The sequence below is a fragment of the Cryptomeria japonica genome, chromosome 7, assembly GCF_030272615.1.
Source record: "Cryptomeria japonica chromosome 7, Sugi_1.0, whole genome shotgun sequence".
In the NCBI taxonomy this organism is placed as follows: domain Eukaryota; kingdom Viridiplantae; phylum Streptophyta; class Pinopsida; order Cupressales; family Cupressaceae; genus Cryptomeria; species Cryptomeria japonica.
In genome coordinates, this window is record NC_081411.1 from 10,232,547 (window position 1) to 10,304,635 (window position 72,089).

Below are 72,089 nucleotides of genomic sequence, written 5' to 3' on the forward strand. Positions count from 1 at the left end.
AAATAATCAAATAAATATTAAATATTCATTTAATTAAGTGGACAGATTTATGTGATTACACTTTCATTTTAAACATTATAGGCTCCTCTTTTTTCTTCCATCTCTGCCCTTTCCATTTCTATTGGTCTTGAAAAGCCACTCTTCTTGGACCCTCAGGCACTCACAATATTGCATGTAGTTCTTTTCACCTTACCATTATCAAATACATTTAGATATTTAGATGTCAAGTTGCCTTGCAACACTCCTTTTCCCTAGGAGATCGAAGTTAAAACCATTTGAAACTAGCTTCTGATCTAAATAAATTCATAATTTTCTATTTAAAAAAATTAAAGCACTAATAATGATGAGCTATTAGGCCGCAGGATGAAGTTCTTCTTCCCGAGCTGAATGATAAGGTCTCACATTCAGGATCACAATTCAACTTGGATCATACTCTTAAATCTTCTTTAGCTATCACTATAACTTGAATAACCCATGTATACCTATCGATTTTTATTTTGGATGAGTGCTATTCTCTCAATGAAATATATTCTAAACTTTTTGGAACTTGTATGCTTGACCTACTACCTTCTTGTGTATTGTTAGTGAATAGATTTGCTCTTTGCTTTTAAATGATTAATTTTAAAACTCTGTTACCTTCTTTTAAGAATAAATGATTCACTGAATAGTTGGGTAAGTGTTTGTTCAAATCACTTCCCTCTGAATTTTTGCCTAGGCACAGCTCCCTATCTAGATTTTTCATAAAATGTGCTTTTGTTTTTATTTATATCCAAATGAAAAGCTTTTAACCAGAAAGTGTGTAAGGCTGCCTATTTCATTCTTGGATGAAAGGCTATAACTTTCCTCATATCTCATAAATAATGGAAACTATTTTCTTAATTTTCAAAGTATGTAACTACAGCAATTGAAACAAAGTTCAATATACTTCTTCCAAATAAAGACGAATAGATTCAAGGAAAATAAATCCACCCGCAAACATGAATCTTTTCCAGAGTAAACAATACATTCAAAGGAAAGAACATCAGAGGAATAATGAAAAACTGTAATGAAATGATCAAATACTGTTACTTGATCAAATGAACATATGCGAAGACATGTTATCTATTCGGATTCAAAATACACAGATCTTTCTTCTCCCCAAAAACAATATGATTAGATTTCATATATATTTTTATGTAATCAAAGACACGATACATTTGCCAATCTTTTTCCACCACAGATCTCAACCATTTGATTCTTCCTTTGATTAAGAACATAAAATATCAAAACAAACACTCAGTCAAAGTTTTCAAAACCAGTTATTAAAATCTAACCCCTCTACCATCTGTTTTACTTAATTTATAGTCTAAATGGGGGAGGTCTCCCTGAAAACTTGACCACTCCCTGATAAAACAATTACGAAACCAACAAAAAGTATTTTGGGACAGTTGTCCCGAAGTTTTTACATAACTATGAAAAATGTTTTAAAAATAAAGAAAACTAGCCCAAAGTGGATGCATTATGTCATATTTCATCATCATCATCTTCTCTGTCTTCGCGAGCGTCATGAGCAGCTGTGAGTTCCTGGATCATTGATTGGCTTGGGACTTTCATCGCATTGAGTTTCACCTTTGCCACTTCTTTATTCCACTTGTGTTGCACCATCTTCTCTGAGTGCTTTGGTAGTTGATCATTCCCAATGAAAACCATAGATTCGATCCTAGCCACCTTGGTTATATCCTCCGGCATGAAACTACTCCTAACTCTGATCTTCTCCATGTTCAACTGGAAAGACTCAACTGCCTCCTGTGTGCTTGACCCGCAGATTCCTAGCTTCCAGTCATGATCGGGATTAACCACTTTATTATCCTTGACTATACTGCTTTGCAAATCCCGGAGTTCATAGATGGAGGTTTTTGCATCCGTAATTACCGACTGAAAGGTGAGCACCCGCCACATGATAGTTTTCTTTAGCACAAAAATTTGGCATTCATCAGCTACCAGCTTAATTGAATGTTCTGTCAAAAATCTGGTAGTCCCATACTCTTCGATTTTGGTAAACAGAGGCAGGACATTTTGCCATTTGTGCTCCTCTTTCTCCCACGGTACAAGCTGATTTTGGATTTCAGAAATTAGGCTTTGTACTTCATCACAAAACTTTTGGGAGTCGGTAATGTATTTTTCACCATCTTTGATTACTTGTTCAATCCACTTCTCAACCGCTTCAGCGATGCTCTTAGCCTGCTGAACTTGGTTCATCAACTTCTTGTTTTCTAAAGAGGTTGGGTCAAAATTCTCAGTGGCATGGGATATTGGAATTGCTCCAAGGCAACTGATGCTATCGATGAATTGAGCCAAAACACTTATGTGTCTTTTAAGTTCTCTTTTCTCTCGTCCATCCTTCTCTGATCGAGTAAGCATTTTCTTTGCTGACACTTGGAAAAAATGGTTATCTGTATCCCTGCTCATCTTTCCCAACTCTACTTTTGTGATTTCAAAATCATTAGAACCAACCTCTTTGTTCTCATCTCTCGGTTTGTAAGAGGCAATTTCCACCGTCCATTTACCAGTTTCTTCGTCATTGTTTAGGTGAGTGGTGGTCTTGAACCTCTTTGGCTTTGGATTCTTCTTGGAATACTTGGCAACCATCTCCTGAATTGGAATGGTCACAGGAAGAAAGCTTCTTTTCTTGTTCACTGAGGTTGTTAACCATTTAGGAGTCACAGCAAAATGAGTAGTTCCCTCAATCATTTTTGGTGGTGGCGTCATTGCCACAGTCACTATTTGGGAGTCTAGAGCAGAAGCAACTTCACCATCCAAATCTTCAATTTCAAAAATTTGAGCCTCAAGCACGACATCTTTTACTCCCATTTTCTTGACCTGGTCCATCCTCCTCTGGGCGACACTACGTGATCGAGTATGCCGAGGGGTACTGAAATCCAGAGTTGGGCTAGACCTGCGTCTAGGCTGAGCTGACTTGATTTCTTTACCTGCACGAATAGGAGCACTGTTAGAAGGACGTTTTGGTGAAGATATATTTCTTGCAGAAAGGGACTTGGCGCCTGGCTTCATTGCTTTCTTTTTAGCCACCCATGCCATGGTTCTTTCCAGAACTTGTTCGGTTCTCAATTGTATGTCATCATTTTCATCCTCATCCCAATTAATTGGGGGCATTTCAGTCTCTGCATGGGCTAAATACCCTGGTTCAAACAGTTCAAGATAATCCTCTTCAAGCCCTTTAATATCTAACCTTATTTGCAAAGAAATAACATGTTCCAGCACCAATCTCATGTTTTCTCTTTTGAAAACTTCAAGTTCATCTGAACAGTCTTCCCAGAAATCTTCTAACTGTGGCGTGGGAAGATAAGGCATTAAGCCAAGGCTCCGAGAAAATCCTTTATTGTCAAACCCCTTTCTTTCAGCATACAGAGAGAAATTAAAATTTCTAAGATCTGCTCCTATACTTAGTGCATCAGACATTGAATTACAAGACAACACTCCCAATTGCATGGGAAAGTGACCTTCCCACTTATCTTTTGGTTGTGCCTTCTTGACCACAGAAGTCAGTTGTCTGCATACTTCTGCTAGAACAAAACAATCAGAACAAAAGTGTGGAAGCTTGAAGGGTTCCTCTTCAAAGCCTCCTACCCATATATAGCAAAAGCGTGGGAACTGGATGTAAAAACTACCAAACTTCTTAATCAAGGTTTGTGCATCATCTGAAATCCATTTGGCCTTTGTACCCTTCAGTTCATGACACATATCACCCATGAATACATTGTGCACCCTTCTGAAATCTTGTAGGGCATTGTCTTTTTGCAGCATTGGATATAACTCATACACTGGAACATCTTCCTCAATGGACTGCTTGGGTATACCCGTTAACTCTTTAACACAGGCCAAACAATACAAAAGATATGAGGACATGAAGAAGTTTTGTTGAAACTGTTTGGCTAGGCTCAACTGCTCTCTCATTGAATCAACAATTAACTCTGCCCAATCCAAATATTGTTTTCCTTCCAGAACTAATTGCACATAGAAATATATCCAATCATCAAAACTATAAGCTTCGGCAGAACCTCTGGCTCGATGCAACTTAAGCATCACATCATGGATATGTGGCAACATGTGGTTCTTGTTAGGATTTTTAGGTAGTCTAGAACCACCTCTCTGAGGGACCTTCAACCAGAACTTCGTCACATTATTCCTGTGTTCGGCTCTATCTGCATTGAACTCACTAATTGACTGGGCAGGGGAGAAATTAGAAAACTGGTAATCCGGTATCTTGAACACTGAAGCAATCACCTCATGGTTAATGGCAAGAAGGGTTTCACCATTATCCCTTTTAATAGTTTCAGATACAGGGTCATATCTGGCAATACACTCTCGAACCAACTTTGGACAAGGAATTGTTGGAGGAAAGGCTGCGGCTTCTAAAAGTCCACCACTCAAAATCTCTATACAAAAAGACTTATCAACACCCTTGAACACCCTTTCTTTCAAATCTTCAAGGTTCTCTCCCTTTAGGTCAGTATCACTAACTGTGGCTTCTGTGGACACCAAGCTAAAGACGTTTCCAAACAAATGCAGGGAGGACTTCATGATTTCAAAACAAGAAACCTAAATTTGATTGCAGTGAAACCTTCTGTATGAGAGAAAATGAAAGGGAAAACACTGGAGAAAATAAGGAAAGACTCACCTTCACAGTTGTATAATCGGACGACGGCTAGCAGCAAGAAAGACTCCTATCCAGGGATAACATAAACAAAAATCCAGCAGCAAGTAGCAAATGCAGAACACAAATGATTTTCATACCTTATTGAGAAAGGTATTGATACAGACACATTAAATGCAATGATTTCGCAATTTCATTCTGAACATGGCAAATTGATAGATTAGACCCCTGCACGCATGCATTGAATGCATGGCGGCCTACTTTAAGAAACTGCCAGTTCTCGAAACGTTCACTTATTTTGAAAAAGCCAAAGAATGACATCACTTTACAATATGGTTTTGCCTCTCCGTATTTAGCAATAAATGCACTTCTCAAAACATTAGAAACCATGGGACCCACCAATATTGAACCCAGATGAACATCTTGAACCTACTTCTTGAGTGTTCAAGTAGTTCAAGATGTACGCCGTGTCAAACTGTTGACCACTTGCTGTGTTGAACACGTTGAACGTATTTGAATCCTTTGAACTCAGTTCAATAAGTTCAACACAAATGTTATATCACCGAACAGGAAAACTTTATTAAAGAGCCGCTGCAAAATGCTTAGAGAAAACGTTGGTACGAAAAAAAAATTCTGAACACCTTGGAACCTATTGAACCTAAATGAACCTCTCGAACCCAGTTCAAAATGGTTTGACGTGTTCAAGGTGTTCAATCAATTGTCTGAACTTGACTTAAACGACTAGAAAAAGGATTTGAGGATGCACTAAGGACTTGAACCAAGGTAATATGGCATGAACTAGGACTCCAACATAAAAAGGAAAAGACGACCCATTCTCGCCATGAAGAATAAATGACGCGGTAACATGTATACATCTACAATGTTGCTATTTCTTAGGACGAGTGCTATTTTATGATCTTATTTGTTTAAGAGTTGAGGCTATTTCACCTTTAATTTATCTAAGCACATACTATATTATTCTTTAGCTTCATCTTGATGCAATATTCTTATAACTCCTCCCATGTCACATGAGAAGAAGTATAGTATTACATGTAGATAAAAACAAAAGTTTTTTAAATATAGAATTTGCATGTTAATCTAATCTTGAAGTTTGTATTTTTTTGTGGAGTTGCAAGCTAATTTTATTTTAAGCTATTTTAAATCCAGAGGGAACACCGATCAAAGGAATAAGGCCTCTATTTAAAAAAAAAAATAGACTACCCAACCACCACCACAAAGAAAAAGAGTGTAGATCATAGGTGAAACAAGAGGTGGTTGCCGCCCATAGTTTGATCAAAGGAAATTTTAAGAAGAAACACCACAATCGATAGGAGGTCACTTAAGTCAAAGATTAATTTGCTATCCTCATAGAAGGCCACCAGTTTGGTAAAGAAAGGAGGCCATTGTCAAAGAAAGCACCAAGAAAGTGAGTGCAAAAATTAAGGATATTGAACTAGTTTGTTAAACCAACAACCAAGATTGAAGATATTGGGATCTCAAGAAAAAAAGATAAAACTGATGCAACAATTGGAGGAAAATAAACGATCAGTCTTGTTGAATTGCCAGTTAAAGAGTGAGAAGCCCACGACTGTAAAAGAAAATAGATAACTGATTGTTTAGCCATTGACATTAAGGTAGATCATATTTTACTTGGTTGAATCTGTGGGTTAATCGATCAAGAAGAGATCATGTTGTTTGAGACACCCCCAAAAGCAATCTCTTGGTACTCAAAGCAGGCGCAATGAAGATTCTGCGGGTGGTACAGAGAAATTGCCTCCTAAAAAGGAAACAAAGGCCAACATATCTGGTGAACCTGCCCCAAAAATAAATCATTGTTTTAGGATTGAAGGAGTTGTAGAAAGAAAATAAAGTAGATCACTACCGATGTTGTTAAAGAAGGAGACCCGTCCAATAAGAAATGAGGTCGATGAGATCACCAGATTATTATTTTTCAAAACAAAGTTGTTGCCAAGTTTGAGATTGCAAGGAGGCTGTAGATAAAAAAATTATTTGCATAAAGGAGATCATCGTTTGGAAGAAACTTGTCTAAGCCACTGATGCGAAATTGTGTAAGTCAGTCAGATCCAAGCTCTAGAAAAGTCCTAAAGGAGTCAGAAGTAAAGTAAAGTATAGTCCAAATGAAAAATGTCACACAATACACCACAGTAGGAGCTAAGCCAACACAAGTCAGAGGAACAAATGAAGTCAATTGAGGATAAAACGTTGTCGTTGAGAGAAGATCGAAAGATCTAATATCATTTTTTCCCCCTTGTGAGCCGAAGCAATTATTGGTTGAAATTAAAAGGGAGAATGTTCGAAAATTTGGTTTTCATTGCATGAGAACTATTTTTTTTTTTTTCAATAAAAGTGGATTATTTCATTAAATTTTTTTATTAATATTTTTTATTTTTTACACAGGATTCAAAGAGCATACCAGAGGAAAGAACCCTGGGAAGAAAACCTCTGGTCACAGCTCATAAAATAAACCTATAGTATCTAAAGGATCAGTTTATACACCCCGCCCAAAACCACATACAAAATGTGGTCACAACACATATAATATCAGTTTTGCATAGAGCCCATATGACAATTTGCCAAAAAAAAACCCATCGGATAATTTTCAAATGTAGACTCCACAACTGCTATCAATGGAAGAAGACAAAATTTTCCAAATCCCTGTGCCAAATCCCATGAGCCAAAAACCTTCCTGCCAAAAAAGAAAGTATCAAAAAACATTTGGAAAAACACTATTGTATCAAATACCATGAGCTTGAACTCTCCTCCGGACAATGAACATGAATACTTGAAATGAAAGGGGAAAGCGTGAATAATTATCATCATAAAATTTTACATCAACATAACTCAAGAAAATCATATGACTATTGCTGCAAACCTTCCCATACCCTAGAAGGCATTTCCTCAAAATCCACCTCTCGCTGATTATCATTGCTATCAATGGCTAAATTTGCCAAATAATCTGCAATCTTATTAACTTCTCTATAACACTGGGATACCAAGAAAGATTCAAACAATTCTAACTTTTGTAAAATGGAATCAAGTATATATTGCAAATTCCAACAATTCGATTTCTTTTTTATAATACATTGAATAATCACCATAGAATCACCTTCAATTATTAAGTCCTTAATTCCCAAAGAGATTGCCATATCCAATCCAAAAATCAAAGCATGAAATTCCACATAATTGTTAGTTTTAAAACCAATAGCATGACACTTAGCTCAAATAAAATTTGCATTGTGATCATAAATTACCATGCCTACCTCAGTCGGCCTAGGGTTACCACGAGAGGCCCCGTCAAAATTCAGTTTAAAGTGCCCTTGCGGAGGATGTTTCCATCTAGCCGAGCATCTCTTACCTATTGCATCATTCTTTTTTAAAATTGAACCATGAGAGGGGAAAACTGACAGCAGCTTCCAAACTTTAGTAACTCTACTATCCCAGTGCGAAAAAGAAGTAAGATTTTCCAAATTCTTATAAATAAATGACAAAGAAGCCTCAGAGATTGAAGACTCAATTTTTAATAGAACCTCAGACACAGGAGACCTTGTTTTTTTAAATATCCTGTTGTTTCTCTCTATCCAAACATTCCAAATCACAATAGATGGAGATATGATCCAAATGCATGCATAAAAAGATGAGGCAAACATAAAGGGACAAGATCTAAAATGGGAAATGAGATCCTTACCAATAACAAAGGATATATTTAACTTCTCAAATAACCACTGCCAACATTCATAAGCATAATCACAATGTAGGAACAGGTGTGAAGAAGATTCCAAATTTTTGTTACAAAGGTGATGGGAAAGGGTATGGGATAGACTAGCCTAGTCTATGCTCTTTGATCCTTTCCTTGGATCACCAGGTGTTCTAACCACACCCTAGGGTCTCTAGGACTTCCCTTGCTTGTTGAATCCCCTGAACTTGCCCAATCCACCCACCAACAACTTGTAATACTTATCCTAAGGTCTCACCTACTCATGAGATTCAAAAGAACCCTTATTTAGGCTAATAAGGGTTTGGCTTGTCCTACACCCTCTTAGGTCCTAGCAAGGATAGGACAAGTCTTGGACATGGTTTTCCATCCATTCATGTGCCCCCAAGAGGTTTAGACCTTCCTATTTGTTACAGATCTCACTATTTTGCTTCTTTCCTGCAAAATAGGGCTACAAGGAATGAGCCTAATTAGGCCTCCATTCTGGACTTTTAGGGCTCTCTCTTGCAAATGATGACCCAACTTGTGAAACTCCCCAAAAGGACTATTGTCCAATTTACAAAAGCTCAAGGATTTTCCAGGTTTTGGGCCTCCAAGTATTCGTACACTGCCCTAGGTGAATTTTGGGGTTTTTAAGGGTTTTTAAGAGGGCTTTTAGGCCTGCCAAGGTCACAGTAATGGTTTGGTGTTTTTACCACCTTGTCTGGATTCGTGGAAGCTCCTCCTTCTCACCAATGGTTTTCCACACACCCCTCTACAACTCCTCCAAAGGGTGCATCCTCCTCTGACCTTCCTTGCTCTCACGGACCTCTGCAACCTTAACCCTTCCTAGCCGGACACTGTCCAGTCTCGCCTAGGAGTGGATCTTTGGATGACTTCCCTGCATCTTCAAGGGCCCTACTTGCTCTAAGGTAATGTACAGGGTCTGCACTCCCATTCCCCATGTTTTCATGGTGATTCCACAATGGGGATAGGAGTTGTCAACCCATTGACACAAAACAGTCCAAAACTGGACAGTGAAAGAGTGTTTTACAAAATATTTACAAAGGACTCAAAACTTGCACAACACACTAAAAATAATTGCTCAAAATGGAAGAGTAAACACAACACAAAGCTCTCAAAATAGTTTAGTCTGCAAAACAATCCATTATCACTCTCCGATGCTCCATTTGTGCCGATTGGCAACCAAAATTACAGTCATAGTCAAGGTCTCTTTTCTTGGGCCGTACAAAAACTAACATCCAACCCATCATTTTAGGGTTTGTAAAAATATATAGTATCCTTTCCTCAATCTATGTGCCAAAATTAGGGTTCTCCACGCTAAACTAAGGTTTTTGACCTATTAGGTGGAAAAGTTGCATGACAACTTTGAAAAGTTGTCATGCAACTTTTTGCAACTTTTGAGCAACTTTTGCAATGTTGCTTTTCTTGAATCCTAGGCCTACATTGGGCTATCCTATGGACACCACCATGCTAAAAGGACCCCAAACTCATCAATGGCACACATACCCTCTCCTCCACAAGAAACCTCAACCAAGACTTGAGAACCTAGGACCTAAACTAGGACCTAATTAAGACTAATGAGCTCATGGCTCTTATTACATTTACAATGGCTTCTTAAAGAAGTAAAACACCAACAAAAACCAAAAGGAGGGAGACCTTAGAAGGGTACTCCTGCACCAAAAGGACACAAGGGAAAACAACAGTAATACCAAGCCTGTCTAGTCTCATACCTGTAAGGACTCTGTCTTGAACTGTCAACCAAGCAAAGGCTCCAGCTTTAGGAAGACAAGCTGAATGCCAAAACAACTTATAAGGCCAAGAAGATAAATCTTTAGCAACCATAAGATAGTTGTAACCATCTTTAATAGTGTACTTACCAGAAATATTCTTTGTCCAAATAAGTTCATCCTTAGAATCAGAAAGAAATACAATTCTATCCCCCAAAATCTTCTCAAAATCTAATTTCATGCTTTGATCAACATCTAATAAATCAATTGACTTCCATCTAGCTAGCTTAAGGGGTCCACTAGTCACAATTTCAAAATAATCTGCTACAAAAACACCCCAAAGGGAGGAAAGAACAGTGATCAGAGGAGACCAATCCCTAATATTCACCAAAGGTGTGTGTCCATTCCATACTTCATCCTAGAATCTGACCTTTCTACCATTATGAACAATCCATGAGAGATGAGGCAAAATAATTGATCTACATTTACAAAGGAAATTCCAAATAACAGAACCCAAAGGCAAATTTGAGACTTTAAAAATGTACTCTCTCGGTCCATTATTTAAATATTTGGCAAACATAGTCTGTGCCCATAAGGAGCTAGGCTTGTCATATAATTTCCAAACCAACTTAGCACCTAAGGCTAAATTCTTATTCTCCAGACTCCGAATTCCTGTTCCCCCAAGTTCCTTAGGCTAACATACCTTATCCCATGCAACTAAAGGGAGTTTCTTCTTGCCATCTTTATTATTGTTCCAAAGAAAATCTCTAAGAGTATCCTATAAACTAACAATACCTGCTTTTGGAGACTTCAAAACATACATGAGATATATGGGAACAACATTCAAAACAGACTTGATGAGAATAATTTTACCTGCCAAAGTTAACCATCTATGATTCCATGAGAGAATTCTTTTAGAAATGACCGAAATAATCTTATCCCAAAAACCAATCTTATCCTATTTAACAAAGAAAGGAATCCCAAGGTAAGTACATGGAAGATTTCCAGTCTCAAATCCCCAAAAGGATTGCAACCTATGTTGAACCAGTTGATGTATTAAGGAAAAAAATCTTTGATTTATCACCATTCACTTTCTGACCAGAAAATGATGCATAATTTTGTATTATTCCTTTAATCACTTTTGCCTCAACTAATGAAGCATGTCCAAATAACAGAGTCTCATCTGCAAAGAGACAATGAGAAACACTTTGGTAAATATTTTGAATCCTTATACCTTTCCAAAGCCCCCCCACTTTAACAACCCTAATAGCCCAACTAAAGGTTTCAGCTAGGAGAATAAACAAAAAGGGATAAAGGGAATCTCCTTGTCTCAAACCCCTAGAGGAAGTGAAAAAACCACAAGGAGAACCATTCATTAAAATTGAGAATCTTGTAGAAGAAATACATGCACAAATCCATTTGACCCAGGGCTTGGAAAAACCTAATTTCTCAAGAACAACACATAAAGCCCCCCACTCTACTCTATCATAAGCCTTCATCATGTCTAGCTTAAGTATCATGGCCAGGGTTCTTTCGGTGGAAATAGAATGCAACACCTCAAGTGCTAAAATTGCACCCTCTATCATCTCCCTTTCGGGAACAAAACCACCTTGCTCCAATGAAATGATCCTAGGTAGAATTCTTGCCAACCTAAGGAAATTGCCTTTGTGAATATCTTATACAAAGTGTTACATAAAGCAATGGGGCGGAAGTCAACAAAAGCCTTAGTATCCTCTTTTTTAGGAATAATTGCAATCATTGTAGTATTAAGTTCTTTTAAAATAGACCTATTTCTCCTAGCTTCCTTGAGAGCCAATAAAACATCATTTCCCACAAAATCCCAACATTTCTGAAAAAATGAAGGAGTAAAACCATCTGGTCCTAGAGTTTTATTTGGATTCATGGCAAAGACAACACTCTTAACTTCTTCTAAGGAAAAGGGAGACATCAACATCTTGTTGTCTTCCAAAGATAGTAAAGGAGGAATATTAGATATAATATCATTGCTGAGATTTCCATTTTCCGAAGATAATAATGACTTAAAAAACCTAACTACCTCTAAAGCAATGTCCTTTGGCTCTGTCAATAAATTCTCATTCTGACACTGAATACAAGATATCCTATTCTTACATCTTTTAATCTTAGTTGAAGAATGAAAAAAATTTGTGTTCTTGTCACCATCTGAAAGCCATAACTCTCTAGATTTATGTCTCCAATAGATTTTCTCTCTAGCTAACACCTCCTCAACCTGTAATTTTAGTGACTTCAATTCATCAAAAACTTGAGGCACCATACCATGTTGAAGCACATGAGTATTAAAACACTCAATCATATCTTGAATCCTTTGTTTCTCCTCAAAAATGTTCTTAAAATGCGAGATATTCCATTCCCTAATATTCAATTTCAAATAACTTAACTTCTTAGCAATCTGAAAAATACGGGACCCAGAACAAAAAGGAGCAGAATTCCACCATTTCATAAGCAGAGGCAAAAAGGAAGAATCCCTAAACCACATGGGCTCAAATTTAAATGGAGACTTAAAAGAAGCCCTATCCTCAATAACTGAAAGGGAAATTGGAAAATGATCAGAACCCGAGACCGGTAGAATAGAGGAAAAGAATTTAAAATCTAAATCAATCCAATTCTCAGATAACAAAAACCAATCTAATCTCTTAGCAATCTGAGAAAAATCCCTTCTCATGTTTGTCCATGTGAAAACCCCATTCTGAGACTTACAATAAAAAAGGCTCATATTAGAAATGAAATCCCCAAAGTCATCCATAATCCTTTTATTAGGGAAAACACCTCCTCTATTCTCATCTAAATCAGTGATAGCATTAAAGTCACCCCCGAAGATAATAAAGGAACCATGTTTTAAGGGAGAAGAAATCCTCTTTAATTCACCCCATAACTTACTCTTCCCTTGAATTCTTGATAGAGCATAAATGTTAAAAAGCCAGAATTTAACCTTCGAAATCTTGCTTATAACTAAAGCCAACATCCAACTTGTAGCAGATGCCACTAACTGTACCTCAATATTATAATTATTCCAAAGTAGTGCCAAACCTCCTGAAGCACCACAAGCTGGAGAAGAAAGAAAATTCCACCTTCTCCAAGATGAAAAAACCAAATCAACAGACTCCATTGACAACTTTGTTTCTTGCAACATAAAAATATCACACTTAATTAAGTCAATCTAGAACTTAATGAAGTGTCTCTTGTTAGGGGCATTTAAGCCCCTAACATTCTAAGAAATAATTCTCATTGTTCTCGAGGGGAGGCCGAAGCTCCCCTCTTCCCATTAATCGGAGAATTTTTTCTTTCCCCAAAGCAACCTTGCAAATTATGTTTCACAACCCCTGATCTTGTCATGGGAGGACTAGTCACAAATCTTCTACTCCTCTTTCTTTTTACACTTATTGGAGTTAGGCATGTTTTCTTAGGCCTACCAAGAGAGACCGAATGCCTCCCTTGCCCACCACCAGGAGAAAGGGACAAAGTCTTTTGAATTCCAACATCAATTTCCATTTGAGTCTTAAGATTATTTGGAGGCCTACCTCTCCTAGGAGAAATCACCGATGGTGAAAAACCCGGAGTTGTTTGGACAATTGGTAAACTCTTTCATCACTTTGGAGAAGCCAGGATAAATGGATTATCTTCAAAACCCAACTCTGTTGTAGCCAAAACCGCAAAAGGATTAGCAGATGCAGAAATTGGAAGGGTCGAGTTTATAGCCTCCAAATCATTCTCAATTGAACAAACAACTCTATCAATAATACCCTCATCCATTTGATGTGCATGATTGTTAAAATTATCATGTACTTGCTGAACCAGATTCTCATTTGGCATAATAACAGGGACAACCTCTGATGGATTACTATTCCCTAAGGAAGATTCATTAGCCATAATAATTTCAACATTCAGAGGGGAATTATTAAACACCAAATTCTTAATTTCTTGAACTAAAGAAGCATCATTAGGAAAACCTATGGCATGTACTTGTTTAATAGTTTTCATATCAACCATTGCATTTTTATCTAAATTCACATTCTTTGAAGAATCCAAAACCTCCTTTTGAGTGCATGAAGACAAATTGTCGTCCTTACCCTTTGTGTGATTATTTAGCATTTTAGGGCAATCTATCATAAATGGATGATCTACTCCATTCATCGGGGGATTACCATCCACTATACCCCCATTATTAGAAAATGTCTTCAGTAAAGACGAAAGTGAGACCGAACCCAAAGTGTAATCATTTGGTTTCCCAGAACTACGACACGATTATTTTCAAGATTAATGTGACTTGTTTCTACCAATTTATGCAAAGAGACATTTCCACATCCTTCAATCGAAGGTCCCGCCGACAAACTATCTTTATTAAGGGATTTAGGGACAGAGCCAACAACCTGCTGGTTTTTCTTAAAATCCATAAGTAAAGGAGCATCCAAAAGTAAAGGAGACTTAAGAAGCTTCATATCTAATTTCTCAATTGATTGGTGCCAAATACCATCATGAGACTTGATATTACAAGTACGGGGGCAAACATTGTTAGGGTTAATAAGAACACAAATTTTTACCAGAACCTCCCCCTCCACAAAGTCCATTTTAGATGTTAAAAAAGTTCCAATAGTATTTCCAATTTTCTCAAGAACATCTGGATCCATAAATTCAAAAGGAATTTTAGGTAAACCAAACCAGAAAGGAATAAGTTTTGAACTAGACCAAGAAGGAACAAAAAAAGGTTTCCAAGCCGCAATTGAAATTAAATGTTTTCCAAACCAATGATGCGAAGTTCTTAATACCTCATCTCTGAAAGAAGGAGAATCAAAGACAATACGTAGTCTTTTGATTTGTGGAAAAACTCTATATAATGAAGCTATTGTAATGCTCCTTTTTTTTTTGTTGTCTCTAATCTTTAATCAGATGATCAAATTGTATGATGCATTGAATCAATAGAAAAATTATTTTATATATTTATTACTATAACAATTTATGTATTATGTAATTCACATCAATTATTAGAAACATATCACTAATCTTAAGAGTTGACCTTATCCACTTACTAGCATTCTGACTTATATAATTGAAATTTATACTAGGCTGCCCTTCTTCTATTGACTTAAAAACCGTAAAAGGATTCCATCTAGTTTTAAGAAAAAAATTATAACATGAACAATACAATCTCAAACTTGTAACTACTTTTCAATAAATTCTCAAAGTCCTCCATTATTAATATCTAAGAATGGGTTATAGGTAGTCAATCAATCTACCAATGAACCACAATCTTCAAACAATAGTCTCTCAAAAGTCACCATTATTACATGTTGTTGTGAAGAATGTATTAAAAAAAAAGACATTATACTGTAGAAAAAGAGAACAACAAAAATAAAAATAGAAAAAATAAGAACTCAATGTCTATTATTCATCAACAAAGTTACATATAAATAGATAGATAATTTACTCTATCAATCTTCCTATTAATCTGGAAAAGACTTTGACAACACGTATTAGTTATTGCCAACAAAGTGTAATAGTAAACAACTAACTATGATGCTGAACTAGGACTCTTTACAGCTGTAGAAATTTTGTTATTGACTTATTCCAACATCTCCACTTAAGAAATAACAGAATTTGATGGACTCGTAATATATTTTTACCTAGTACAAACTATAAGGAAAGCTACAGTGTGGAAACACTCTCCTAATGTCAATTCGCAGGGGATGTAAGCAACAATATCTTTCTACTTCCTAAATTGCAGAATCTTAAGATGACTTAAGATGAAAAATAGAGCACATATAAAGACCATACACACAAACACGAAGATTTTTACCGTGGGAAACTCTTTCGGGAAAAAACCCACACACCAAAAAGCCGAGCGTCTCTTTTGTATTACAATAAACTATTACATACAATTGACAATGGACTTTTTGCATAGGCTCAAATTGTGCTACAATCAACCCGAATTTATATCACACATTCCTTATGAACCTTGCAACAATTTATACACCCGCAATTCATTATGGAAGCTGATACTACAACCGTCACTTCACAAGCAGTCAACTAACTCAGCCTTTTCACTCGTCCATCCAATGGTCATCAAACTATGTATGGACACCACCATACAATGGATGCTACACCGCGATCATCGTACGCCATTGGAACCACCATACAGGTCAGCATTTGGCAACCACCATATGGGTCAGCATTGGCAACTACCGCCATTAGAACCATCGTACGGGTCAGCATTGGCAACTACCGTACGGGTTAACTCAGTACGTACAAGGCAACAACCGTACGTACTTCAACACAAACTGATTTATAACATAAAACAAAACAGTACATTATATAGAAAATATTTCATAGACCAATAAGACTCTTCAAGTTGCTTCCAATTGTTGGTATAGACATAAAGCTATCATCCAAGTTCCTAACATCATTAGAAACCATTTGCACATGAAGTGTCTCATCACACTTATTTATTGATGATGTTGAACCTCTATATTTTCAAATCTCCCTTGACCTATTGGACACCAATCCTCACATGTATGTCTCATAACCTCAATGAGGTATAGTTTCTCCGATCTGTTAGCATCTCAGATAATTGAACACCTATCTAGTCGCTATCATATCCTTTCCTATCTTCAAAGCATTGGCTTCTTCAAAAAATAAAATAAGTTCTTTATCTCTAATGAAGTCTTCATCACCATCTGATGGGTCTTCAACAATCTCACTCTTATCTGACATTCTCTTTTAAATTGTGGACAGGTTGGATTCCCAAATACCAGATCACAATCTATCTTCTCTATAGTAAGCAAAAATGGTCAAAGCTACAGGCTATAGATTTGATAATCTTTTAAACAGCACATAGAATTTTTCATGGCTTCCACTTCCACTTTTAGCAAATAAGCACATTACAAAATATATGTAACAATTACAACAGCTCAAACCTCACAATAAATGTTGCCTCCTTTGTGAATACCCACAACAATGTAACATATCCGACATTCAAACTTTTCAAATAAAAAATAATGGAAGAGTATGTTAGGCTCTGATACCATATTAAAACAGAAACATTATATTACAGAAAAATAAAACAAAAGAAATAAAAATTCAATGTCTATTATTCATCAACAAAGCTATATATGATTACATAGATAAATCTCTATCAATCTTTGTATTAATCTAAAAAGACTTTGACAACACATACAAGTTATTGCCAACAAACAGTAAAGGTACACAATTACTGGAATTTTATTAACAGCTAACTATGATGCAAAATTAGAACTCTTTTGAAGCTGTACAAACTCTGTTATTGACTTATTCCAACAGAATGGAGGGTTATATATGTGGGGGATTCACACACAGTTTATTTCTAAGTAGGAGCGAGCAATCCTTCCATTCCCACCACGAGGGTAGATTCCTCCGGGAATCGACTCATTGCCAGTGGAATAAACGATCCTCAGGATTTGTTCAGGGGTTCGTGCATACGCCACCGAGCGCTCATCACCTGCAAGAATGTTTCCCGTCACCCTTCCTTCTGCTCCATGTTGTCTTTCCACCACCAGACCTTCGTCCACACTCGGAGTTTGCCCGAGCGAGTTTCTCAGCATGGAAATCCTGCGTGTGAATTCTGCCACTGTGTATGGATATGGCTCCACCTTCTCCAGCAAACTCTCGAATAACAAGGCACGTATCACTGCATCCTGCCCGGATTCCACTCCAAGAAGCCCTGCCAGAAGCTAATGCATTGCAATATAGACACACACACAGAGCATTAAATTTAGTAACTGAGTCATATATTCTATAGAGCTTATAGAAAAAGATTGGTAAATTTCAATTCTTTCCTCTACTTTGATTGTTTGAGCTTCATTAGCTCTGCCTGCCATGGCTAATTGCAGTTCAACTCTATATATTCCAGACAAGATGAAGAAGTATGAGAGAGCAGCATTTCATTCCATTGCATTTCTATTGTTTGTGCTGTTATCAATGTCATACACAATTTAATCATGATTTTTTCACTTCTGCATGTTTTTTAATCATTCTAATGATGAATCATAGAATATAATCATTCTAATGATGAATCATAGAATATGATCAGAAATTTGTTGTAAAAACTCATACACAATTTAATCTAAAAACAATAAAAACTACAAAACAAAAATATCTCTTTTTAATTTATTGATAGAGACTACGTTTTTCTAAACCTATTGGTTTGGTGCATAGTGTTGTTAGAACTACTCACCCGCTTTGCAGTTTTAGATTGGAGGCGTGGATTGGTGCCCACGTAGCCAGTGAGTCCAACATAAGGAACCAAATAACTGGCAAGCAGATAATTTAGAGAGTTGGCATATGGATCGAATGGAGGATTCAACTTGGTCTCGAATGCAGCATCCATTGCGGTGGCAAAAAACTGAGCACTCAGATTCAGTTGAGGTCGAGGAAAGCCCGGTACAGTTGCCTTGATGGCCCTGCATTTGCATCATAACACAAAGATATGCAGACAATCAGCATGCTTAAATTTCTTTTGCAAGAACTGTACAAGTTTTGCTCTCTCTCTCTACAGTCCTATATATGTCTCTAAACTATTTAAGCTCTTTCAAAAGCTTATAACTTTAATAGACATTGTTGAGATTAAAATCAGGCAGGCAGGCTGCAGGCTGACCTTAGATGACCAACTTCCTGGTAAGCAAATTCAAGTATTACATTGTAGGTGACAGAATCGAGATTAGCTTTCTTGCCTCCAACGGGTGGAGGTCCGCCATCTGGCAGCTCTGGTGCAGCTCTATCCAGTCCATAGCCAAGAGACCCAAAAAGAAAGAACTCGGCCTCCAAATACTCCAAGTTTAGAGGAAACTCAAGCAAGTCTACTTCTGAAGGATAAATTGTCCCTGGTACATATCCTCCACTTTGATGTCCATGATGCTCCACCTCTGTAGCTTCATATAGACATGCACATAAGAGCAGCGCCAAAAACCCAGTATATACTAAATGAGCCATTGCTTACTATTTGTCGCTAAGTGCAATTGCATATCTTCTCCTCTTCTCTCATCCAATATATATAAAAATATAATTCTATGTAAAATGGCATCTGTACTGGCCTGAAAACATGGCTTGTCATTATCTACAAATGATCTCCTGCTGATTCGTTTTTATCCCTTAAACAACAGCCTCATACTATATAGATAGCCTTTCCCTTTGTCGTTGCCGCTAGAGTTGTGGACTGCAATCAATAGAAGGGGATTTAGTTGCTCTGATGATTATTTGAGTCCTGATAGGAACTTCTAGAAATGGACGTGAAGCTTCTAGTATCATCACAATTTGCAACATTATCCATTAGTTTTAGTATTATCACTATTTCAACATTATCCATTAGTCTTTGTTGAAGTCAGAAAAGTTTAATTCATACAAATTAAATTATGATTTTTATACTTAAAAGTGTTAAACATTCAAAGTTGACTGACATTTTCTAGGCTTAAAATGTTGCTTAGTGTGTGGGGTTTAAGGTTGGTCCTGGAAGCCCAATAAATTTAGGAACACTATCATTAAAAGAGGAGTCTTTTTGGTCAATTAAAATACCCATACTAATAATAATCCATTTCACATCTATTGTAGGGTAGAATTGCATATCACTTATGAACATCTCTTTCCTTAATCATTGAGTTGCTTTTGGATTTAATTGTATCTCTTTTTTTTTCATAAATATTTTCGATCACACTTTGTTATCCATCATCAGGATGAAAAAGATTGTCAAGAGATGTGTGACAATTTACTTTTACACCTCTTGACACTCTCTTTCATCCCAATAATGGACCATAGTGTGTGATCTGGAACGTTGATGCAAAAAAAAAGAGAGACACACAATCAAATCCAAAAGCAACTCCATAATTAACTTATAGATTGTGGAAATTTGATAATCCGTTTCCTTGTTAATTTCATTGGAAAATGGATAGCTTCCGTGTGAATTTTCTTACCACATCTATATTTTTTAATTTGGTAGATAACATGTAGTCAAAACAATGAAAGAATGTGATACAAGGCATCAACATGGATGGACTCTAATTTTGAAATTTGAAAATTTCTCTTCATATGCATTAGATTTTAGAAGGCTTGTGTGGGAGTAGTGGAGTCATGTTTGGCTCTAATTTTAGGCAATTGTAAATGGACTGATAAGTAATGTATGGAGGGCTGACATCTTTTCTCGTTTTAGTTATTTTTGGCAGTGTTTGTTTTTGGGGTAGAGTGAGTGGGTGCCTTTAGAAAAGTTGTCGTAGCATTTAGAGGAGAAGTTTTTGAGTTTACAGAAGTTTTTATTTGGGAGGTTTTGGTTTTGGATAGGATTTTGGTGTTTGGGGGTGATGTTTTTGTTGGGAATTTAGGGTTCTAGGAGAGAGGGAAAACTCTAGATTTAAATAATTGCGAAGATTGGAATCAATTCTGTTTTGTTGCTGATAAAACAATATGTTTGTAGGTTTGTGGTTAGATATATCAGATTTGGGGATAGATCACATCAGAATTGGGGACTGTATTCATCAGTCCATAGGCTGCAATCTCATCTATTGCAGATTTGTAGAGACAGAGTCTCATTATTGAGGATATTGAATGAAGATATTGACTTTTAATTTGCAAATTTCTATTTCTATTTTCATAGCATTTTTAGTTGTATTTGAGTTTCATCTCCGTGTGAGGATTTTTGTTTAATTCTATGTGCATTAGAATGGCATAGTTGGAGAAGTCAATAAATTTCTTAATTTCTTTTTAAAATATATCCTTATTTTCAAAAAGCCATAAGAACCATAAAATTTTAATTTTAAACACTGGTCACATTCTAACAAGTAATTTCAAAATCTTAACATAATTTGAAATAGAGACAACTAAAACATCAATTGATTTTCTTTCAACAAAAATAATCTTCAACATGAAAAAAATAATTGAAGAGATTGAACAAAAGAACAATATAAGTGAATGGTATAATTTAATCTCATTATGTATTGAATAAATTTTTAATAGGACCAAAGAGATACTCCTTGATTAAGAAACAACCATCTAAGAAAAATCAAACTAGGTTCTAAATAGGAAAGCTTTAACCAACAATTGATTACATTAGGAAATAACCCACAATGAATTAAGTTCATTGGCCATGTCATTTGGTTATAAGAGGTGAGAGTAATTTTTTTAAAGAAGATACCAAACATTTCTATCCTCCAAACCACTTTTTTTTTATATATTTCATTAGTTCTATGAATTTTCATTTAAACGATTCAAGTGTTCCCATAAAGTATTTAAAATCAATGCGAGAGTTCTCTTGTAAATAGTTGCTAATTAGTATTGAACTCTTACATGATCCCAATAGAGAGAGGAATTATCATCACGTATTTCTCAAATTTATGAATGTTATAAGAGGCCCATATGTATTAGAGAATCCTCTTACAATGGATTTATTTCAAATTATAATAAATCGACATTTTAATATTAACATATCCCTCTTATACAAAACTTCCTCCACGCCATTCAATAAAAGTCTTAAATTAACTCCCATGCAGGTTCTAAATCGTACCATATATAATAGACATCCTAAAATTGACTTTGAATAAACCAAATAATATATCCTAAATACGTAGAACCTACTAACTTGTAGATTTTCCTTTGGTGTGGTTACAGGCTACATCATATTTGATGTGAAACTTACATGGATTCTTTCCAACTAGAGCATGACTAATTTATTTTACATCAAGATAATTTATATGGTAGTTGTTATGGTGAGAAGATTGGGGTTAGGGTTAAATTAAGATAATAAATCCACTAAATATTTGAATTAACACATTAGGAAGGAGAGGAATCTCATAGATCTAGCCTTAGAAGACTGATATTTAAATGATTCTAGCCTTCTTGGTGGGGCTTTTCTCCTTCCAAGAGTTGAACTAATTTGATTGTTTGATAATTAGGGCAAAATAGGTGATAATTGAAGTATTATGAAATAAACAATAAGCTTCATATGTCGCATGGAGCCATTGACCTAGATCTGGGCAAAATAACTTATCAGAAATCTGCTCTTAGAAATTCAAACTAATTTTTTGGGACTAGATAGTATCAATTTTCCATGGTCCTTTGAATTTTCCGCTATCAAAAGATGAACCTATTTGTATTTGTGAACTCCATCGATCCTTTGAAATGAAAATTTTTATCTATTCTTGCACATAGAGAGAAAGGGAAAATTGTTGGGAATAGAGGTTTGCCTTAGGTCAAACCCCAATTTGGGAATTAACCATGAAATTGAATTGATAAATGTAAATGAAAAACTGCAGTAAAATACTTTCCTTTTGAGGGAAAGACTGAAAATGATTGAAACACTAATGATATACCTTAATGAAGTTTTGTTTGACCTCCACAAAGGAAAATTTAGGATTTCATATATGTTGTCTTCATAAAACATAGATCATGGATGCCATCTTCAATGCATGAAATTTGACTTCACTTTTGCTCCAGTGCTTGATAAAAGACTAGTTGCTTGTTAACTTGAATTTTCTATAATGTAGATCTTGATTTTCAATTCGTTAGATTTAAAATGAGAGGGGTAGACCTCCTTTTATACTTGCTTGTCGGAAAACAAATTGAGTTTTCAACACAAGCCGACACGAGATCTAGGTCCTCGCGAAAATTATGTGACCGTAATGATGCCCCAAATTGGGCCTCTTTTGAGAGGACCATGGCACTAGGAACCATGGTCTTGATTTAGGACCAGGGAACCTAGTGCTATGGTCCTGGAAATTAGAACTCTAGGTTTGGGAGAAGACTTTGGAAATAGGGAATTTAAAGCACGTTTGATATAAGTTGTATGAGCATAATCAAGACTTCAGCCAGGCCTTGAAAGATGCAGTGCTAAAGTGAGGTCCAAGTGAGGACAACATTTTAAGTGAGTACAATTTAGGATGCTACAGTAGTATATATTTGTCTTTATCATGTACCATGAAACCTCAATTTATCTAGATTTAGTGCACAAGTCACATACAAAAATGTATCTTCTCAAATCCTTTACCATAAAGCTAAATGATCTATCACAATGGATGATATACCTTTTATAGTAGAATTATGAAATAAACATGTAGGCATGTAGAAACTAGAGTTATGTAGAGATATTCATAAACATATGTGGAAAACAGTAATGTGAGCACATGCATAAAAAAAACATAGTCAATTTTCTTAGAGAAAACCTAACACATGTTGAAAATTATCACCTCTCAAGAATAATTTACCCTTAGTTCCACTACACAAATATTAATTATAGATGTTTAAATTCCCAAAATAGATATAATTCACATATTTTTTGGACTCATACTACATCTCAACACACTCTGCATGTAAATTAATTTGATACAATACATTTGCAATAGTAAAAAAAGTCCTATAGTCATTAACAATATGAATTGAAGCCCTTCCCAAACATGCATAAAGGTAGCTGATGACCTTCATACTATCTCCCAAAAACATAAGATTGAATTGGTAATTGGCCAAATCAAATAGATCAATTTTAAAGTTTCTTTGTTATTTGTATAAGGAAATGTTTGCCACTTGTTGTTAACAAGAGTTCACCATTTTTTATGTGCTCACCATGGTGAAAATTATTTTCCTTTATACATATTAACAAACTTACCAAATGAGTTCTTCACAATAAGAAATAGCAAGAAAAAATGGGGCTTTCTTTCTCTCTAACATTTCTAAATGGTGTTCTCGTGTTTGCTAGTTCTTCATTCCTACTCGCTAGTTTTACTGATTTAGTGTGAAATCTTGTGGTGGAAGTGCAATTTCCCCTAGTGATGTTTCCTTATTGGGGCATAGTGCATCCACACACCACACTAGTGTCCTGCAAAAAATGTATTCTAAAGGTGGTCGTTGGAGTGTTATGCCTATGATTGGTAGAGGTTGTAACACTTCTTGTAGTGTGCACTGATGTCAGATTCATTTCTAGGTTGCTTTTCTAGCCGTTTCGAGCTTCATTTGGCTCTCTTTGGCAATCTCTAATGATCTCTAGCACTTTAATGAATCTCTAAGTCTCCAATTGATATATCTCACAACTTTTAGAATTCTAAGAAATCTTCAATGAACACTCATACATCTTTTTGCTCTCTTGCACTCTATCCCTTGGTTCTCTTTGTTACTTCATGCTTGAGACTCCATCGTCACCACTTCATGATTCAAAATGAATGTGTTTCTTCTTCTCTCTAGCAACCTCTCTACTTCTTGGGTGTTAAAGGAGATGAACTCTTTCCTCTTGCTTTATTCTCTATAGCATATATATCATTATGTCTACTTTGCATCTTGTCTATCAATTTATCTACTATCTATCTTGGTTGTTCATGGAGGTGGAAACATTAAAATGGGGATTTGACTATGGTAGAGCTCTAAAACACAACTGCGACATTAAATTCATCTCTCTATTTATATGCAAGTTGTTGTGAAGACCTATCTTTGCTGAAGGCTTCACTCATGGACTCATTGTATCATATTATTCTCTTTGACTTGTCCTTTATTTCTTCTTTATAACTAGTTTAGTGTTTGTTACACATTCATCATAATCAAAATATATTATAACACATAATTGGTCACTTTTCATTTTCTAGTGTGAAACTTTATACTTTGTCCATTTGAGATGCCAACATGTCACATTGGACTGTCCATGACCCGTGCATGCATCCTTGGAGAGAGAGTTAACAGAGGTCACTAGAAGATCTTTGTGATGTCCTTTTCAGATTCTGTAACTAAGACTACAATATCTACTGACACTTGACAACTGTCACACTTTGTGCTTATCTTGAGTGGAGAGGTAGATTGTGTGAGTCCTTGAGAGATTGTAAAAAGCCTTTCAGTGTGGTTTATTTTTTTCCCCTCTACATCATGATTAGAAAAGCTACATAAAACTAATGTGACCTCGGAAGGTAGTGAAAAATTTTCATACTGTAAACTTGCATCCAAATACTCAATGTTGGCACAATCCAAATGAACATCCACAATCAAACTAAGATCATAATAAGTTCAGACTAACCATACACTGCAATTTGCAATCAATAAACTACAAATAGTATGAACTGAGGAATTAATCAAATATCTTCACATTTTTTGATTAAAATCTATGAACTTTAACTAAATATTGAGATGTAGAAACCATGCAAAATGTTGAAACTTTATAGAAAGATCCACCATATCTTTAAAGAAAATTATGTATTGATTTTGACAGTCTTGGTAGCAATTTCTAATCTCCTCCTCCTCATCCTCTTCCTTCTACTACTACTAAATTCTTTTCCTACCTCTATTCTTCTCTTTACCTTTAAAAATGAAAAGGTCAAGCCTTTTATAGACTTTGAATTACAAAATGAAGGGCTCATATTGATTTCAAATCAATGGCCAAGATTATTCAATAAAACCCTAAGGTGGGTTAATTTATAACAAACACCCTAACTACCACCTTCTTATAGTTTTTTACCAATGAGAAATAAGATATCCTCAACGTTTGACACAATTTGTGAGGAACATGAGCAAATAAGAAAATCCTATGTCTTCTAGGATTGTAACAAATTATCTTTTAGGATTGTGAGTCCATTATCTCTTTCTTGGGATGAGTTAGTTTCGATGAATCTAGACATGTTGACCTTAGATTATTTGATTGGTGGAGGTGAGTATAAGGCACCACCTCAGCTCCTACACATTTTGTAGATTTTCTTCACCTTTCTCTTTGTTTCAACTTCACTTCTATATCATCATAGAAGTGAAGTGAGTTAGTTTCGATGAATCTAGACATGTTGACCTTAGATTATTTGATTGGTGGAGGTGAGTATAAGGCACCACCTCAGCTCCTACACATTTTGTAGATTTTCTTCACCTTTCTCTTTGTTTCAACTTCACTTCTATATCATCATAAAGAAGTCTTTGCATCTAACAATATCTCTTGATACTCAACATCATCCATTTTCTTGACTAATTGTGATGGTTGATATTCCCAAATTGTATCATATCATTATCCTTCATGTTGTGATGTCTTTCTTTGTCATCTTCTTGAATGTCTTGATTTTATCCTTTTCACTTTCATCTACATATTTTGCCATCATTTCATATGCCTCCTTACAATCAATCTTGACAAAAGAGAATACCTAAAATCAAGGTTGTAAATGAAAATGAAATGCAAAAGAATGGTGTTAAGAAGATGAAATCTCAAGACTGTGCACTCCAAATCATATTCAAAGAGAGAATGCCAAACAAAGTTATTTAGATTTGAAAAATTCCCTTCCAATGATGCTTCAAAATCTATAAATGCTCAAACTGATGAGGATATTTCTCATATTTGTAGGTGAACTACTTATTTTTCCTTCAAAAAATACGTCCTTTTATCTTTCATCAATATGGAAATAAATCATAAATTATGAAAATGGTGTTTCAAGATGTGAACTACTCAAATTGTTTAGATCTGGGTATGAATGATTTGTCCTTCTTCAAAAAGACATTTGTTTTTAAAAGTTTTCTCTTCTTTCATTCAACACTTACTTGTTTTGATATTAATTTATTTGTATGGAATTTGCACTTATTAGTTGTTGAATTCACTCACATCTCCTCTTGGTTCTTTAAATTCAAGCACCTCCCTCTTTATCCTTCAAGTCCTGGTTTGAAACCTGATCTTCTTGCATTAAATTTGTATCCTTATACTTGAATTTTTTCTTCTCTGCTTGGTATTGACTTACAAACTAACTTATTTTACTTCACCTTCATATACCTTCTAAGTAGTGATTACTTCCCCTTCAACTATGCTATGTTTTCTCTTTTGTTTCCCCAAATTTTAAATTACTTCCACTTTTCAATCTGATCATCTCCCTTATTTAACACTTCACTTTTGTTTCCCTTGCCAAATCAATTTCAAGTTGGCCCTCCTTTTGATTTCACATGTTTGCATTAGCATTGGCTTGCTTCTATAGGATTAGAGATGTATTTTGCAATTTCTAGTGGGATTTACACCTTGTTGTGCAATGTGGAGTGGGCTTCAAGGGTCCTCTTGCACTATCCAGTGGGATTAAGGGGGTCTTCTACAATCTTGATTAGGATTCTAGGGGCGATCAACAGTTTCAAGAAGAAACTAAGCTCCATTCAACATTTTGTGGCAAATTTTACATGTGGTTCTACAACTTGGAGTGGAAATCTCACCCTACCTTGCATTTTCCATCAGAACTTGGAGGTTGATCAACAATTGCAGCTTGAATTGCAAGGAACCTTTACGATTTTGAGTGAAACTTGTCATTGATTCCATAATTTTGGGTGGAAATCCATAGTTGTCTTGCAATTTAATGCAAGTTAAGTATGTTAGGGTTTAGGTAGATCTAGAGAAAATACAAATGAATAATTATATGCAAATACAAACACAAAAAGATGAAGACAAATTCATAACACAGATAACATAGAGATTTAATGTGGTTCACCCAAGATGGGCTACATCCACATAACACAACCATCCAATCTTTTCTTATTATCCAGTATATCAGTACAACACCATTACAATGCCTTTTTTCATTCCAACTGCCTATAACATGCAATTTTTAGGGTAACACTCAAAGTCATATATTTTTAGGGTGTTTTCAACTATTTTTTTCAATAAAAAATGACATTTTTTTCTTGGGGGTTGTGCCCCCGAATCCCCACTCTCTCAGGGGTTGCCCCCCAAATCCCCACTCAAGGCCCGACCCCAAACCTCAATGAGGATACATGACGAGTATACAGTACTTGCATGATCAGTCACCACATATCAACAATGTAAGCCTTGCAACAATTTCAAGCAAAATTAGCAAGGGTTTTAATATTCTTCTTAAATGAATTTGTAAGGATTTCAACACTTTTATGAGGAATTCAGACCTTTCTTTGCATTTTAGGTAAAGTTTTGACTTGTGTTTGCAAAGTTGAGTGGGTTTTCAAGGTGACTTAACAATCTTGGGCAGAAATGCACTTGAGTCTTTCAATTTGAAGCAAAATTTCTCCTTAGTCTTACATTTTATCCAAGTGGATTTTCAACTTGTGCATGGATTTCATAGTGAAATTCAAAGTAGAATTTCCACATTATCTTACACTTTTCCTTGTGGAATTTCAATGTTGCACTGCACAATTTCAAGCACATTTTACTTGAGGTGTTTCATTTTCAAATAGAAGTGGCAAATAGTTGAACAATTTAAGGTGTATTTGTTGAACACACCATAAGACTGAGAGGGGGAGAGAATCAGTCTAGACCTCAAAATACTTAATTATGATATTTAAACATCAAACCAAAATAGTAGTAACGAATCATGAAAGCACAAAGCACAACACAAGCACCAAATTTTCATGGAAAACCCTAACCATGGAAAACCACATTGACAATCACACTCATATAATATGGATATAAATTACAATATTGCCTTCAAAACTCACTGCCCCTGAGAGGACTTGCAAAAATAAGGTGCACAACGTTAGGGCAAGATACACATGACTTGCAAAACTAAGACACACTATCTCAAGGGAAGATACAAAAAGATGCCAAGAGATTCGCTTTCTTCTGATAAATAAAGGAATAGTTGAATTGAAATTGAAAAATATCTCTTGATCATGAAATTATCCTTGAACCGTCATGTCAAGCGATCAATATTATGACAAACACATTTGAAGTAAAACATTTGCTCATAACATTGTCATATTGAAGATATCATCATCAAATCTCTTCACAATTGACTTTCACAAACATTAAATCTTCTTTCAAATATTTCACATCCACTAATTGTCAATTCACACACATCCCATACATTTAATCAAACATATGAACTCCTTTATATACAAGATTATTCATTAAAACACTTGACAAGGTCGACCACGGACAAAATAAACAATATTACATAAATTTGGCCACCCAGACCTAAAAAATCCATTTTGGTCCACTCTAGGAGATAGAGAGGAACTAAATACATCACAACACATCCTTTCCAAATTATTCCAATGAACCATAAATGCTAACACATCCTCCAAGGTTGGCATAAAATGAAACGTGTAGATAAACATTAAAGCATGCTAACCAATCGGGCCAAAACTAACCTCTAATATAAATTATTCAATGTGGGCTGCACAAGCCATGGTGAGACCCAAAACAGTAACCAAAATAATTATGCAAAGAAAACTTGAACCAAAATAATATGATCCAAGTAGGATACATCACCATAGTCAACTGGAAACCAAACTAGCTGACAACACTAAACTTAGAGCATCATAACTTCGAATTCTAATCAAACTATCACCAAAAAAATATATCGAAATACTATACAAACCAAATAAATATGTCTTCCAAACCACAATGCTTGAATCCATATATCTGGAAGCCACCAAGTATTCTTTGGACCAATTTTGATAGATTCCCTCACTGTTAGAGATACTGACAACCAACTCTACTAGATGAGCAATAAAAAACCTACAAACCTAATAGTGCAATGCACTATATCTAGAGGTGCAATACGTAATATTCACATACCCAAGCAATGAAAAGCATTCTTCAATTGGGAAATTAAATACTCTTTCTTGCATAAATATTGTTTCCTATATATTGAAGCTTCCAATACACCAACCTTCCAAAAATACCTCAAGATTTTTACCAGACCACACGACAATACCAAAACACTCACTTCCAAACCATCTGTAACACACGGTGAAATCAATGACAACACAAGACAGGTTGACATCAATGACAACACAACACAACAACTCAAATTTCCAACAATTTTGGGCCCTTTGTCATTAATGGCAACACCACCAACAACAAAGGGAACATACAAATAATCTCTCTCCCATTCTTTCTCCCAATCTGTATCTCTCTCCTCCTTTGATATCAAAGATAAAGGGCATTTTTCTAAATTCTCTCTCTCCCTTACTGATAATCTATGATAACTATAATACTCATTTCTCCCCTTGAGAGAATCCATTGTATCAATTGAGGAAAAAAAGATGAACTCTAGAACTTCCCTTGGATAGATGCACCACCTGAAAGCATCTAGTTTAAAAAAGGAAGGACAATGAACCCCAAATTTTGTCAGAGATAATCAAAGGTATCACTCACCAATACCTTAGTAAAGATATTTGCAATCTATATAGTAGGTACATACTCCAATATGTCTTCTTTCTCTACAGCCTTCTATCTTAAGAAATGATACTATATTACAATATGTTTAGTCCTCGAATGAATTAACAAAATTCTTTGAAATGTTAATGGCACTTGTATTACACAGAAAATAAAAATTGCTTCATAATACACTACCTTGATATCTTTTGGAGTTTATTTCATCCACATGACCTGAGCACAACAAGATGTTGTTACAATGTATTATGCCTCTATTGTAGATAATGATGTACTAAATCTTGTATCTTACTCAACCAAGGGACCAATATGTCTCCTAAGAAAAATGTGCCACCACTTGTAATTATTTTGTCATATGCACATTTGGCCCAATCAACATTTGCATATGCTTTCAATTTGAAAGAATCATCCTTTTTATACCATAACCCATAATCTAGAGTCCATTTCAAATACCTCACTATCCTCTTCATTGTTTGATCATTTGGTTTCTTAGGACTAGCCTAATATCTAGCCACTAAAAAAACAACATGCATAATATCCAGTCTTGAAGCAGTCAAATACAACAATCCTTCAATAATAGGTCTATACCTTTTTTGATCAATATACAAAGATCCATCATCCTTGCTTAGATTACAACTAGTAGCCATAGGGGTTGCAATCAATTTAAAATTGTCCATCTCAAACTTCTTCAACATCTCCTTGATATATTCGGTTTGAGAAATAAAAATGCCCTTTTCTAACTGAGTAACTTGAAGAACAAGAAAAAATGATATCTCACCTATCATGGACATCTCAAATTCCTTCTACATCTCTTTTGGAAACTTCCTACGCACATTATCATCTCCTACAAATATGATATCATCAACATACATAGCACAATCAACAATTTGTTACCTTAAATTTTAAAGTAAAGATTACTATTTGTAGCACCTTTTTGGAAATTTTGTTGTAGCAAATACTAGATACAACCTTGCATACCAAGCTCTACGAGCTTGGTTGAGTCTATACAATTCCTTCTTTAATCTGCAAACCACATTCAAATCTTCTGATAGCTTGAACCCATTTAATTGTTCAATGTATACCTCTTCCTCAAGTTATCCATTCAAGAATGTTGACTTGGCATCCATTTGATATACCTTAAATTTATTATGAGCTACAAATGCAAGAAACATCCTTATAGCTTCCATCCTTGCTAGTGAAGAAAATATATCCTCAAAATCTATACCTTCAACTTTTGAATAACCTTTGCAAACCAATCTTACCTTGTTTCTAGTGACTTTTCCATCTTCATTCAGTATGTTTTGGAACACTCACTTGATTTTATTCACATTTTCATCCACTGATCTAGGTACCAATTCCCACGCTTGATTCTTTTCTATTTGACTCAACTCTTCTTCCATTGCTTTTATCCAAATCTCATCTTTATTGTCTTATGCATAGATCTTTGGCGCAACTTCAGATAAAACCCAACAATTTACTTGTTCACTAGATCCTACAAGTCTTCTTCTCATCTAAACACCTTTGCTCTTGTTTCTAATGATCTTATCTTCTGAGTGATTATTCTGCACATACTTTGATAGTGTTTTGGGATCTTTTTCAGGTTCTTCTTCTTCCGTATTAGTTTCTTCCTCTTTCGGATAAACTTTCTTTTTTGTAGCAATATAATTTTATATTCTATTCTTTTGAAACTTTCACATTTGTACTTTCTACAATCTTCTGTAACTTCTTATTGTAACAATAGTAAACCTTGCTCTTTGCAAAATATCCCAAAAAGATTCCTTCATCTGTTCTTGCATCAAACTTTCCTAGATCTTCTTCATGATCTCTTTTTATGAAGCATGTACTTCCAAATATTTTGAAGTATATAACTATAGGAGATCTCCCATTCCAAAGTTCATAAGGAGTCTTTATGTGATTAATTCTGATTTGTACCCTATTAAGAAGGTAAACAATAACATGCACAAATTCTTTCCAATACACATTAGGCAGGTTAGCATATTTCAACATAGTTCAAGCTATCTCAACAATAGTCTTATTTTTGCTTTCAACTACACCACTTCGTTGAGGAGTCCTTGGAGCAGAAAAGTGCCTCCTAATACCATCTTCTTCACAAAATTTATCAAATTCATTTGCTGTAAACTCTCCTCCTCTACTAGATCTCAAACATTTGATTCTACCATCTATTCAATTCTTAACCATTGACTTGAATACTTTAAATCTATTTAATGATTCAAAATTCTCTCTCAAGAAAGTAACCCATGTCATTCTAGAGTAAGTAACATAAAATATCTTTTTTCTCTTAGTCATCTTGTCCTTGTAGGTCCACGCAATTATGTATGAACCAAATCCAATGACTATGAAGTGGGATACTCCTTATTTTTGAATCTCCTTTTTGTTTGCTTTCCCAACTGACATTCCCTACATAAAATAACTTCACATCTGATAATTCTTGGTAAATCTCTCACAACATGATTAGAGCTAATCTTCAATGTATTATCAAGTTGATATGTCTCGTTCTTTTGTTCCACAACTAAAATTTACTGCTCTATGCCAATAAATAACTACTTCCACTATTATCCTTCACATAGTGGGCAAGTGCAAGGTAATGAGTCACAAATTCACGAAAGTCCGCGCTTTGGAAAATGCGCTCTTATAAACGGGGGCTTGTTTATGCTTCGAGCTCCTGAGCCGAAAGGTAACGAGGGCCCGAAGCAAAAATAAACGGGCCCCCTTTTTTTTAAATGAGGGCCCATTTTTAAAAACGGGGCCCACTTTTAAAAATAGGGCCCGTTTTTTAAAAATAGGGCCCGTTTTTTAAAAACGGGCCCATGTTTCTAAATCGTATTTTTCCTTTTTTTCCACAAGCTGCCCTTGTTTGAAAATGGGGGCCCGCTCTGTGGAAGTTGATTCCACAACCCACCACTTGGCTCGGGATAGGCCTGGGATGGCCACACCTAAGACATGGACCTGCAAATTTAAATCTCCATGAATGAAAGCACAAATATGATCTTCTAAAATAATTTACGTGCCCGTAATTAAAGAATTTTTATACAAAATTAAAACCCATTTTAGAGTATACTGTCAAGATTCTAAATATGTAAATTTATTTAAAAATAAATTATTTTAACTATTTTTCATTTAATTTATACTAAATCGGGTCCATAAACTTGAAATATTAACTAATTTTGTTAATTTAATAACTTTTTTATTTTGATGAATTTAAAAAAAAATTACATGTCATCAATCTACACAAAATTATTTTCTATTTAATTTAATTTTTTTTTTAAATGTTAAGTTTACGTCAAATTATGTGGGCCGTACACGTCAAATTTTTAAAAATATAATTACGGTCATTAAAAAGTTAATTAAAAATAAAATATTTTTAAAAAATATATAGAAAAATATGCTCATTGATCTTCAGTGAGTTACAAACCATTTCCCAAAATAGTTTAAGAAAATAATTTTAATTGTGTCAAAAGTGTGGGTCGTACACATGCATGGTATGGTCCTGAAACGAGCATTTTTAAAACATAGTTTTTAGAACTCCATTCTAAAAGTTATTTTTTATTATGTGGGTATTAAAATAAATTACATATTTGGAAAGTACACTCAAAGGGATATCTTCTACATTACTGACTTTTTCCAAGATTCAATCTCCAAGTGTTTCAAAATTTAAGCTCAAATGAGACAAAATATGAAAATCAAGGAAAACACTTCCACTTTTTGGCCAAAAAGTGGACTTAGATTCTTGCACTGACCCTAGTAGATATTTTCATTAGTTCTAATCTACCTTCTGCAACTAGTTTCCCAAACCCTCCTTTTATAATTTTACATCTGGTCCCATAGAATATGACCTTATAACCTTTACTATTATGTATCATACCTCTAACATAATAAACATCACTAGGGATAAAATATGTGTGCAATTTCCTCTTGTGCAAACTTAATTGGTCCACAATCATAATTCTCAAAGTCAATAAACTTGTACATCTATCACCGATCATATGATTCGAATATCTAGAGTCAATGATCCACTCTTGCAGTTTCTCTTTTGTATGTAGTGCAAGTTTCTCACACACTAGTTTCTCATTGTTCTTCACATCTTTCAAACTTTCGAATTGCTCATTAATCTTTTCTTTTATAGACAGGAACAAAGATAGGACTTCATTTTCATCATCACCATCTTCTTCTTCAGATGAGTAGGTTTGCATTCAACAAAAAATCTTATTTTTCTTATCTCTATCATCTCTTCTCATATTTTGGTCTTTCCCTCTATAGTTCTCCTTTCCTTTGTTATCATCATTAGGTCTTCTACCATAATCCTATTTCTACATACATCTAGAAGTATAGTGACCAATTCTTCTACAAATAAAACATTTAAGGGGTAAATTTGATGGTATGATGAAAGAATAAGGATCCGATGAACAACTAAGAAGGGGGGGGGGGGGGGGGGGGGTGAATCAATAGATGGAAAACTGACATAAACTTTCACCAATCTCAAAATCAACCTCTCAAAGCAAACTCTAAATTGATTGGTTAAAACACTGAACTTCAAATACAATAATACTGACAAGGTAAACTGATTGACTATTATAACAAACTAACAGTAAAACATCTCTGAAACTCACAAACCATTTAACTGAATCATTCAAATACTTTACTGTCATAAGTAAAACCTCATTTCAAATTGTTGCCGGTTAATATAATATATCAAAGTGGACTTAGCAGTTAAGCAATTCAACCACAGTAAATATAACCACAAAAACATTCACCATTTGGCACAATATTTTTGATGTGGAAACCCAAATGGGAAAAACCACGGTGGGGATGAATTCCCACAAGTATTTTGAACTCTTCTAAAGTTCACCCTATTAGGAGCCAAGCCTGTTAAATCTTTACAATTAGTCATGTTAAGAACATATCCTGTTAAGGACCACTCGGTTAAGGGATTGACTATAATGCCCTATTAGAAGCAATACCCTGTAAGGAGTAACCTTGGTAGAGGATTTGAAATCCAAGCTAACAGATCACCTGGTTAGAGGATTTGAATAACACTAAGCTTGTTAGAGCTTACCCGATTAGGGGATTCGATTGTTGTAATTGTTAGAAAATAATAAGGGTTTGTTGATCTGTTGAAATAGCACTACATTTTCTTGTTCAAATCCTTTTCATGCTCCTATCTACCTTTACACATATTGCTGAAACATCATTTGGTTCGGCAACCACACTCTTACTCTCAACTACAAATTGCCAACTCTTCAACTAAACAACTAATCGACCTTATAAACAAAATAGTAGGTCGGTAACACATCACAAACCTAATTCTTTCATAGAGATTACAAACAAATTGGTTCAAGTATAACCGTTGGATTACATAACAATCACTACACATCATTCAAGATAACCTCAACCGCTCCTTGATCACTACTTCATCGAACACTATAACTCATCACATGGTTTACATTACATGCAATGAACTTTCTCATTCACAAGATAAAAACCACTATCTCTACATGCCAAAAAGCCATTTGAAACTCTTCTCATACAACATGCATATGTGTCATAATCATTACCGCTCATCATCAGATCATAAACCAATACAATCAATTCACCAAAGTTCATCGGTTAGGGTTTATCATATCAACAGGTAGGGTTTACTGGTTTACCTCTCCATTTCATAGCAATATCGGTTTCCTCCACAAACTCACCTACCACTTGCAGTTCCCTTTACTAGCTCTTCCTACCGGTTACAAAACAACATTATAACAACATCATTACCTGTTAATTGACATCAATGACAACATAACATTTCATTAATGCAATCTTCATGCAAATGCCAACAAACTTACCTTTATTCTTTTCGGTTCCTCTCTTTATTCTTCTCACAAAGTTTGCTTTGATCTCATCCATGTCTTCAATTTATTCTGATTCTTCTTTATGATTCTTTGTAACTTTGAATGTTGCTTCTTTCCTTTCCTTTTTGATGTCATCTGATTCCACAATCTCAATGGCAAAGAGTGAACCAAGGAACTAATCTAAAGTGTAATTATTCATATCATGAATTTTCTCAATAACATACTTCTTAGGTATATAGATTTTGGGCAAGGTTGTCATTACCTTCTTCATAACTTCAATTTAGATTTTAGCGTCCCACCAATACCCCTATGAGTATTTACAATTTCATTCACTTGAAGAATACAACCTTCAATATTTTCATCATCATACATCCTCAAATTTCTCAAACTTGTGTTGTAGATTTGCAATCTTGTCTTGCTTTGTCTTCTCATCACCTTCAAATACACTCTTCAACTTTTCCTAGATTTCCTTAGCTAACTTCATGCTTGTATTTTTGCTAAATACTATTGTAACATCATAAATTGCACTCCGTGCAATTCCGCATTACATAAGCACCTTCATGGCAATCTAATTGAAATCATTTGTTGCCTATATGTCCTTTTGTCCACCTGGATAGCCTTGTTAGCTTAGAATTTGGCCTTTTATCCACCATGTTGACCAATTGACTAGTGGACTCTAGTGCATCGTGGAGATGTCCACACACTGCACTAGCATCCCACGGATATGTCATTCCATAGGTGGTCGTTTGAGTGTTACACTTGCACCTAAAAGAGTTTGTAATGCCTTTGTTTGCAGTCACCAACATCAGGATTCCTCTTTGAAGGTTGCATCTCACTCATTTGATATTTTCTAAGGACTTCTTGGTCATCTTGAGATTTTTGAAGTTCTTGGCATTTGATTCATCATCTTTCATAGGTTTTTCTAGCATTTGAAGGCCACCATTATCACAGTTTCTTAGAGAATTCATGGTGCTCGTTTCTCGAGTGTTAAAGGGGAGTTCTCTCTCTTTGTTTACTTGCGTGTCCATCATTTTCCATCTAGATTATCTATTATCTTTATTATCTACTTTATCTTTATCATTTTCATTTCAATCATTTCTATTATCTAGATTGTCTATGGAGGTGGAAATATCAAAACGGGGCTCTAATTGAGGCAGACCTCTAAACACAACCCCCAACATTTTTTTGTTGTTGCTTGTTTGTAGGTTATTGATCAAGGAAAGAAGTTCACTTAGTAGGAGGCTTCAATCGTGGACCACTTGTAAGCTTCCAACCATCTTTTCTCACTTTCTTTCAGCTTCTTGCATTTTGTCTTGATTTAGTTCGTTTATTATAATATCATCTTCTTAGTCGTACAATTGCATTTATGTCTTCCATACGATCTATGTACTCTATCCATACAGGATGGTAGTGTGTCGCGCTGGTGTCCCAGTTCTACGTGTTTATCCCAAATACAGAGGCTTAATAGAGTCATCTAAAAGTCTTGTTTGTATCTTATTTATTTAGTGTTGTACAATTTTTCATCCCCTGGCTCACCTTTAGCACCAGTTTAAGTGAGGTAGAGAGAAGGTAGGTTTTCTCCTCAAGGTTCATCACTTCGAGGGTAGAAAATCTCGTCCTCTATATTTTGGTGAACTTAACATGAAGCCAGTTGCATTATAATTTTTTTTAGTGCTTGGTTTGTAATTTCATTTAAAATTAAAATAAACAAAAAAAAAGATATACATAAACACATTTCAACTTTGAACAAACCTTGAACCAACTTCCTTTATCACTAGGCATTGTAGAATCCTTACAAAATCCCCATAGTGTGGTCAGAGTGTTATAAAGTGGTGCAGGAGCACCTAGCTTCATTCTCAACTTCATTTTCATCTCAGGTTTGATTTTTGTTAATTTTAAGTTGGAAAGTTGTTTAGGATGTTTTTGAAGTTTTTCTAGGTTGTTTTGATGAGTTTTGAACTCATTGTGTGGTTTTGGTTTCTTGTTTTCATCTTTTTGCTCAAAGTTGCCAGTTTGGTGTTGCCTGGCAAAATGATGGAAAAATGAGTTTTTTTTGTGGTTTTTGTTTTGAAAAGGTTTTAGACATGTTTTATGCTTGGCTTTTAGGTATGAGAAGTATTTTTAGGTGATGGTTAGTTTTGGAGGTCAATCTTGCATTTTCTAGGCACCAAAAGTTGTCATTTAGGCATCAAAATGTCAAAATTGAGTGCCCTTGGACATGTACCTATCCATACAGGAGGTTAACCAACTTGGAGAGGTATTTAATCTCCTATTTTAACTATTTTAAGGGTTGATCATTCGAAGTTAAGAAGCATTTTGCAAACTTACACTAGTTTTTTTTTGGTTTTTCTCTAGTTTTTGGCTCCATGTGAACAACAGTCCATACACCAGCTGTACTTGGCTGTACTATTCTTGCATTTTCTGATTCTAATATGTTTTCTTAAACTTTTCCCTTTGGTGGCATTTGATTTTATCAAGTTTTGAGTTTGTAGCAAAATTAGTTTGATTTGATAGTTTCACTGCCTTGTCTAGGAATTGGCAAGGATGCTTGACCAACTTGGCTTCTTGGAGTCCTAAAATGTTCATGGCTTCCCAAGAACTAGTTGGTCAACTTGTAGACTATGTAAATACATGTTTTTTTTTCAAGAATGCAGGTGTAAGGAGTTTTTGTGGCCATTAAGCCCTAGGCAAGTGTGCCATTTGGCTAGGGTCTTGAATGAATTTAATGTTTTGCTCTACTATAGCAAGTGCATTTAAAAGTTGAACAGACTTGCCTTGATGATTAATTTTGTATGCCAAGGCAAAGAGGCTTTCTAATCCTTGAGGAGAATGTTTTCAAGTTTAGTTTGTGAAAATAATGTAAAAAACAGTGAGTCACTGTTTTAGAGTCTATTTTCTTTCATTAGCCTACTCTCCATCATGCATTGGAGTTTGTAAGGTTGTTGTACCTCCTTCTAATTGCTTGCAAACAAGAACAAGGAGTGTTCTTTATGTCATCTATGAGTTTGAAGTTTCCAAGATCAATCAATGATATTTGAGGCAAGATTTGGAATGCCAATTTGCTGTCACAGTCAACTAGGACTGAGTTTTACATTTTATTTGAAGTTATATTTGTAATCTCCTCCTTCAAACTGATAGGTATGAAGGTCAATAAGCCATGGAAGACTGAGCCTTGTTAAGGAGTACACAAACAGACTTTTGTGAAGAGTTCTAACAGTGAAAGTGCAGGTCACAGTGAACAAGAACAAAACAGTGAAAGACAAAAGGGCAGCAACAGTCAGCTTGACAGTGAAATAATCCTTTTTTTTTTGTAATTACCTAATGCTTGTATGTAGGGATAACAAGATTCTCTTTGTTTCAAAATGATAGGAATGCTTACATGTTGAATGTAATTGATTTTGTTTGCAAATGATGTGTTTGAAAGAGGCAATATTAGAAAAGTTGTAAAATGTTGCATTTTCCTCATAAGCAACTTTTTGGTAAAAACTTGTTCTTCAAACTTTGAAGTGTAAATCTTCTTATTTGTGGCTTAATTAGTCAGTAATATGATTGCACTAATGTCTCTTGTCCATATTGGAGGTTTATAGCTTGAATCTTGGTTTTTCACCATCAAAACCTTTAAAAACCCTCCTTTTTCACCCATTTTTGGGACAGTCATGGAGAAGGTCTGAGAGACCCTGAAACTTTGTGAATCTTCAAGTATTCCCAAAAGGGTATCCAAAAATGTGAAGCTTTTGTTCTGGAAGTCCACCGTTTGAACAGGGTGAGCACAAAACCCCTAATGGAGGGCTAATTGCCTAGTAGCCTGTTTTAGGCCTAAAAACAAGTTTTTGATAAATCGGGAATGAAAATGAAGGTAGAAAAGCATGAAATCCAACAAAAAAAGTTGAAACAGGTCAACCTAATATGAATTCAACCTATTTGGTGAGTTTGGCTTCATAAGATGGTTTTGGAGCCCTTGGAAGGATGCCATGAAACTAGGGAGTTGGAGCTTTTGAGTAGCCAAGAAGAGTTTGACATAGGGAGGTGGAGCAAGGTGAGTTGTTAGACTACCTTTGAACTATTTGCACTCTGACCTTGGTGTTTACACCTTGAAAATAGTAAGGAACTTTTGCCTAGCAAACATACTAGCCGCTTAACAACCACCCAACACTATCCTCCCTATCATAGTGGTGTAAAGCGGAAAATCACGGGCGAACCCTAAGCGTTCCCCCCACCACTCCAAGGAGAGAGAAAGGGAGTCACTAGGGTTGATGGTTTTCACTTAGGGGAGACTTTACATTCAAAAGAGGGGTTGAAACCCACAAGATCCAATCCCACACAATGCAAGATTGGATTCTAAATGAGTTTCAAGGGTTATGACAGCAAGGCTACCCTCTTTTGTAAAGAATGTAGATAGAAGGATTGAGCTAGGAATGCATGTAAAGTGAGAAAAATTCACTTATAAACAGAGATAGGAATATAGGATGAAGCTGCGGACCTAGAATTAGCAATAAAATGTCGAGACAATGTTGTCCTGCAAATTTGAGTGAAAGTTGACGGGACAATGGCGCCCGGCGTGCACACGGTCCTCCGAAAAATCCGCGAAACGAAGGGGGATCTGTTCGTCTCTGCACAAGGATTCCAGATCTTCAATTACAGCCGTGTACCTGCAACCTACACATAGAAAAGCGAAGACGATTGGGGGGTTAGGGATTAGGGGTTTGCCCTTAGGTCAAACCTCGGTTTTGGAATTAACCAAGAAATGAGAAATTGCTGTAAATGTAAATGATTGTAATGTAAAACAAGTACTAGTACCTTGTTGTAAGAATATTTGTATTCTTACATGCGAAGGTGTAAATGTTGTTGTATGTTGTATGTTGTATGTGATATGTGATCTCCTCTTCAATGGTTGAATCCTTGTCTTGAATGCAACACTTAGCCTTGAATGGAGACTTAGAATGATCAATTGCTTGAAGGAATGCTTGAATGCTTGAATGCTTGAATGCTTGAATATCATTTCCGCCTTTTTTTTTCATCTTCTTTTAAAATGGGAGAGGAAATGTAGTTTATATACTTATCAATTAGGGTTAATAGACTGATTTTTTCGACCTTAGGCCGACCAGGAAACATTATTTCTGGAATTGCAAACATAAAGACCCAATGCCCAAAAGAGACCGGGCCCAAAAATAGGGCCAGGGACCAGGGCGCTGGGTGCCATGGTCCCACCTCCAGGGACAGCAAGGTGCAAGGAGGATCAGGCCAGGGTGCTGAAAAATGTAGTTTTTGATGTCATGAACAAGTTTCGGGGTCTCCATTCAGGTTCAGTGTTGCGTCGCCATCGTGAAGACCCAAATGCAGTCGAAATTGCAAGTGTCGCAATTTTAGGACGCTACAAGTGGTATCAGAGCAAAGTTACACTTGGGAAGAAGTAGCAATTTGGAAACCATGGTGACGAATGTAGAATTAGCAAAGAAAGTGGAAGACCAGGAAGAAGAAAATAGGTTACTTAGAGTGAAGCTAGACCTATTAGAACAAAAGTTAGGTGAAGTAGAAGTGAAGGCAGATGAAGCCAACAATAAGATAGAGGAACAAAAGGTAAGGGTAAGCTATTAGCTATAGAGGATGAGACCCCTATACTAGACCCTGTGATAGAGAATGAACCCTTTTTGAAATCCTTGAAGGCTATGAGTGGGAGAACACTAGAAGGAGTCCCACTATTCAGTGGTAAAATGGACCCAGAAGTGGTCATGGAGTGGATTGAGGGGCTTGAGAACCATTTTGAGTGTGATGGTGTGAGAGAGGCCTAGAAAGTGAAGGTGGCTAAATCCAGGTTGAGAGGAGCTACCTTAACATGGTGGAAGTTCATTCAGGATGAACATGAGAAAGAGGGTAGAAGGCCCATAGCAACTTGGAAGGGAATGTTGTCCAAGATCAGAGAGGCTTACATTCCAGAGGACTATGAAATACAGCTCCATAGGAGAAGGCAAAACCTTAGGCAAAAAGAATTAGATGTCAGCACCTACACCAAGGAGTTTCAGAAGCTATGCCTTAGGTCAAAGATCCAAGAGGATGAGAACGTCAAGGTTGCTAGGTATCTCAATGGTTTGAGATGGAACATACAGAAAGAGTTAAGTTTGTTGTGCCCTACAACAGTCCATAAGTGCTATCAACTCGCACTCAAGGTAGAGGAAAGGAGTAGGAAGAAGCAAGAGCAGCATAACAGAGGTAGAGGAAGAGGCAGAGATGGTCGAGGCCATCGAGGCAGTTTTGGGGGAAGAAACATAGACCAAAGGTCCCAGAGGGAATCTAAGCTTATAGAGCAAAGCAGGGATTCTCAAAGCAAACCTAATTATAGGGGAAGGGTATCAAGCAACCTAGGAAGGGGTAGGTCTAGTGGCCTAGGTAGATGGTCTTATTTCTCCATAATGAAATGCTACAACTGTTAGAAATTGGGTCATCTTGCTTATAGGTGTCCTGAAAAGCCTAGTTCTTCCCATGGAGGTGAAAAAAAGTGAACTATGTTCAGGAGGAAGGGAGTAGTACAAGAACTCCAACAATGCACCTAGCACCCAAAGATGGTGAAAGTCTAATGATGAGGAGAGTATTGATGCAAGAACCTCATAAGTGTGAAGTGTCTCAGGGAAGAGCATTGTTCAGGATAAAGTGCAAAATCTTGGGCAAGGTATGTAAGGTGGTTATAAATTCAAGCTCCACCGATAATATTATCTCAGAGGAGGCAGTTAGCAAATTGAACCTACCTAGAATGAAGCACAGTGAACCCTACAAGGTAACCTGGTTAAACAAGGGGCAACATGTCCTAGTGAATGAAAAAGCATGGGTAGACTTCAATATAGGTGAATACAAGGATAGGATACTATGTGACATCCTTCCCATGGATGCTTGACATCTACTATTGGGTAGACCTTGGCAAATTTGACAGAAGGGCACACCATGATGGTGAAAAAAACACTTATTCCTTTCAAAAGAATGGCATTGTCTACAAAATTTAGTCCCTTAGTGAAGAGACATAGAACAACAAACCACAGGCACCTAAAGTGCTACTAGTCAATGAAATAGAGTTCATCCAAACCATGAAAGAGGGAGATGGGATTGGTTATGCACTTGTAGTGAAACCTAAGGAGGATAAGAAAGAAAAACAAGTTGAGATCCCACAAGAAGTGCAGCAACTTTTTGATAACTTTAACGGCATCATCAGTGATGGACAACCAACAACATTACCTCCTCCTAGAGCCATTAGTCATCAAATTGACTTTATACTAGGAGCTTCTTTGCCAAACAAAGCAGCATACAAGATGACTCCTGAGCAGAACAAAGAGATAGCTAGACAGATTCAAGAGTTATTGGATCAAGGATTAATAATAAAGAGTATAAGTCCTTGTGCAGTACCCACTGTGTTAGCACCTAAGAAAGGGGGCACATGGAGACTGTGCATAGACTCCAAAGCTATCAAAAAGATCACAATAAGATACAGATTCCCTATTCATAGGATAGAAGATTTGATGGATTGTTTAGGGGGTGCGAGGCATTTCTCCAAAATAGACTTAAAAAGTGGTTACCATCAGATAAGAATAAAAGAGGGTGATGAGTGGAAAACTGCTTTCAAAACAAATGAGGGTCTTTATGAATGGTTGGTTATGCCTTTTGGACTCTCTAATGCTCCCAGTACCTTTATGAGGTTAATGAATGAAGTATTACAGGATTTTCTTAGTAAGTTTGTGGTAGTCTACTTAGATGATATACTCATTTTCAGTAAGACTAAAGAGGAGCATTTGAAACACTTAGCTATTGTTTTGCAAAGATTATCTGATGAGCAGTTAACCATAAATCTTGAAAAATGTGATTTTATGCAGGAAGAGCTAGTCTACCTTGGTTTTTTTGTGTCTAGTGGAGATCTTAAGATGGATCAATCTAAAGTTGCAGCCATAACAAGTTGGCCAACCCCACAATCAGCCAGTGAAGTTAGGAGTTTTCATGGTCTAGCCCAGTTTTACAGGAAGTTTATCAAAGGTTTCAATGAGATTTGTGCACCCATGTAGATACAATAAAAGGTGGTCATAAAGTCAAGTTTCAATGGACCAAAGTAGCCAATAAAGGGTTTGAGTTACTCAAAAATACAGTTGCTACACAACCAATGTTAATCCTTCCTAGTTTCGATAAACTCTTTACCATAGAATGTGATGCCAGTCATCTTGCAGTAGGTGCAGTCTTGAGTCAAGATAATAGACCAGTTGCTTTCTTTAGTGAAAAATTGAATGATGCAAAGAAAAAGTATTCATCTTATGATTTAGAATTATATGCATTGGTGCAAGCACTCAGGAAGTGGAGTCATTATTTGCTTCCTAAGGAATTTGTTGTGTATACAGACAACCAAGCAGTTAGTTTCTTGAATTCTCAGGATAAACTCAACCATAGACATGTGAAATGGGTAGAGTACCTACAAGCATATACATTTACTCTTAAGCACAAGAAAGGCCAATGTAACAAAGTAGTTGATGCTTTAAGTAGGAGATTGTTGACTATTCAGGAGATCCAAGTAAAGAGTATTGGGATTGATTGCTTTCAAGATTTATATACTAATGATGATGATTTTGCTGTTGCTTATAAAGTTTGTCTTGCTTTTGAGAATCATTTTCATAGTGAGTATGCTGACTATACATTGCAGAATGGTTTGTTATTCAGGGGAGGATAGCTATGTGCTCCTAAAGGTTCCATGAGACAAAATCTCATTCAAGATAAACACAATGGGTGTTTGAGTGGCCATTTTGGTCTCAATAAGACCTTAGAGTTGGTTCAACACTTTTATTACTGGCCTAAGATGCAGAGAGATGTCTGGAGGTATGTTGAATAGTGCATGGTATGTCAGAAGGCCAAAGGTCATAGCACTAATGCTAGTTTATATCAGCCACTTCCCATTCCTTCTAGGCCATGGGAGTGCATCAGTATGGATTTTGTTGTAGGTTTACCAAGGACAAAAATAGGGCATGACAGTATCTTTGTGGTTGTTGACAGATTTAGTAAAATGGCTCACTTTATACCTTGCAAAACTACGCATGATGCTATTCATATTGCTTTTCTTTTCTTTAAAGAAGTTGTCAGAATACATGGTTTGCCATCTAGCATTGTATCAGATAGAGATGTTAAGTTTTTGGGTTATTTTTGGAAGACTTTGTGGAAGAAATTGGGTACTAACTTATCTTTTGGCTCAGCTTACCATCCTTAGATAGATGGCCAAACTGAGGTGGTGAATAGAACATTGGGTAATCTACTCAGATGTCTCACCAAGGAGTATGGACAAAGCTGGGATTAGCTCATCCCACAGGTAGAGTTTGCCTACAATGACAATGTAAACAGATCCACTGGTAAGAGTCCATTTCAGGTTGTTTATGGTATGCATCCAAGAGGTGTTTTTGAGTTACATGAATGTGACTAACTTGCAACATGTCATTGGGACAGCAGAAGATATGGCACAATCTCTAAAAGAGATACATGAGCAGGTTAAGCAGTCTTTGCAGGACACCACAGCAAGAGTCAAGGCAAGGGTGGATGCTTCAAAGAGGGATGTCCAATTCTCAGTTGGAGATTTTGTGATGGTACATCTCAATAAGTCTAGATTGCACAAGGGAGTTCCTACCAAGTTACAAATGAGAAGAATTGGACCTTGCAGGATTTTGGCTAAGTATGGTCCAAATGCTTATAAAATTGATTTACCTGCTGATGTTTCTTTGTCTCTTATCTTTAATGTTGTAGATTTGGTACCTTTCAAGGGGCAACTTCTAGAAGAGACTCAGAGAGCTTCAGACATTTCAAATTCCCTTTCTGATCTATCTATCCCCTCTTCTTCTTCTCCCATTCCTGAACAGGTACTTTATTCCATAATCATCAAAAAGACTAGAAAGCATGCCTACCTTGAGCATTTGATTAAGTGGAAAGATCAACCAACTTCTGAAGCCACTTGGATACCTGAAAGTGACTTCACCAAGGCTAGTATTCCTCTCTCTATTCTGCCCAAAGGAGTCACATGACTTCTTTGTCACCAAGGGAGTATGGTGCAGGAGCACCTAGCTTCATTCTTAGCTTCATTTTCATCTCAGGTTTGATTTTTGTTAATTTTAAGTTGGAAAGTTGTTTAGGATGTTTTTGAAGTTGTTCTAGGTTGTTTTGATGAGTTTTGAACTCATTGTGTGGTTTTGGTTTCTTGTTTTCATCTTTTTGCTCAAAGTTGTCAGTTTGGTGTTGCCTAGCAAAATGATGGAAAAATGAGTTTTCTTTGTGGTTTTTGTTTTGAAAAGGTTTTAGACATGTTTTATGCTTGGTTTTTAGGTATGAGAAGTATTTTTAGGTGATGGTTAGTTCTGGAGGTCAATCTTGCATTTTCTAGGCACCAAAAGTTGTCATTTAGGCATCAAAATGTCAAAATTGAGTGCCCTTGGACATGTACCTATCCATACAGGAGGTTAACCAACTTGGAGAGGTATTTAATCTCCTATTTTAACTATTTTAAGGGTTGATCATTCGACGTTAAGAAGCATTTTGCAAACTTACACTAGTTTTTTTTGTTTTTCTCTAGTTTTTGGCTCCATGTGAACAACAGTCCGTACACCAACTGTACTTGGTTGTACTATTCTGGCATTTTCTGGTTCTAATATGTTTTCTTAAACTTTTCCCTTTGATGGCATTTTATTTTGTCAATTTTTGAGTTTGTAGCAAAATTTGTTTGATTTGACAGTTTCACTGCCTTGTCTAGGAATTGGCAAGGATGCTTGACCAACTTGGCTTCTTGGAGTCCTAAAATGTTCATGGCTTCCCAAGAACTAGTTGGTCAACTTGTATACTATGTAAATACATGTTTTGTTTTCAAGAATGCAGGAGTAAGGAGTTTTTGTGGCCATTAAGCCCTAGGCAAGTGTGCCATTTGGCTAGGGTCTTGAAGGAATTTAGTGCTTTGCTCTACTATAGCAAGTGCATTTAAAAGTTGAACAGACTTGCCTTGATGATTAAGTTTGTATGCCAAGGAAAAGAGGCTTTCTAAGCCTTGAGGAGAATGTTTTTAAGTTTAGTTTGTGAAAATAATGTAAAAAATAGTGAGTCACTGTTTTAGAGTCTATTTTCTTTCATTAGCCTACTCTCCATCATGCATTGGAGCTTGTAAGGTTGTTGTACCTCCTTCTAATTACTTGCAAACAAGCACAAGGAGTTTTCTTTATGTCATCTATGATTTTGAATTTTCCAAGATCAATCAATGATCTTTGAGGCAAGATTTCGAATGCCAATTTGCTATCACAGTCAACTAGGACTGAGTTTTACATTTTCTTTGAAGTTATATTTGTAATCTCCTCCTTCAAACTGATAGGTATGAAGGTCAATAAGCCATGGAAGACTGAGCATTGTTAAGGAGCACACAAACAGACTTTTGTGAAGAGTTCTAACAGTGAAAGTGCAGGTCACAGTGAACAAGAACAAAACAGTGAAAGACAAAAGGGCAGCAACAGTCAACTTGACAGTGAAATAATCCTTTTTTTTGGTAATTGCCTAATGCTTGTATGCAGAGCTAACAAGATTCTCTTTGTTTCTAAATTATAGGCATGCTTACATGTTGAATGTAATTGGTTTTGTTTGCAAATGATGTGTTTGAAAGAGGCAATATTGGAAAAGTTGTAAAATGTTGCATTTTCCTCATAAGCAACTTTTTGGTAAAAACTTGTTCTTCAAACTTTGAAGTGTAAATCTTCTTATTTGTGTCTTAATTAGTCAATACTCTGATGGAACTAAGGTCTCTTGTCCATATTGGAGGTTTATAGCTTGAATCTTGGTTTTTCACCATCAAAACCCTTCAAAACCCTCCTTTTTCACCCATTTTTGGGACAATCATGGAGAAGGCCTAAGAGACCCTGAAACTTTGTGAATCTTCAAGTATTCCCAAAAGGGTATCCAAAAATGTGAAGCTTTTGTTCTGGAAGTACATCGTTTGAACAGGGTGAGCACAAAACCCCTAATGGAGGGTTGATCTCCTAGTAGCCCGTTTGAGGCCTAAAAACAAGTTTTTGATAAATTGGGAATACAAATGAAGGTAGAAAAGCATGAAATCCAACAAAAAAAGTTGAAACAGGTCAACCTAACATGAATTCAACCTATTTGGTGAGTTTGGCTTCATAAGATGGTTTTGGAGCCCTTGGAAGGATGCCATGAAACTAGGGAGTTGGAGCTTTTGAGTAGCCAAGAAGAGTTTGACATAGGGAGGTGGAGCAAGGTGAGTTGTTAGACTGCCTTTGAACTATTTGCACTCTGACCTTGGTGTTTACACCTTGAAAACAGTAAGGAACTTTTGCCTAGCAAACATACTAGCCGCTTAACAACCACCCAGCACTATCCTCCCTATCATAAAGCTTGTCCATGAGCTTTATGACCTAGATTTCCCCAGGAGGGTCATTGTAAGAAGGAATAATAGGAAGAGAATTCTTACAAATCACTACAATCATCCTCGGCCAGGTCCAATGTTTAACGATCTGCTTCCTGACCCAAATGACTTCATGACCTCTCATCCTATTAGGGCCATTTTGATAGGTGGACCTTCTCCATTTGGTTTGCAATCGAATTCTCAAAATAACACTATGAGGAACTCTCCCTCATCTTCTCCCCTTGGCATTGATCATGAGTCCACTATCACTATTGACTTTCACTAGATTCACATGTTAGAGAAAAAATTGAAATTTTTTGAGGGTTTTCTAAACTAGGAGAATATCCTCCCCTAGGATGGAAATGTTGTAAACACTCTGAGAGATATGTTGATCTTAGATAGAAGATTAAGAAGAGGCTTGGAGATGCTAAGGGCATTATCCTTGATCATAAAGAGTCACATGCCCATAGCTGGTACTTCCCCCTAGGATAATCAGTTTGACAGTTATGGCTCTCAACTTGGTGTTGTCATACCTGGGATGATAATGCACATGGTTGACTCCACCATCTCTATCATGAATCCTTCTACCATTTCCTTGGGTTGTATTAGCATGGCTATAAATTCCACTACCACTTCCATTCCAGGACATCCCAATTTTGTTAGCGTTGGTCTAGGTGCTGGTACTACCCATAGTGGTGGTAATAGTCCTCATGTTAGTGCTATTGTAGGTGGTAGCACACATGGTGCTCCTCCTCCTCCTCTGTTAATCTGAGAGGATCCAGTTAATACTGAGAGGGGGGGGGGGGGTGAATCAGTATTAACACCACTTTGCAAAACTAAAACTCAACCTTATAAAACTTTCATCAAATCAAATAATAACCAATAATAGAGTCATTTACCAGTATCAGTACCTGCTGATAATCATTTGCTAAACTGATTTAACAATGCTACTCATTAAGTGTTCATTAACCATGCATAAACTAAAAGTAAATCATAACAACACATCAAAAACATTCACCATATGAACACCATGTTTTTCACGTGGAAACCCAAATAGGGAAAAACCATAATGAGAATTGGTAACCATAAAATTTTTGCACTCTTTTGGAATGCATCGTGTTAGGATCCAAGCCCAGTTAGAAGCTTACAAAGATACCCTGTTAGGAGTCACCTAGTTAAGGGATTTACCTCAGCCTTGTTAGGAGCTTTGACCTGTTAGGATCAACCTCGCAAGAGGATTTATAACTTAGATGTTGAGTCACCCTGTTAGGGGATTTACAATGTAAGGCCTGTTAGGACCTACCTGGTTAAGGATTTTATCTGCTGCAACTGTTAGGGAACAACAATGAATGATCTGCATCTTGCACTATATTGCTTTCTTGATCGGATCTGATTATGCTCTAAGTCCGTAACACTTTGGCAGATCTTCTTACACCCTGGTTTGGCTTCACACTCTTCTCAAAAACCACCGACCAACTGTTAGTGAACAGATTTGCTCTTTGTTTTTAAAAGATTAATCTTAAACTTTGTTACCTTATTCTAAGAACAAATGATTCACTGAACAGTTGGGTAAGCGTTGTTCAAATCACTTCCCTCTGAATTTTTGCATAGGTACAACTCCCTATCTTAATTTTTCATGGAATGTGTTTTTTCTTTTTTTAAATATCTGAATGAAAGCTTTTAACCCGAAAGCGTGTAAGGCCGCCTATTTCATTCTTGGATGAAAGGCTGAAATTTTTCACATATCTCACAAACAATGAAAGCTTTTTTTTTTTCTTAATTTTTCAATGCATGTAACTACATCAACTGAAACAAAGTTCAATATACTTTTTCCACACAAACTAATAAAAGACAAACAAATTTAAGGAAAGATAAATCTGCCCTTAATCATGAACCTTTTCTAAAGTAAACAACACATTCAAAGGAAAGAACATCAGAGGAATAATGAATTACTGTAATGGAATGATCATTACTGTTACTTGATCAGATGAACATATGCAAAGACATGTTATCTATTCAGATTCAAAATACACAGATTTTCCTTCTCCCAAAAACAAATATGATTAGATTTCATATATATATCCTTATGCAACAATGACACAAAAATACATTTGCCAATCTTTTTCCATCGCAGGTCTCCACAATCCGATTCTTCATTTGATTAAAACAGAAAATGCCCAAAACAAAACTTGAGTCGAAGCTCACAAAATTAGTTACCAAAATCTAACCATTCTACCATCTACTTTACTTAATTTATAGTCTAAATGGGGGAGGTCTCCCTGAAAACTCGACCACTCCCTGGTAAAACAGTTATGAAACAAACAAGAAATATTTTGGGACAGATGTCCCAAAGTCTTTACATAACCAAGAGAAATTATAAAAATAAAGGAAATTAATCCTAAATTGATGCATTATGTCATATTCCATCATTATCATCTTCTCGGTCTTCGCGGGCGCCATGAGCAGTTGTAAGTTCTTGAACAATGGATTGGTTCGGAACTTTCATTGCATTGAGTTTTGCCTTTGCCACCTCTTTATTCCACCTATGTTGCACTATCTTCTCTGAGTGTTTCGGTAGCTGATCATTCCAAATGAAAATCATAGACTCAATGCTAGCCACCTTGGTTATATCTTCCGGCATGAAGCTACCTTTGGCTCTGATCTTCTCCATGTTCAACCGGAAAGATTTGATTGCTTCCTGTGTGCTTAAGCCGTAGATTCCTAACTCCCAGTCATGATCGGGATTAACCACCTTATTATCCTTGACTATACTACTTTGCAGATCTTGGAGTTCATAAACAGAGGTCCTTGCATCTATAATCACAGACTTGAAGGTAAGCACTCACCACATTATAGTTTTCTTCAGCACAAAAAGCTGACATTCATCGGCCACCAGCTTAATTGAGTGTTCTGTCAGAAACCTGGTAGCTCCATATTCTTCTATTTTGGCAAACAGAGGCAGGACATTCTGCCATTTGTGCTCTTCTTTCTCCCACGACACAAGCTGGTTTTTGATTTCAAAAATAAGGCTCTGTATTTCATCACATAATTTTCGAGAGTCAGAAATGTACTTCTCACCATCTTTGATTATTTGTTCAATCCATTTCTCCATCGCTTCAGCAATGCTCTTAGCCCGTTGAACTTGGTTCATTAACTTCTTGTTTTCTGGAGAAGTTGGGTTGAAGTTCTCAGCAACATGAGATATTGGAATTGCTCCAAGGAAACCAATACTATCAATGAATTGAGCCAAAACACTTATGTGTCATTTTAGTTCTCTTTTCTCTCGTCCATCCTTCTCTGACCTGGTAAGCATTTTCTTTGCTGACACTTGGAAAAAATGATTATCTGTATCTCTACTCATTTTTCCCAACTCTACCTTTGTTATCTCAAAATCATCAGGACCAGCCTCTCTATTTTCATCTTTTGGTTTGTACGAGACGATTTCAGCCATCCATTTTCTAGTTTCTTCATCGTTGTTCAGGTGAGCAGCAGTCTTGAACCTTTTTGGCTTTGGATTCTTCTCTGTGTACTTAGCAACCATTTCCTGAATCAGAATGGTCATAGGAAGAAAGCTCCTTTTCTTGTTCACTGAGGTTGTCAACCATTTAGGGGTCACAGCAAAATGAGTAGCTCCTTCAATCATTTTTGGCGGTGGCGTCATAGCCACAGTCACTATTTGGGAGTCTAGGGCACTAGCAACTTCACCATCCAAATCTTCAATTTCAAAAATCTGAGCCTCAAGCACAACATCCTTTACTCCCATATCCTTGACCTGATCCATCTTCCTCTGGGCGACACTTCATGATCAAGTATGCCAAGGGGTACTAAAATCCAGAGTTGGACTAGACCTGCGTTTAAGCTGAGGCGATTTGGTATCCTTACCTGCAGGAACAGGAGCACTGTTATAAAGATGTTTTGGTGAAGATAGAGGATCCTTATTATTTCTTGCAGAAAGGGACTTGGCGCCTGACTTCATTGCTTTCTTTTTAGCCACCCATGCCACGGTTCTTTCTAGAACTCGTTTGGTCCTCAATTGTATATTATCATTTTCCTCCTCATCCCAGTTAATTGGGGGCATTTCAGTCTCTGCATGGGCTAAATATCCTGGTTCAAACAATTCAAGATAATCCTCTTCAAGCCCTTTAATGTCTAACTTTATTTGCAAAGAGACAACTTGTTCTAGCACCAATCTCATGTTTTCCCTTTTGAAAACTTCAAGTTCATCTGTACAATCTTCCCAGAAATCTTCTAACTGTGGCATAGGAAGATAAGGCATTAGGCCAAGGCTCCGAGAAAATCTCTTATTATCAAACCCTTTTCTTTCAGAATACAGAGAAAAATTGAAATTCCTAAGGTCTGCTCCTATACTCAGTGCATTAGACATTGAATTACAAGACAACACTCCCAATTGTATGGGAAAATGACCTTACCATTTGTCCTTAGGCTGTGCCTTTTTGATCACAAAGGTCAATTGCCTGCATACTTCTACTAGAACAAAGCAATCAGAACAGAAGTGAGGGAGCTTGAAGGGTTCCTCTTCAAAGCTTCTTACCCGTATATAGCAAAAGCGTGGGAATTGGATGTAAAAACTACTGAACCTCTTTATCAAAGTCTGTGCACCATCTGAAATCCATTTAGCCTTTGTACTCTTCAATTCATGACACATATCACCCAAGAAAGCATTGTGTAACCTTCTGAAATCTTGTAGGGCTTTATCTTTTTACAGCATAGGATAGAACTCATACACGGGAACATCCTCCTCAGTGATCTTCTTTGGTGTACCGATTAACTCTTTAACACAAGCTAGACAATACAAGAGATATGAGGACTTGAAGAAGTTTTGTTGAAACTGCTTAGCTAGACTCAACTGCTCTCTCATTGAATTATCAATTAATTCAGCCCAATCCAAATATTGTTTTCCTTCCAGAACTAATTGCACATAGCAATAAATCCAGTCATCAAAACTATAAGCTTCAGCAAAACCTCTGGCTCGGTGCAACAGAAGCATCACATCATGAATATGTGGCAACATGTGGTTCTTGTTAGGATTTTTGGGTAACCTAGAACCACCTCTTTGAGGGACCTTCAACCAGAATTTCGCTACATTATTTCAGTGTCCGGCTCTGTCTACATTGAACTCACTGATTGACTGGGCAGGAGAAAAATTGGAAAACTGGTAATCTGGTATCTTGAAAACTGAAGCAATCACCTCACGGTTAATGGCAAGAAGGGTTTCGCCATTATCTCTCCTAATAGTCTCGGATACTGGGTCGTATCTAGCAATACATTCTCGAACCAACTCTGGACAAGGAATTGCTAGAGGAAAGGCTGTAGCTTCTAAAAGTCCACTACTCAAAATCTCTATACAAAAAGACTTATCAATACCCTTGAACACCCTTTCTTTCAATTCTTCAAGGTTTTCTTCTTTCAGGTCAGTATCACTAACTATGGCCTCTGTGGATGTCAAGCTAAAGACATTTCCAAACAAATGCAGAGTGGACTTCATAACTTCAAAACAAGAAACCTAAATTTGATTGCAGAGAAACCTTCTGTATGAGAGAAAATGCAAGGGAAAACACTGGAGAGAATAAGGAAAGACTCACCTTCACAGTTGTACAATCGGACGATGACTAGCAACAAGAAAGACTCCTAACCAGGGATAACATATACAAAGATCCAACAGCAAGTAACAAATGCGGAGTACAAATAATTTTCATACCTTATTGGGGAAGGTAATAATACAGATACATTAAATGCAATGATTTCACAATTTCAATCTAGACGGGGCAAGTTGATGGATTAGACCCCGCACGCATGCATTGAATGCATGGTGGCGTTCTTTAAGAAACTGCCAGTTCCTGAAATGATTACTTACTTTGAAAAAACCAAAGAATGACATCACTTAAGGTATGGTTATACCTCTCCATATTTAGCAATGAATGCACTTTTCAAAACATTAGAACCCACAGGGCCCACCAATATTGAACACATATGAACATCCTGAACCAACTTCTTGAGTGTTCAAGTAGTTCAAGATGTACGCCGCGTCAAACTGTTGACCACTTGCTATGTTGAACACGTTGAACATATTTGAACCCCTTGAACTCAGTTCAATAAGTTCAACACAAATGCCATATCACCGAACAGGAAAACTTTTGGAAGAGCCGCTGCAAAATACTTGGAGAAAACGTTAGTACAAAAAAAAATTCTGAACACCTTGGAACCTATGGAACCTAAATGAACCTGTTGAACCTAGTTCAAAATGGTTCGACGTGTTCATAGAGTTCAATCAATTGTCTGAACTTGACTTAAATGACTAGAAAAAGGATTTGAAGATGCATTAAGGACTTGAACCAAGGTAATATAGCACGAATTAGGACTCCAACATAAAAATGGAAAAGATGACCCACTCTTGCCATGAGGAATAAATGACGAGGTAACACCGACCAAACAAACATCAACAATACCAACATAAATAACTTTTACAACTAGGCTGACAACTCAACCCTAGATACATCAAGATTTTACAATACATATCATCATATAGATCATTACAATATTTTACAAGACAATATCAACCATAGAATGATCATAAGTCATCATATCAAATCGATTTGATAGGTTGTTAATCCCACAAAACATTCTTCCAAGCACTTCGCTGATTCCCAAGAAATTTCATCTTCAAACATGCCAAAACAACAATTCAACCATCCATATGGGTTGTGCCATGTCACTTCCAACATTTGAACTTGATGTAGACCACCGTCAAACCAAAAATCATTACTGGTTAAGAGAATTCTTTACTGGTCCTTAAACCCTTCTTAAACCCTAGTAAAAACTCAACAAAAATCATAAACATGAATTTCGGTTGTCACAACATGATGTAGTTTTAGTCAGATACATGTTACAATGATACAAACTCACATTCCAAACTACAAGACTTCAATCATCACCAATCGCCAGATCCAATCAAAACATTTCCTTGTTTACCGATTAAAGTCCTAATTCTCAGTTTCTTGTTTCATTATCGGTAAACTCTTTTCAGTAGACCAAAACTACTTAGATGACAAAATAAAACATAGTAAACATTATTTGCCATCAATGAAAACACAAATAACTGATCAAAGTCATCCAATCATGCAATCTCAATCTCTTCATCACAATTCAACTCTGTCATCACAGAATAGTCCTTTACCAGTTCAGTCAACATTCTCCATCTACATCAGTTATGCCAATCATGCCAACATCCTCTTCCTGCCAATCCTTTCTCGAATACTATATTGGAGAATATGGGACAATGGCAGTTTCAACTCACAAACCTTGCGTTTGCCTCTGGCCAGTCTTCAACGCCTGCCTACTATCACAAGAGCTCGCTTGATATCACAATCCTTAATACCATCCTTCCCCAAGGGCTAAGTCACTGAAGTTTGATCAGTTTAATGGTGATGGAGATCCCAATGTGCATATTGACTCGTTCATGACCATGTGTATCTAGAAACATAGTTTGGATTTTATCTTGCTCAAACTATTCTCACGTTCTCTTAAGTGGACTACATTAGAATGGTATAGCTCATTACTTGACCACACCATCTAGACATTTGATCAACTTATGGATTTGTTCCTCAAACAGTTCCAAGTTAACGTTGGTAGCAAGGTCACTATCACAAACCTTGTTCATTGTAAGCAAAAACCAAATGAGAAGGTTCTAGATTTTATCTCATGACACCAATCAATATGTACTAGGAACCTGTTTGCCCTACCAGATAGTGACTTGCAGAGAATGTTCATTTGGAATCTACAACTGCCATTGAGGGAGAAATTATCTCTTAATCACTATCAAAATTTTGTTAATCTATGTTCTGCACTCACAAACTACCGACATACAATGACTCAGTTCAAAGAATCTACTTCGAACCCTCATGCTGGTACTTTTGAGAGCATGTCCATGGAAGGTTATAAGAAGAAAAAATTTGTGGCTAATGTCATAGTTACACCTTTGATAGATGTTGCACATGAACCATAGTGTAATAGGGCCTTCACCAAGTTGAATAATTCCTATTTGAGTATAACACAAAGATTGTTGAAAGACAATTTCATTACTCTTCCTAAGATTAGACCTTTGCTTGATAAAAGACCATAACTTCATTGGTATGATGGCTCTAAATTCTGCAAATATCACCATGTGCCCGTTCATGACACTGAGCATTGTTATCGTCTTAAACACATAGTCCAAGACCATATCAACAACAAAAATATAAAGGTCGGTGAAAGAAAACATAAATCTAACAAGTTTGTTGATAAGATGAACAATGAGTTGCAAATCTTCACAAATCCTTTCTCATTGTATTCGTATAATTTTATCTCTACATTAGATTCAGTATTAGATGATGGCCCATATATTAATATGGTTATTATCACTCTGATCTCACCTCCTAGCTAGAAGATAATTTATATATATATATATATATTGTTCATCATTTTGGATGCCCCATATTGTGGAGAGCCAACTCCTCTGTACATACCTATGAATTCAATGGTTTGAACTATTATGGGTGTAATGGTTGACCCTTCATGCAGAGTTGATGTCACCACAAAGAAGACTTTGTTTGTAAATGGATGGCATATACTTAGATATGATACATGTTGTACTACCTTGATAATGTATAATGGTTTGTATCTTTCTCCTTTGGGTAGTATCACCTTGACAATCCTTGTAGGATCCAAGGCCATTTCATCCACATTTGTTATCATTCGCGAATCAGACATTTTTCAAGTAAAACTAGGTATTCTCTAGTTGATTTCTATGGATGCGGTCTCTTCAGTGATTCATAAATGCTTGAAGTTTCCTCATGAGGGTTCAATGGATTTCATTCAAGATACTAGATATCGACCCTTGGTAGCCCATGGGGACTTTTTGTTAGAATATTTATGGCCTACTCCAGTGGGACCTATGCTTCCCTATGGTGATTTAATGTATTAGGCATATTATTAATATAAAACAGGTAGTTGGATCCTAAGTTGGTGCAGCCTAGTTATTCATTACCACTTCCTGCATTAACCTTTTCCCTGTCTCTTCCTATGTTAGAGTGGGTAGTTTTGTTAGGGTTTCAAGCAGATCTAAAGCAAATATGAACTAACAATTATATGCAGATCTAAATACAAAAGATAAAGGAATAAAATAGGACACAGATAACACAGAGATTTAACATGGTTCACCTAGAATGGGTACGTCCACCACACACAGTCATCCAATCTTTCTTATTACCTAGCAAAAATAGTACATAAACTCTCAATGCCTTAAGCATCCCAACCGCTTATAACTATGCTGAGTGTACAGTACTTTGTTGATCAGTCGCCACATATCAACAAGTTCCTTATGCCCCTTCATTGTCAAGGGTTGAGGTTAAGTCAGTTCTTTTGAGTAGAACTCCTCGTTCACCCAAGATTACACAACCTCCAGTGGTGTTTTCTATTCCCATGGTTGCTCCTAGTGTAGACAAGGGAATGGAGCCTACATTGCCAAAGTCTATGGCCCGCTCTCCCTTCGAGTTCTTGATCCTAGCCAATATCCCTCCACCTTCTCGATATGAAAAGGGGAAGCATTCCCCACATGCTCATTCGTCATCATTCATGAAATCCTACTTGACAGCCTATGCATGCACCCTCTATTCATCTAGTTGCTCCTTTAGTGAAGCAAGGTAGGGCACTTGTTATTGTGAATGTAGTGTCTCTCTCAGGTGTACCTCCTACTCCATTGGTCAAACCTTCTCTTGTCCCTACCATGGTTTCAGAGGCCTCTCCTATGGACTATGATGCTCATGACTCTTCTTGGGTTTCAACCCTTGGTCCCCATATTCATTGCAATTAGCATGTGCATGAGCGTAAGTGCTATCGATGGGCCATGGCTTGGGAACATGATGCTACTTTGGAGTCTGATGGTGCACTCTCAACACCTTCTTTTGTCATGTTTATTCTTGTCTCTTCAGATGTTTTGATCTTTGCATCATCTTCGGTGTTGCTTTTGGTTGCTTATGGGATTATCGATGAACCTTCTCCCAAAAGGGTGGAAGTCTTCATTGCTCCTTCCTTGGAGCCACCTCTTATCACCTTGCTGCCATATGTACCTATGTTATCCCAACCCTTGGATATGCTACACATGCAGGTGGTGTCTAGTTCTGCTTTATCTAAACCTCCCATCTTATAGTTGCTAGTTCATCATAGCTTTCCCAAGGTCCTCCAACATACGATAGTTGATAGGTGGCTTTTATCTCCTATCCAACCTAAATGTAAGTTCGAGCAAGGTCCCAATCTAAATTTTTATCGATGCAAATTGATTTAGGTATGCTCTTCCCCTACCTCTTTGCATGTCTCTGTTTGTATTATTAAGAAGGGCTCGCCTTCTCTTGAGTTTGTCACTACCCCTCTTACAGATGTTGGTAGTCCAACTCCTTTTTTGCCACCTCAGACTGAGTCACTTGCTTCTTCTATGAAGGCATACTTGTTTGACTCTTTAGAGGATATCTTGACACTGTCTATAATCTTTACAAGATCATTAAACCTTGCCTCTTCTGAGCTTGTGGACGCAGATGTTGATGCTACCTCATCCCTCAATCTCGTTGTTGGTGAGGTTCTTGGTGTTTCCCTTATGATGCTTTCTCTCTAAGCTCGTCCTCCTTCTCCCTATGATCTAGATTGGGAGGACGATGATCTCCTAAAGTATAACCTTTAGGACAATGCCTTTTCTTATCTTATAGCTAAGCGTGTGTGCATGATTGTGTTCCCTCATGCTTGTTGTACATGTTTTTTCCCTCCTAAAGGACCAAGCTAATCCATTGGTGCTTGGAAATGGGAGGTTGAATATCTTTATCTATTGTGTTCTCTTGGAGGACTTGAGTTACTCTGTAGGTGCTCTAATACAGGGGATTTTTCATCATACAAATTCTTCTATTTGTCGTATCCTACTTTTTGATATTTGGGGATGATGCAAAGCATTGGGGGCATTTAGGCCTTCTTCCATGTTGACCTGAATCTTTATTTTATCTTTGTCTTCATGTCTCTTTCTTCAAATTCAAGAACTTTGACATTATGATGAAACACCCATCTATAGCTATATTACTTATCTTATCTTGCTACTATGAGTTCTGATGCCAAATAATCAGAGCCCCCTATACTCTTTCATTTTTTATGATGTTGTGGGTCTTATGTGTCATCCGCCAAGATGACATTCCATATAAACATCTTGTTATGCTGATGTGACACAACATTTCTTCTCCTTAGAATGACATGCCTTTCATGAATACCATTATCAAGAGGGGCTATCATATTTGCTTAATTTGCATTTTGCATCTATTTATCTTGGCATTCTTGTTCACCTTGGTGGGGGCCAAACCACTTGATCTATTTATCTTGTTTTCCTTGGTGGAGGCCAAACCACTTGATCTATTTTTCTTTTCCCCTTTTGTGGGTGCCAATCCACTACTTATCAAATCAATCCATGATCACCCAATCACCTGGCTATCTAACATTTTTCTATCCATGTCAACGAAATCTCACCCAATCATATGGCTATCTAGCATAACGCAACTTGCTACCCATATTAGAAAAATCTTGCAAATAGTCACCATATCATATGGCTATCTACCATAACACACTTTTCTACTTATACCGACACCATCCTTTTTATCTTGGCAGTTGATATCCTGTATCCTTCATAATATGGGTTTTTCTCCATTAAGTAGGGTTTGTTTCTATCACACCATCTTATATGCCCTTCATCTGATCACTCTTTCACCTAAAACATTAGTCTGCAACGAATGTGTTTGTGATGAAACAACTTAGCAAAATTGATGCAGGAGCATCCAGTGGTGTAAGGGAAATCCTGCATCACCCCAAAATATTTCTTTTTCTTTTAGTTTCTTTAATGTTTTTGCAGTTCTTGATACCCATTTGGATGAATAAGAGATTCCAACTCTCAAATTGTCAAGCTGCTTTTTCATGTCGACTGCCCAAAATAGCAGGTTTTTATTTGAAGGCAAATGGATCCCAAAAATTATAGGAAGATTAAGGAAGGAAAAATAAGCTCATTGGCGAAAGAATCAAGGCAAAAGTATTAACGGTTTGAAAGTTATTAAAGTTTCAATTTCCTAAAAAACTGAAAAAAATTCTTCTAAGTCAGATTTATGGCATTAAACAGTATCAAACGGACCTGAAAATGGTGGAAATAAGAAAAGTTGATTCTTATCATATTATACACGCAAAGAGTTTTCCGGCGCTTCAAATTGGTTGTAAATCCAATTCTCGGATCAAAAGTTATGGCTGCTGAAAGTTGGACAATTTTTAGAAAGTTCCAATTTTTGAATTTGGCTGTATTTTCAAATTTTCAATTTCATGTTTTCACATTTGTCTGCCATTTGGTAATTTCTATATTGCAATTTTAGCTCCAAAACAAAATAAAATCTATTTAAGACTCATATGCAAAAACTGGGAAGTTAGTTGTTATAGTTGTTTTGAGTTGTGTTTTTGGGAGTTTGGTACTGGGTTGGGAAATTTCATTGTAAAGGGTTTCCAAAAAACTCTATAAGCTGTGTTGCAGGCTGTGAGGATTTATTCCTCTTATTTGTATGTTAGCATATTTGTAAATCACATGTTTGCAGATAATAATAATAATAAAATCTTTTGAGTCTTTTATTGCAATTTGTTGTGTTTTTTTTGTTTCTCGAGCTGTTCCCTCATCAAGTGGTATCAAAGCGGGTTGTTCCTGAGAGTGTGAACAGATCACCAAATGTGAGGCAGTTCATACCAGGATCTGTGATTGTGGTCTCATTTTCAAGATGCCTCCAAGAGTGATGCATGGTGGCAAAAATGTTGGTGCTAGAAATGTTGGTGGAAGGAATGTTTTGGCAAACGAGGGTTTGAGAGCCCTCTAGAGATAGATTGATGCTTTGAAAGAAGAGTTGAGAATAGGCTTTATCGGATTGGGAAGAGACCCAAAATTGAATTCTCAAATTATTTTGGGAATCTGAACCTAGAAGAGCTAATTGATTGGATTAATGTGTTGGAGGAATATTTTGAATATGAGGAGATAGAGGACCCAGATCGGGTTAAGTTTACAAAGAAAAAACTGAAAGGTCATGCAAATATCTGGTAGAAAGAGGTACAACTGGATAGAAATTAGAGAAGAAAGAGAAATATCACCAGATGGGACCAGATGGTTGATAAATTGAAGAAACATTTCATCCCTACGGACTATGAATTGGATCTGCTAAAGAATTTACAAGGGTTGAAGAAGGGTAACAAATCTATGAAGGAATACATGAAAGAATTTTACAAAATAATTATCAGAACGGGCTATATAGAGGCCAACAAGGAAAAGGTCACCCATTATCTTAATGGGTTAAGACCGAGTATTCAAGAGGATTTGCTCATCTAATCAGAATGGCCATTAATGAAGAAGCATATCGATTTTCTTTAAAGATGGAAGATAAGTTGAATAAGAGGTTTCAAGGCAAGCAAAAAGGGAAGGCCCAAGATGGTAGAGGCAGTGGAAGATCCTTTGGGGATCGAAGTAATGATCTAGAGAAAAATGAAGATGTGGTGAGTACCAACTGAAATCAGAGGGGAGATAATTTCTATCAGTCCTATGATTAGGATAATGATAAACAAAGAGGAAGAGGAAGATGAAGGCTTGGACAAGGGTCTGGGAGAGGTGGTTTTAGAGCAACCTATTTTCAATGTGGTGAAGAAGGGCATAGAGCCTTTGAATGTCCACAACGTGAAGGAAGGACGAGCAGATGAAATGAAGGACATGCACAAGTTGTGCATGCAGATGAGGAACCTTAACCAGAACATTTTGATGATATAGAAAGGGGAGAGGCCCTAGTTATTGGGAGAATCCTGATGAATGAGGTGAAAGAACCAAATCAGAGGCAGAGTTTATTTCACACTAGATGCAAATGTAATGATAAGTGTTGTGATGTGATTATAGATAGTGGAAGCACTGATAATCTGATCTTTGAAGAGATGGTCAGAAAGTTGAAGTTGAAGAGGGAAAGACATCCATGTCCATATCGGATATCTTGGTTGCAGAATGACCACAAAGTTTTGGTCCATGAACAGTGTCTAGTTAAATTCAAGATTGGCAGTTACCATGATGAGGTACTCTGTGATATCATACCCATGGATGCATGTCACATGTTGTTAGGGAGGTTGTGGCAGTTTGATAGGAGTGTTGTACATGATGGTCATATTAATACCTACACCCTAACAAAGGATGGGTTTCATCATAAGTTGAAGTCCTTGAAGGATGTGGAAGAAAAGGTATGTAGTATTGCTAGAATGTGTTTTGTTGGTGGAAATTTTTTTTTGGAAGATAAGAAACACAAATGTGTGTGTTTTGCTTCAATTCCTAGAATGGGTAGAGAAGATAGTGAAGAAGTGCCTGTAAAAGTTTCAAGTTTGATGAAAGAGTTTTAGGACATTGTCTCTGATAATGTGCCTTAGGGTTTACCATGTGGAAGGTCAAACAAAGTTGCAGATGCCTTTAGTAAGAGGAAAAATTTGTTGACAAAGATGTAGCTTGAGGTGGTTGGGTTCAATGAACTCAAGAGATTGTATCCTAAGTATCTTGATTTTGTAGAGGTTTGGAAAGCTTGTAAGGATCCTATTACATTGCACAGGATGAGATGGTTGGATTTCATAATCTAGGATGGAGTGTTGTTTAAGAGAAGTCGGTTGTGTATCTTGAGGAGTTCTAAGAGAGAGAACTTGATCAAGGATAAGGATAGTGGAGGGATGGCAGAACATTTTGGTCAAGAGAAGACCATTGCCATCATCAGTGAGCATCATTATTGGCCTTAATTATCCTAAGATGTGAAGAAATTTGTGTAGAGTTGCAGAGTATGCTAGATGGTTGAAGAGGCAAGTCAGAATGCAAGGTTGTATTAGTCATTACTTGTACCAGAGAGGCCATGGGAGGTGAAGAAGCACCTCAACAAGATAAATCAATAGTATAATGTGAATGTAGATCATAAAAGGAGGTATAAGGAGTTTCAGGTTGGAGATGAGGTGATGGTTCATTTGAAGAAGGAAAGGTTCCCAGTGGGGATCTACAATAAGTTAAAGGTGAAGTAGTTTGGTCCCTGCAAGATCTTGAAAAAGCATAGTTCGGGGAGTGCATATGAGGTAGAGTTTCCTGATGGAATTCATATTTCCCCCGTGTTCAACATTGGATATTTAACAAAATATTGTGAAAGTGGCACAGAGGAGGAGTCGGTAATAGAGGAGTACAAAATCCTTGCACCTACTTCAGAGAAGGAGGAGATCAAACCAATTCTAGATAGCCATGTGAGGAGTACCAGAAATAGGCAATATGAGGAGTATATGGTGAAATGGAGAGGAAGACCCATTGAGGATGCTTCATGGTTGTCTAAGGAAGAGGTTGACCGTTTAGGTTTTCTTCAACCAACTGAGATGTGATGGGGTCACTTCTCAATCTACCTGGGTGTTTGATGCAAGAGTATCCAGTGGTGTAAGGGCAATCCTACATCACCCAAAAATATTTCTTTTTTTTTAGTTTTCTTTAATGTTTTTGCAGTTCTAGATGCCCATTTGGATGAATAAGAGATTCCAACTCTCAGAATTGTCAAGCTACTTTTTCTTGTCGACTGCCCAAAATAGCAAGTTTTCATTTGAAGGCAGATGGAGCCCAAAGATTATAGGAAGATTAAGGAAGGAAAAATAAGCTCATTGGCAAAATAATCAGGGCAAAAGTATTAATGGTTTGAAAGTTATTAAAGTTTCAATTTCCCGAAAAACCAAAAAACATTGTTCCAAGTCAAATTTGCGGCCTTAAACAGTGTCTAACAGGCCAGAAAATGGAAGGAATCAGAAAATCTCATTCTTAGAATATTCTACATTTAGAGATCTTTTTGACTCTTCAAACGGTTCGTAAATCTGATTCTTGGATCAAAAGTTATGGCTGCCGGAAGTTGGACAATTTTCGAAAAGTTCCAATATTAGAATCTGGCTATATTTTCAAATTTCCAATTTCATGTTTTGGCATTTGTCTACCATTTGGTAATTTCTATATTGTAATTTAAGCTCCAAAACAAAAGAAAGTCTATTTAAGATTCATATGTAGAAACTAGGAAGTTAGTTGTTAGAGTTGTTTTGAGTTGTTGGAGTTGTGTTTTTGGGAGTTTGGTACTGGGTTGGGAAATTTCATTGTAAAGGGTTTCCAGAAAACTCTGTAAGCTATGTGTTGTAGCTTGTGAGGATTTATTCCTCTTATTTGGATGTTAGCATATTTGTAAATTGCATGTTTGCAGATAATAATAATAAAATATTTTGAGTCTTTTATTGCAATTTGCTGTGTTTTTCTGTTTCTCGGGTTGTTCCCTAACACAATCTCAAGCTTATTTTGTTGGGTGAAACTTCATTCAATCGACAAATTCTACATCCCCTTCGAAAGTCTTGGTAACATTTCTCTACTTTAGCTCCGCATCTCTTGATAATGATATGCTCACTAAAGTTGGGGCAAAATGTAACATCATAAATTGCACCCTATGCAATTCCACGTCACATAAGTACCTTCAATTCAAGCTGATTGAAATCATTCATTGCCTATTTGTCCTTTTGTCCATATTGATTGCCTTGTCAGCTTTGTATTTGGCCTTTTATTGACCATGTTGACCAATCGGCCAGTGGACTCTAGTGCACCATTGAGATGTCTGTGCACCATGCTCTAGCATCCCGTGCATATGTTAGTCCACAGGTGGCCGTTTGAGCATTACACATGCACCTGAAAGAGTTTATAATGCCTCTATCCACGACCATCAACATCAGGATTCCTCTTTGAAGGCTATATCTTACTCATTTGATATTTTCTAAGGACTTCTTGATCATCTTGAGATTTTAGAAGTTCTTGGCATCTAATTCTTCATCTTTCACAGGTTTTTCCAGCATTCAAAGGCTACCATTATCACATTTTCTTGGAGAATTCATGGTGCTGGTTTCCCGAGTGTTGAAGGGGAGTTCTCTCTCTTTGTTTACTTGCATCTCTATCATTTTCCATCTAGCTTATCTATTTTCTTGATTATCTACTTTCATCTTTATCATTTTCATTTTAATCGTTGCTATCATCTGGGATGTCTGTGGAGGTAGAAACACAAAAACGAGGGCCTGATTGAGGTAGACCTCTAAACACAACCCTTGACATTTTCCTATGTTTCTTGTGTGCAAGTTCTTGATTGAGGAAAGAATTTCATTTAGCGGGAGGCTTCAATTGTGGATCGCTTGTAAGCTTCCAACCACCTTTTATGACTTTCTTTTAGCTTTCCGCATTCTGTCTTGCTTTAGTTTGTTTATTATAATATCATCTTCTTAGCCATATAGTTAGGTTTGTGTCTTCCGTACAGTCTCTATACTCTATCCATATAGGACAGTAGCATGTTGCGTTGGTGTCCCAGTTTTACGCATTTGTCCTAAAGACATAGGCTTAGCAGAGTCATTCATTTGTCTTGTCTATAGCTTGTTTATTTAGTGTTGTACTTTTCACCCCATAGCTCACCTTTAGCGTTACATTTTAAGCTAGTTATAAAAAAAGGTAGGTTTTATCTTTAAGATTCATCACTTGAAGGGTAGAAAATGTCATCCTCTATGACTACATCATTCAAACATGTGGTAATTGTAACTGTAGCCTTTGCATTATTCTCATATGCTTTGATTTCATCCAGAGTTTTAGGACCATTTTGAGAAGAAGTATAACCATTCTTAATGCTTTCCCATCTTTCAATCGACATAGTTGCTAAATGATATCCCATCCTTTCTTTCCAATAAGCATAATTTGCGCCATCAAACTTGTAGGTAAAATCTTGTGTCATTCTGGATCTTCCTCAAGTGGTTAAGCTTCTCAAGAGGAATCTCAATCTAATACCTATTGTTGAACACAACACAAGATTAAGAGGGGGGTTGAATTAGTTCGAACCTCAAAATACTTAAATTAAATTGTAAACTTCAAAACAAAACATCAGTAATAAATCATGAAATCACAAAGCACAACAAACACATGAACACTAGATTTATATGGATAACCCTAACCAGGGAAAAATAATGATGAGAATCACACTCACAATATGAAAATAATTTAATACAATGTTGCCTCCAGAACTCATTTTCCTTGAGCTCGGGCTTAGAGAACTAACCTGTGCAAAAATTTAGGGCAAGATATAAATGACTTGTAAAACTTAGACACACTATCTAAAGACAAGATACATAAAGCTGCCAAGAGACTCACTGTCTTTTGACAGAGAAAGGAATAGTTGAATTGAAATGAACAAGATCCCCTAATCACGATATCATCCTTGAACCACTATGTCAAGTGACCAATATCATGGCAAAAACATTTGACTTAAAACACTATCTCAAAACATTGTCATACTAAAGATATCATCATCAAAGCTCTTCACAAATGACATTCACACATCTCCAACATCAAATCTACTTGCAAATCATTTATATCTGTTGCTTACCAATTTATAGACATCTCATACATTCACTCACACATCTACACCCCTTCATATATAAGATTATTAATTAAAACCCTTGACAAGATCGACCACAGATTAGATAAATAATATTACATAAATTCAACCACCTAGACCTAAAAAATCCATTCATCCACTCCTAGAGATAAAGAGGACCCAAATATATTACAACATATTCTTTTCAAATGACTCTAATGAACTGCACATGCTAACACATCCTCAAGTCATCATGAAATGAAACATATAAATAAGTATAAAAGTGTGTTAACCAATCAGACCAAAACTAACGTCCAATGCAAATTACATGACATGGATCTTCACACACCACAATGAAACCCCAAACACTAACCCAAATCATTATCCAAAGAAAACTTAGACAAAAGAATATGATCCAAGTAGGATACATCACTACAATCAACAAGAAACCATACCAACTAATAACACTAAATTGGGCATAACATCATAACTTTGCATTCTAGTCAAACTATCAAGTTAGAAAAATGAAATGAAATACTAGACAAATCAAATAAACATGTCCTCCAAGCTGCAATACTTGAATCCATATATCTAGAAGCCACCAAGCATTCTCTGGATCAGTTCTGAGAAAAAAACTCATCATCAAAAACAATAATAACCAACTCTACCATCTGAGCAACAAAGGACTTGAAAACTTGATAATGCAATATACACGAAACATAAACATTATATCAAGAGTCGCAACACATAATCTTCACATACGAAAGGACTGAAAAGAATTTGTCCATTGGCACATTAAATACTCTTCCTACATAAATTTACTATTTCTTGAATATTGAAACTTCCACTACACCAACCTTTTAGAAATACCTCAACATCTTCACCAAACCACACAACAATACTGGTCAGGCACTCACTTTTGGACCATTTATAAGACATAGTGGCATCAATGGCGACACAAGGTAGGTTAACATCAATGGCAACACAACACAACACAACAACTCAAGTTTCAAGCAATAGTTGTATGTGATACTTATATTTTAGTTGGAACTTTACCTTTTACTTGCAATTTTGAAAAATATATCTCATGAATTTTGGAATTCGTTGCACATTTAAATGACTTCTTTCTTCATTCCACACGACTTTTACACTGTTGTTCTTTCACAATCAAAATTCAAAATTTGCATTGCCACTTTTCCAAATCAAAATTTTAAAATTGTCACCCTTGGGGTTTGCTTCTGCACAAGACTTGTTTTCACAACTTCAACCCTTCACTCGCTCCTAGACTTGACAAAACGAAACTCTTCATTATAAGGGGTGAACTCACAATAATGGTTCCCACTTTTTTGCCACTTTTGACACTGAGATGTACATTTTTAAAATAATCTTCAACTTCCGAGAACTATAACTTTTAAACTATTAAAAATTTGAAGATGATGTAAATTAGTGATTTGTAGCATTTTGTTTGTAGATTCTATATACATTTTTTTCAAATTTTTTTGAAGGATTTTTAAAAAAAATTTCCATCTCCCTCGAAAAGTAGTTTTTTACAACAAACTACATTTTTAAAGAGTGGCGTGCCTCCCGAAACGCATAACTTTTTTCTATAAATGATAAAAAACTGAATTCTTTCAAATTTTGGTTTGTAACATCAATATCCAGGGCTTGCATTTGGTTTGATAGTGATATGTTCAATATTTTTCATTTTATAAAGTTTTGAAGTTCGACCAGTCATAATTCAAACATAGGTTTAAGTTTGAACACATAACTTGTTCTATATATATCTGTAGACACCCAAAATTGTCATGTCTAATTAAATAAATATTTTATTTATTTAATTATCTAAGCCCAATTCTTCTATTAATTAAATAAATTTTTATTTATTTAATTAATTCATTTATCCTCTTCTAGCCTTATTTCTCATTTAAATAAATACATTTATTTATTTAAATTATCCTTTTCCTAAATTAAATAAAGATTTTTATTTATTTAATTATCCTACTTCTTCTATTATTAAATAAATCTTTATTTATTTAATTCATTCATTATCTTTTTCTACACATGACACATGTCATTCATCTCTTAATTCATACACTACCTACCTCTTTCATTATTTTACTATTTCTTTTACCTACCCTCTAATCCTAGCCGACCTCTCTTTTTACACCTCTCAATCTTAACCCTCCATTTCTTATTGTGTCTTCTATTTAAGGAGATGCTTTCTTCATTGTCAAACCCTAATGCCTAATCACTTATCCTAATGATCTTTCATGCAACTTGGCTACACTACGATCCTACTTGCAACCACATTCTGTTCTTTGTTGAGCTCTTGTGCATATAAAAATCTGAGAGCAAATATATCAAACAAGATCAATGGAGATAGGAAGAATGGAGATCAAAACCCTATTGGACATGTGATGGTATAATCTTTGTGATTTTGAGTTATTTTGCATTGTCTTAGGTTATCTTCATATGTTATGGTGGATCTTTGTTCATTGTTAGGCTAGGGTTTAGTGGTTGAATCCATTTTAGTCTTTCAATATTGTTGTTTATTGGTATCCATTTTCACCATACACATTTTGGCACGCTCGGTGGGACACTTGTCCCTTTGCATTTAACATTTTGTTGCAGATTTTGCATTTTTGAAGTTGCAGATCGGACGATTTCGACGACATTTTAGGTTTTTTTCCGCGTCTGCGAGTGTTTGGATCGCGTTTTTTTGTTTCAGAAGCGTCTGTGATATCGGAAATCGCGTCTATGTTTTTGCCAGATTTTATTTTTGCAGGTTTCTGGAACCGCGTCTGAGAATTTTAACCGCGTCTGTGCCGGATCTCATCGCGTCTGAGTTCTGGAGTCGCGTCTGTGACATTTGATCGCGTCTGTGAACTACAGAACCGTGTCTGTGTAGTTCAGATGCGTCTGTGTCTGGTATAAGGGCGTCTGTGCTTTCTGTTTTGCAAATTTTTCAAGTTTCTTCGATTCGGATTTTTCGGATTTTGTACTTAGGGTTTCAGATCTGGTTTATTTTCGGCTAACCTTTGTAGATCTAGCTAACCTGGTTTGTGCAGCTTGCTTTGGAGGCAAATACGTTTTTGTTGAAGGCCCCTTTTCACAAAGTCTTTTTGGGTTTTCTAAAAATTTACCTAACTTGTGTGCTTGCAGGAAGAGGTTATCATTTGAAACAACCCAAACTACTAACAATTTTGTTGCAGGGCCTTAGCTAGGGTTTTGTAATTTTTATTGTGTGCCTTGTTTTTATAGCTTAGCAAACACTTCAATTGGTGCACTAAAATTGAATCATTGTCTTTTGTGTCTTGAGCAATAGGCTCTTTTTGTTTAATCTTTAGAGGGCCTGTCTTCCTGTGTGGTCATTAGGACTACTAGTGAGAAGAGAACGACCCAAGTGGTAGCGAGGAAAACCCACCTCATCCAAACCACTATAATCAAATGTATTCATGGTGAAAACTATGGATAACGTGTGCTGATTAGTTCATACCGACACTATGTCTCCCCATAAACCCGTTTGATCAAATTTATTTGATCATTTGTAGGGCATAACCCCTACCGGCTGGGAGCCTTCTGTATTTACAGAGCTGAAAGTGCCGCATGTATGGCCACACGAGCGGATGCCCTTACTAGCACCTCTTTGTTTTAGATGCCCAAATCCTTCTAGTTGTTGAGGCAGGAGGTCGGACCTCTGGTAGCGGCCCACACACATACGGTTCTTAGTAGAGATACAAAGTTCGCCATGGGGAGTTTTCATGGGGACTGATGCTTGGCTAACCCGAGAAGTGAGTGCCAAGGGTGGAGCCAGTGAGGTCAAGCATCTAAGTATCCGCTCTGAATAGCGTAGCCTCGGGGGTAAAACCCTATGTGGGATCAACAACTATTGTCTTGGCCAGCCCTAAGATTTGTGCTTGTCTTATGCTAAACACTCAAACACTCAAAACAAAATAGCAAAAACATTGTGTCTTTTGTGTCTTCAAGTGTATGCAAAAAAATTTTACATCAAACAACACACTTTTGGAGTCTAAACAGTCTGCAAACATTGAGTCATCAACACTGTGTCCTCTTGTCATGAAAAACAGTCGAAAAATCAGATTTGGTCACCGCAAAACAAATTCACAGATAGGAAAAATTGCACTAAGGTTACAGAAACGCGTCTGTGTCTGTTCAAACCGTGTCTGTGTCGAATAAACGTGTCTGTGAAGTACAGAATAGCGTCTGTGTTTTTAGCAGCGTCTGCGTCAAACAGAGTAGCGTCTGTGTCTTAAAACCGCGTCTGTGAAGTATACAGAGGCGTCTGTGTCAGGATTTGAAAAACTTTAACAGTCAAGCAAACAAAGAAAATCAGTTTCGGCATACTTGAGCTTCCTAGCTTGTCTCTTCAGATTTAATCTAGCATTCAGCCTGTTCTAAGGTCTTACACAGTCCATCATTGCTTCATACCTCATTTTACATTCATACTTGTCTAAACTTGAGTCAAAAGGTCACTTGCTTGTCCTCATCATACTTTGTCAACACACTACATACTACTACACTTTGCTAAGTGGTCCCTCATCAAGGTTTCTTACCTTTGGGTCTCATTTGGTCTTACTTAGAGTCAAGGTCAGCTTACCTCATCAAGAGAAACTATCCTCTCTTTGGAAGTCACACCTACTCTACTACTTACATACTTGGTCTTACACTTTGGACATTGCAAGTACACCTCAAGATTCATTTACACTCCATACAACTCTTGGTCTTCCATACTCTTGTCATTTTCGTCTAGTCTCTCACATATTGGTCTAACACCTAGTTCATGGTTGAAACCCGCCTTCAAAAATCTAGGAGAATAGCTAAAGAAGCTCAAGAATCCGTAAACATGAGTTCTTAAGAGTATGACAATGATCTATTCTACAATCCTGAGCACACTACATTACCAGACATGAATGTTTATAGACACAATCCAAATGTGGAAAGCGCAAATACTATAAACAATGCTACACACAATGACACCGTGGACAATTCTTCAATACTATCAGCAGACATACAAGAATCTATAATGGATCCTCAATTCAATAGATTGGTTGAAGAGATAATGAGG

The 72,089-nt window shown here is 36.4% G+C and overlaps 1 protein-coding gene across 1 annotated transcript; it reads right to left on the reverse strand.

Moving 5' to 3' along the window:
• Positions 1-17,268: 17,268 nt before the first annotated feature.
• On the reverse strand, positions 17,269-19,186 carry LOC131030837 (ferritin-like catalase Nec2). Its single transcript, XM_057961762.2, has 3 exons — positions 18,780-19,186; positions 18,360-18,585; positions 17,269-17,856 (listed from the first exon to the last, which is right to left on the reverse strand). Exons 1-3 carry the CDS (start codon positions 19,112-19,114, stop codon positions 17,473-17,475), a joined length of 945 nt encoding a protein of 314 aa, XP_057817745.1. The 5' UTR covers positions 19,115-19,186; the 3' UTR covers positions 17,269-17,472.
• Positions 19,187-72,089: the final 52,903 nt, after the last annotated feature.

What these genes read in the sequence shown, in the direction of transcription:
- LOC131030837 (XM_057961762.2), bottom strand. Translation starts at nt 19,114, where the DNA reads ATGGCTCATTTAGTATATACTGGGTTTTTGGCGCTGCTCTTATGTGCA. An exon ending in CAGGAAGTTGGTCATCTAAG is followed by an intron (nt 18,586 to 18,779) that starts GTCAGCCTGCAG and finishes ATGCAAATGCAG; the next exon opens with GGCCATCAAGGCAACTGTAC. An exon ending in AATCTAAAACTGCAAAGCGG is followed by an intron (nt 17,857 to 18,359) that starts GTGAGTAGTTCT and finishes GCAATGCATTAG; the next exon opens with CTTCTGGCAGGGCTTCTTGG.